The sequence below is a fragment of the Ochotona princeps genome, chromosome 19 (assembly GCF_030435755.1).
Source record: "Ochotona princeps isolate mOchPri1 chromosome 19, mOchPri1.hap1, whole genome shotgun sequence".
In the NCBI taxonomy this organism is placed as follows: Eukaryota; Metazoa; Chordata; class Mammalia; order Lagomorpha; family Ochotonidae; genus Ochotona; species Ochotona princeps.
In genome coordinates this window covers 20,387,437-20,459,525 of record NC_080850.1, presented here as the reverse complement: position 1 = coordinate 20,459,525, position 72,089 = coordinate 20,387,437, and the positions used below count along the sequence as shown (strand labels likewise).

At 41.5% G+C, this 72,089-nt stretch overlaps 2 protein-coding genes across 4 annotated transcripts; one reads left to right on the top strand and one right to left on the bottom strand.

The window, feature by feature from the left end:
• Nucleotides 1-13,022: 13,022 nt before the first annotated feature.
• Nucleotides 13,023-43,457, bottom strand: FAM114A2 (family with sequence similarity 114 member A2). Of its 3 annotated transcripts, none has more exons than XM_012927649.2 (14): nt 43,323-43,457; nt 38,698-38,912; nt 38,264-38,372; nt 37,756-37,848; nt 33,426-33,517; nt 31,216-31,350; nt 30,215-30,370; nt 29,049-29,172; nt 26,979-27,058; nt 23,660-23,779; nt 22,359-22,498; nt 20,435-20,507; nt 18,072-18,125; nt 13,023-14,286 (listed from the first exon to the last, which is right to left on the bottom strand). In XM_012927649.2, the coding sequence occupies exons 2-14, from the start codon at nt 38,896-38,898 to the stop codon at nt 14,152-14,154; spliced, it is 1,512 nt and encodes a 503-aa protein (XP_012783103.2). In that variant the 5' UTR covers nt 38,899-38,912; nt 43,323-43,457; the 3' UTR covers nt 13,023-14,151. The 3 variants fall into 3 exon arrangements, with proteins under 3 accessions (XP_012783103.2, XP_058533887.1, XP_058533888.1); XM_058677904.1 differs by having other exon boundaries at nt 43,332-43,422; XM_058677905.1 differs by having other exon boundaries at nt 43,342-43,353.
• On the top strand, nt 43,346-57,949 carry MFAP3 (microfibril associated protein 3). The gene is made up of 3 exons (XM_004587505.2): nt 43,346-43,481; nt 52,473-52,941; nt 55,463-57,949. Exons 2-3 carry the CDS (start codon nt 52,647-52,649, stop codon nt 56,254-56,256), a joined length of 1,089 nt encoding a protein of 362 aa, XP_004587562.2. The 5' UTR covers nt 43,346-43,481; nt 52,473-52,646; the 3' UTR covers nt 56,257-57,949.
• The last annotated feature ends 14,140 nt before the right edge of the window (nt 57,950-72,089 follow it).

Sequence of the window (72,089 nt, the reverse complement as noted above, 5' to 3'; positions counted from 1 at the left end):
TCACACACTTGCCTGCCAGCCTGTTCAGCTACTGGTCACACTTGGAGAATGGCAGGGAACTGGGTATTCAGGGTGGGTGGTGGAGGCCTGTGCCGCCTCCATTCTTCCACAGCCTCTCCTTTGGCCTAAAGAACCTTAAGGTAGAAGTGCACAGTTCCGATGTGAGCACTCACACGTGGCAAGGAGGAGGAACCTGGCTGTGGGAGCTGCAGTGCCCGCTGTCATTGATAAAGATGGGATGAAGTCCCTTCGCTTCTCTGGGCACCAGGTCCCTGTGCTGTCCAGCACTGAAGAGGCCAACGAGTGACTCAGAATGGGTGTTTAGCTCAGCACCTGGAACATTTTTAGCATCCAGGTGATCGTTCAGATTGTTAAGTAATAGTTCCTACAATCTTACCCCATACCAATAGGGTTGATTTCCTTCGCCATCCCCACACTGAGCTTCGTGGGCTTATGGCTTGGGAAGCTAGTCCATGGTGCAAAATGTACCAAAAGGATGAACTTTAGAAGGCGAGATTGCCATGCCTGTGCTAAGGCTTCCAGGAGGCATGTAGTGGCGAGCTGGGTGTGGCCGGAGCAACATCCGCTCATGGTCAGCGCGGGCATCTCAGGGGGGGAATGAGTCAGCAAAGTCCTTCAGGTGCCCAGGTGCGCAGCTGAACAGAGGAACTGGGCTCCACGGGAGCTGGAAGGCTGCTCAGAGAAGGTCCCAGGGTGGGCTGTAGTCACAGAAATAGACGGTTATTGATGAAGAATAAAGTTGATCTGTTCATGTGCAGGTGCCGGAAGTGACAGATTCAGCCACCTCAGCGGATGGGCTCCTCTCCAGCGCCCTCTGCTGGACTGGGTGGATTGGGAACTGGGGTCTTGGCAGGAGACCAAGAGGTTATGTCTCCGGCCTTCAAGAATCATTCCTAGTCCACTCAACCAAATCCAGAGACAGTCCTGTGACACCAGGACAGTCACCCCAAAAATAGCTTTGGCAGCAACACAGAGCACTTCATGAGAAGTCAGGAGTTGAGTCTCATTAGCTGTGCTGTGCAACCTGGGACAAGGCCATTCCCATTCTGAGTGCCAAATAGCACATCTGTAAAAATGAGAGGATTGAGGGCAGAACTTTGTTGTGTTGAGAGTAAAACAGCTGCCTGTGACGCCGGCATCCTATATGGGCACTGGTCCTAGTCCCAGATATTCCACCTCCAATCCAGTTCCCTATTAATGGCCTAGGAAAGCAATGTAAGATGACCCAAGTGCCTGGGCCCTTGCCTCCACATGGGAGATCTGGAAGAAATTTCTGGCTCCTGGCTCTAGCCTGGCCAATGTGGCCATCTGGGCAGTGAACCAGTAGATGAAAATCTCTCTCTCTCTCATTATAGCTCGCTCAAAATAAATGAATAAATCTTAAAAAAAAAAATAAAGATGAGAGGTTGAACCGGATATTCTGTTATTCTGATATTCTTAATCCTTTAGCATTCATCTAACAAACCAGAAATGGAGATAAGGAGAACAAATGTGGGAAAGGAGGAAGATCCCTACATGCTGAGAGAAGCAAGTGGTATAACTGTCTCCATGGCAAGAGGGCAGTGTCCCCAGGAGGCCACCAAGATGGGTGAATGCTTCCTGGGGCTCATGGTGCCTCATCCTTGGGGGCTGCACCATCCGCGATCTCCCAGGGATCTCTCAGCTGAACAGATGCAGCGTGTCCCAGCCCTGTAACTCTGATGCACGTGTTGAGACCTGCCTTGGAGAAGTGCTGAGTGGAACTTCTCAGGTTCAAATTACCCTCCTGAGCACTGGGCTTCCTAGGGAGAGTAGTGATCTCCCCACCTCCGAGGGCATGCAAGAAACACACTGCTCTTCTCCCTGCCCTCCACCCTCTCTCCAGCACTCTGAAACGCAAACGGAAGCAAGACTGCCAGGGCAGCTCAAGGTCCAAGCAGGAAAAAGTTCTGGTCCCTGCCTCTTTCTGGGCCTCACTCTTACTTAAGCCAGACAGGGAAAGGAAAGGTGCTGGGATTAGCTGAACCTCCTCTTCTTCTCCCAGCACAGCTCCAAGGCTTTATTTTTTCCCCTTAAGATTTATTAATTTTTGTTGAAAAGACAGATCATATTAAGGAGAGAAGGAGAGACAGATCTTCTGTCTGCTGGTTCACTCCCCAAATGGCCACAGTGGCCAGGGCTGACCTGATCCAAAGTCAGGAGCCAGGAGCTCCCTTCAGGTCTCCCACATGGGTTCAGGGTTCCAAGGCTCTGGGCCGTCCTCGACTGCTTTCCCAGGCCATAAGCAGGAAGCTGGATGGGAAATAGAGCAGCCAGGACACAAATTGATACTCATATAGGATTCTAGCGCTTGCAAGGTGAGGATTTAACGATTGAGCCATCGCACCAGGCCTTCCCCCCACCAACCCGAAGGGCTTTTAAAATTTGGGATCGGGGCCTGGTGCGGTAGCATAGTGGTTAAAGTCCTTGCCTTGCATGTCCGGGATCCCATATGGGCACCGGTTCTAATCCCGGGAGCTCCACTTCCCATCCAGCTCCCTGCTTGTGGCCTGGGAAAGCAGTTGAAGACAGCCCAGAGCTTTGGAACCCTGCACCCATGTGGGAGACCTGGAAGAGGATCCTAGCTTAGGGCTTTGGATTGGCTCAGCTCCAGCCATGTGGCTGCTTGGGGAGTGAATCATTGGACGGAAGATCTTCCTCTCTATCTCTCCGCCACTGTATATCCGACTTTCCAATAAAAATAAATAAATTAAAAAAAAAAATAATAGAATAAAATCTGGGATCGGCAGGAGGGACTCCAGGATGCTTTCTGGGCCAGAGGATGAAATCCTGCCTTTCAGGGAGATGACACAAAAGGTGATTCAATGATACCCACAAGCAAATTGTTCTAAACTGTGAAAAATCTGTCACCAACTTCCCAGTAAGAGAGAACACAAAAATATGATTCTAATTATATGCCCGACTGTCTCTACTTAACAGGCAGCTTTTAAAATTTCCGCATTTTTTCTTTAATAAATCTATATTTTAAATATGAAAAAAAAATCCTGCCTTTCAAATGACTCCCTCCTCTGAGGCTCTGTAGCCATGTGGGCTGACTGACCCAGATTCATCTAAAGAGAATTCACGGAGACCCTCACACCCACTGCCCATTCAGCTTTCTCATGGAGCCAATGGATTGTGTACCCAACGGGGAAACTGAGGTTCAGCAGGCTGTGCTGGAGAATGATCTGCGCCACCTTTGTTCTTCCACACCCCCATTCCTCCACAAAGCTAGACAGATGGAGGGGGTCTCCCCTTTCCCCAAGCCTGGTCACGGCTGGATCAGTGCCAAAAACAGCATGCTTATGAATTAGCCTGCCCTGTCTCCGTTGCTGTGATGGCAACCTTGGAGAAAGAGGGGACAGTGAGGCAGAGAGGAGAGCAGCATGGGTTCGAGAAGCAGGAATACTGGAGTATACGTGTGTGACCTGGGGCAAGGCCCTGCTTCTCTGCAGGCCTCAGGTTCCCTGCCTCGGGGAACTTAGACCCATGGTCTCCAACGTCTCTTTGCACTCTGGCATTTGGGGCTTTTCTGAGTTGCCTTTCTGTGTCACCACTCAATCGCCAGCAACAGAGCACCAAGCGCAGCAGAGACCACCGCAGTGCTTCAGCTTTTTCAGGACGACTCTCGTGCTTCCCCCACTCTACCTCTATTCCAGAAACTTCAAAATGCCTTTACAATCTGTGGATGGCAAAACGGCAAACAAGTTGCAGGGATCAGAACTGACCAGACGATGGCGCCAAAAGCCCTGGAATCCCAAAGCTTTACCGTATTTACTCTCCAGAGAGCAGTCTGCATTCCCCGCTCCCCACCAGTGCCTCTGACCCTGCTCTGGAGGTTGCTGGAACTCAGCTTCAGTCTGTCTCCTGCAGCCCACACCAGCATCGGGTTGTCCACTTTGTATGTAGACTTCCTTCTGACACAGGTTCCTGGCTCAAAATCAGGAACACTGTACGGCGACCCAGGTCCAACTCTGTTCTGATGGTTGTTGTGGCACTGGGTGCTCATCCTGCCGCCCTGGAGAGGCATCAACATTTGGGCCAGAGCTTGTCCCATACCTCCCAACTCTGTTCACTTCTGCTGTGGGATTTAGCAACCCTAGGCCCTAAGCTCGCTCTGCTGTGACTCCTGGTCTGACATTTGGCATGATCTTCCACTCCCAGACTCACAGTGCTGAGTCCCAGGCTATAAATTCACCTTTTCAAGCCTCCTGGAGAGTCTGATGTAAGATTCTGACTCAAGATGAACAGCTGAGAACTTCTGCTCTAAAAGAATGCTGGGTGGGGTATGTTCCCTTCCACCTCTGAAAGGCCAGGATTCTGTCTGTCTACAAACCATGGATCTTACCTGGGTATTTGAATTGTATAAGGGCATCCTAAAGACAAATTACTTTTAATTCATAAATTCCCCAACCTGCAGGGATCAGAACTGTAATGGAACACAGTTTCCATAAACAATTTAGGGGGCAGGCAGTACATAGAGATCATAGGAATTTTCCCCAAGCCTGTATCTGAAGACCTAGAATTGCACTTCCCATCAAATGTGGAGATATTCGATGTTGATTTTAAGAATGCTCCACCCTCAGGTCCGGTAACACGTCAAGGAAATAATCACACATTTGTTCAGAGATACTTATAAGGTGTTGTCAGCTCTCTGGAGCATCGTCAAATAGGCTGAATGATGTTAGCTAAGCCACGGATAGCACTTGTTTGTTCATTGCTTAAACACTATTTGTGTTCATTTATCGAATCCTTGTGAGAACCACAAGCTGAATGCTAAGACAAATAAGCCTGAGTTTGCAGCAAAGACACTAGAGCTCCAAGAAGAGCATTAATTCTGCCCCAACCCTCCCCATCACCAGTCTAACCTAGACTTCTGCCTGATCTGGTAGCCTCTTGGGCACAGGCTCCAAAGAGCTTGGTTGTGGGCCTTGTGACTAACCCTGGAGGCGGGGCTGTGGAGGAAATCCCCAAAACCAAAGTGTCTCCTTACTGGAGAACACGGACTGCCACTCAGTGGAAGTTCTGCTCTTTTTGCTGTTTTCAGGGCCTCAGACCTTGTCCTGCCTTGAAATAGCCCCTCTCACTAACCCCAAAGGAGCTGCAGAGATGTTAGAAGATGGCTCTGGGAGATTTCTCAGTGATTCCCGCTGTCAGGTGGCATGCATTCAGGCTTCAGGCCGGTGAAGGGGATCAGCAGGTTGATGGAATGGAAAAGCAGGAAAAACTGGCTGGTTTGGTAGAAGAGCTGGAGCTCATGAGAGCTGCTGCTGGGGTTCACACGGTCTCTGAGTTAAGACTGCCTGCACGGTTGCCTCAGGACACAGCAAGTGCAAGGCCATCAGGGACTTACTTCCAGCCACCATAGCCCGGCAGACGCGCAGCTATACCTGTTAACTATGCTCCTAATTCACATCCATACTTGGCATCTTCGTGTTTGTGCACAGTCCACTGACGCTGTACTGTGTGCTGTTGCAGAAAAAATGTTTGTTTTTTAAAGTATGGAGAGTCAGATTACGACAATCCGTTTTGGAGAATCAGGAAGTTTTGGGTTGAAGAGCTATGCATGAAATTTTCACCAAGTAGGACACACGGCAGACACAGCTCACTGAATGTGTGTGTGCTGTCACTCAGGCAGTGCCTAGGACCTTCACCGGTCAAGTTCATGGTCAGAGGCTGTGGGTTTGTAGTATTTCTGACGTAAAGCAGTTGTTTTATAGATGAAAGTGATTTCAACTAGGACTTGTCCAATGAGGAATTTCTAAGTGTCCATTTTGTTCTATTTTCAGATGTCTAATTGTAGAATTTTTCCTAATCTCATCTAGACATGCCAACTGGTGGCAAAGGAATTGTGTTTTGAATGTTGCAGTGCTGATTTATTTGAATGGAAAGGCAGATTTACAGAGACAAGGAGAGACAGAAGTCTTCCACCTGCAGGTAAACGTTGCAGCACTTATAAAGGAAGTACTAACACTACCTTTCAGTGACTGAGAAATCATTGGAAACAGTCAATGTGTCCAACAATAGGGAATCGGTGGACTATATTATGCTTCCCTAACATGGAACATTGTAAAGCAATTAAGAATAAGGTTTAGGGGCCAGTGCTGTGGCATAACAGGCTATTGGCACCAGCATTCTATAAGGGCAACAGTTCCTGTCCTGGCCACTCCATTCTTGATTAAACTCCCTACTGAAGGCCTGGGAACACAGCAAAGGATGACTCAAAGCCTGGGATCTTCCGCCCACATAGAAGACCGAGAGGCTCCTGGCTTCAGATTGGCTCAGCCACAGCCATGGAGGCCATTTGGGGAGTGAACTAGTGGATGGAAAATCTTTCTGCTCTCCCCCTATCATTATAACTCTGAATTTCCAAATATTATAAATAAATCTTTTTTAAATGTATTTTTGGAAAGGCAGATTTATAGAATGTAGGAGAGACAAAGATCTTTTTTTTTTTTTCTTACTGGATGCTTGTTCTTTATTATGGTAGTTAGTAGTTTTTACCTCATGAATTTAGAACATTTGTTGATTGAGATAAGCCAGAAATAATGATGTGAGAACAGTTCAAAAAGCTTGCAGAAAATGAAATTCTTTTTTTTTTTTAAAGATTTATTCATTTTATTACAGCCAGATATACACAGAGGAGGAGAAACAGAAAGGAAGATCTTCCATCCGATGATTCACTCCCCAAGTGAGCCGCAACGGGCCGGTGCGCGCTGATCCGAAGCCAGGAACCAGGAATCTCTTCCTGGTCTCCCACACGGGTGCAGTGTCCCAGTGCATTGAGCCGTCCTCAACTGCTTTCCCAGGCCACAAGCAGGGAGCTAGATGGGAAGTGGAGCTGCCAGGATTAGAACCGGCACCCATATGGGATCCCGGGGCGTTCAAGGCGAGGACTTTAGCCGCTAGACCACGCCACCGGGCCCGCAGAAAATGAAATTCTAAATTGTTTATTTTGGTGGAAAAAAAAATGAAATCATCAGTTTCCTCAAAATGCACATTTCCATGAACTTTGAAGCTTGCTTGTACATCTTAAGACATTCTTGCAGAAGGATATCCATGTGGCACATGGGAACTGAGATGCGAGCTGCAGATTACGTCATCTTGATGTTCCTGTGCACCTTACACCACATGCAGAGGATCTCTGTCTGACAGGATAATGTTAGGCTTGTCCTCCAAGCATGTCACAAAGGTCAGAAAGAAAGTCTCCTTCAGTATTGCTGTGCTCAGAGGATGACATTCACTCCCCAAGTAGCCACAGTGGCTGGAGCTGAGCTGATCCAAAGTCAGGAGCCAGAAGCCTCCTCCAGGTCTCCCACATGGGTGCAAGGTTTCCAAGACTTTGGGCTGTCCTCAACTGCTTTCCCAGGCCACAAGCAGGGAGCTGGATGAAAAGTGGAGCAGCCAGGACATGAACCAGTGTTCATATGGGATCCCAGTGCATACAAAGTGAGGATTTAGCCACTAAACCATTGTGCCAGGAATAAATATATGCTTTTTAAATTAAAAAAAAAAAAAAAAAAAAAAAAGAGGGCCCAGTGCAGTGGCCTAGTGGCTAAAGTCCTCGCCTTGAACACGCCATGATCCCATATGGGATCTCTCCTCCTCTCTGTATACCTGACTTTGCAATAAAAATAAAATAAATCTTTAAAAATAAATATTTTTTTAAAAAAAAGAAACGATGAATTTAATAAAAACAGGTTTAAAACACGTACGTTAGAATTCACTGGTGCCTTACTATCCATCCAAGTCACAAAGAATCCAAACCACTTGGCTTGATCTTTGCATGACTGAGCACTCACTCAGCAGCAGCTGGGGCAGGCAGGGGAGGCTGAATCCTCATGGCTCCATGGCCTTAGGCTAATGCCTCCACTTCTGCAGGCCTCAAGTGAAGACAAGAAGTGTCCCAGTTTGGTGGGACTGTGATGAAGGTAAACAAGAGAATGTATCTGAAACCTCCAGCCCTGTGGCCTGGCCGACAGTGACAACTCACTGCTTTAGTACATTCGACACGTCTCAGTACAAATCCTGCAAGATAGGCCGCAGGTCCTAATCGGAACTCAGCTGTCCGGGGCGGCAGCTGCTGTTGAAACTTCCGTGTGGCTACAGCGTTCATTTCAAGTGCAGAGGGCTTGCTTCACCTGCGTGACCCAGGACACGGCGTTCATGAACTGGAAGCAGAATTCCATTCTCCTTTTTGCACTGTGCTGGTGGATCTCACAGTGAAGTATGATGGGTCATCCTCCCCCAGATGACCCTGCAACCCCCTTACCTCTTACCCCACCGTGAAACCTGCTACCCGAACACCTGCTTTTGGAGAGCAGACAGAGCCGCAGGTGGCGGGCTGCTGCTTCTGCGGGCCTGTGAGTAAGCCCACTCACGGGGCCGCTCCTTAAGCCCCTGGGGCCATGGGTGCCTTTCCTTGACTCTGGCTTCTTCTGCACACAGTTGCCCTCCTTTTTGTTTTTTAATTGAAACATCTGAGATCATTGCAGACTGACACGCAGTGACTAGAAGCACGGATTCCAAGACTGCTTACACAATTCCTCCCCGGGGCAGATCTTGCTAAAACTAAAGAACAATTTCACAACCAAGATACTGGTTTGGGCTTTTAGATTCTTCCACTTCCCACCTTCACCTGTGTGTGTGTGTGTGTGTGTGATGTACAGTTATATACATTTTATCACACAAACAGGGACATATATCTACCCACAATGTTCCTGTTGAACATTTAAAACCTAGCAGGTCCAGCACGGCGGCCTAGTGGCTAAAGTCCTCATCTTGCTAACGCCCCGGGATCCCATATGTGCGCCGGGTCTAATCCCGGCAGCTCCACTTCCCATCCAGCTCCCTGCTCGTGGGAAAGCAGTTGGAACCCTGCGCCTATGGGGAAACCCGGAAGATGTTCCAGGTTCCTGGCTTAGGGCTTTGGATTGGCTCAGCTCCAGCCATTGTGGCCACTTTGGGAGTGAATCAACGGACAGACAGGAGACCTTCCTCTTTGTATATCTGACTTTCCAACAATTTTTTTTTTTTTTAAAGAAAGACACCTCCAAGCCTCTCCTCCTAACAGAAATAAAACAGCGCAGGAGTTGGGGAACCAGACTGCCTGGGCTCCCACAGCTGGGGTTCTGCTTGTGTAGTTATGAGATTTGAGCAAGTCATTTAACATAATGTCATAACTGATACTTTTTAAGGTACAGGCAGCCTATAGAGGCAATGGAATGGTGAAAAGCAGTTCTCATACTAAACTGTCTGAGTTTGAATCCAGGCCCCACCTCTTACTAGCACTGTGACCTCAGGCAAGTTATCTTCATCTCTCTGTGCCTGTTTTTTTCCCCATCTGTAAATGGATGTGTTAACATTCTGTGGGGATATTGTGAGGATGAAAAATACATAATTAATACATGTTTTTCAAACAGTGCCAGGAACACAGTGCTTTTCCAGCATTAGCTCGTATTAAGTGGCAGGCACTGCTCTAAGCTCCTCATACAGACTTAATCTTATCAATTACTTTATAATCCAAGTGCTGTTATCTGAGTGTAGAAGGACATTGTGACCCTAGAAAGTCATCGAGCACAGGATTACAATTGATTGGATAATATTTGTATGAGAACAACTGAATGGATGGCATTTGTGTGACTGATTGAACATCATTTGTATGAAAACAACCGAGTGTGTACCATTCGTATAACTAAATGGATATCATTTGTATGAGAACAGCTGAGTGGACAGCATGTGAGTGAGAACACTTGGTGGGATATACAGAACAAGAGTTTCAAACAAAACTAGAAAGTTGATGGGTTTTGTTGATAAGCTCAATACCTCCTCCCTTATCCCATATGACCCTCGGTCTATAAAGTCTGATGCCACTAATAAACTCCGGCTATTGACCATCAGTTAGGAGTCCACACGTGTTATTATTGTCTCCACACATCAAGTCCATTGCTGCAGGACAGCAACATCTGAGATGGATTTCTCAAAACTGAACTTCAGGGACTAAGTCATTGGTTCATGCCCAAAGGGCTGCAAATGTCTCTTTGTCTGCATCATTCTGCAGCTTTTTTTTTTTTAAAGATTTATTTTCATTGCAGTCAGATATGCAGAGAGGAGGAAAGACAGAGAGGAAGATCTTCCCTCCGATGGTTCACTCCCCAAGTAACTACAATGGCCGGTGCTGCACTGATCCAAAGCCAGGAGCCAGGATCCAGGAACTTCTTCCAGGTCTCCCACGTGGGTGCAGAGTTCCAAGGCTTTGGGCCATCCTCGACTGTTTTTCCAGGGCACAAGCAGAGAGCTGGATGGGAAGTGTAGCTGCTGGGATTAGAACCAGCGCCCATATGGGCGCATTCAAGGCAAGGACTTTTTAACCTCTAGGCCACCACACCGGGCCCCATCCTGCAGCTCTTAAAACTTGAAATTGTCATTCAAACTAGAAATGCCATTCTCCTGCCTGAACAGGCAATTGTGATTACAGAGAAAAGTGTATCCCATGGGATTCAACTGCACCACACGTTCCTTCCTTCAACTTTTGGTGGTTGCTGAGTAACAGCTGCCTGTAGTTCTATACACAGCAGAGATTGTCACCTGAAAACACAAGTCACTGAGCCAGCACTGAGGATAAACCACAGCCTGCAATGCCAGCACCTCATATGGGCATCAGTTCAAGTTCCAGATGTTTCACTTACAAACCAGCTCTGTGCTAACGTGCACTGGGAAAGCAACAAGATAGCCAAACTCTTGGCCACCTGCTCCCACATGGCCGGGGGGGCGGGTCCCAGATGGAGCTGCTGGCTCTTGGCTTTGGCCTAGTCCGGACTAGACTACTGTGGCCATTTTGGGAGTGAATCAACAGTTGGAAGATCTCTCCAGCTCTGCCTTTCAGGTGAGTGGGCGAGGGGCACAAACCATCAACACAAAAACAGCATCTATTTAATGGGGCTAGCACCATGGCATGGTAGACTAAGCCTCTGCCTGCAGCACTGGCATTCCATATGGGTACCAGCTTGTGTCTCAGCTGCTCCACCTCCTATGCCCTCCATTAACGGCCTCTGAAAGCAGCAGAGGATGGCCTAAGTGCTTGGGCCTCTGTACCATACCTGGGAGGCCCGGAAGAAGCTCCTGGCCACAACAGCTCATCTTCACCTACCGTGGCCATTTTGGAAGCCAATCTGTGAATGGAAAAGCTGTCTGTCTCCTCTCACTGTAGCTCTGCCTTTCAAATAAAAAATCATCAGATGGATCTGGAAACTTCTGCAGTGTGGACTTGATCATTACACCAGATTTGAAACAGGTCTAACAGGTACAAGTCATTACAGCCAAGCAGCTGACTTCTGGAGGGCTCCACAGCCACAGCGCGCATCACTCAGCCCCTGTAACAGGAACCACACTCCACATTCTGTTCCCCAGCGGCAGGGAGGGAGCAGTCTCGCAGTAAACTTGCAAACACCTACTGAGGTTTTGCTGAAGCAGAGCTGAGGCTAGGATCAGAAGACCCAGAGCCTCTTGCCTATCTGGCAGCTCCTGCAGGGGTCATTTGCTCTCACGAGGTGTCAGTGTCCCTAACTGTAAAGTGAGGTGTTTAAACAGGTGAAACGTAGAGTCCTTTTGACTTCTATATTCTCTGCTAGTAGCAACACACTAGATCACCATTTTACTTTTCCCTTTTACTTTCTTCCTTCTCCACCCCCTCCCTCCTTCCTTCGCTTTCAGTTGCTCTGTATAGTGTCTTATCGCGTGCCAACTTTATGGAAGAAGCTAAGAACTCTATGGTGAATAATACAGAAAAAAGCAGCAAGTGCTGGCTGATTCACTGAATACCACACATGCACTAAGAACATTCAACCCTTAATTTGTAACTTCTGCTTCAGCACACACTGTGTAGTTTTTACTGTTCTCAGCGATGTACATGCCAGAGGTACAGGAAGACCTACTTGTACTAAATACTTAGGAGCAGTCCTTCTATCTGACACAAATACCTAGAATTATGCGGAAATGCAGACTGATACAAGCTTCGCTAAAATTATAGAGGCCACGAAACAGCTATCCAGGCTGGAGCAGCTGGAAGAAACTGTGACAAACTACCTGCAATTTTCAACTGTGGTTTTAAAAATTAAGCATCTTGGTGCATTGACAGGCCCAGCACGGTAGCCTAGTGGCTAAAGTCCTCCTCGCCTTGACTGTGCCAGGATCCCATATGGGCACTGTTGACCCTGCATCTGCATGGGAGACCGGAAGAAAATCTGAACTCCTGGCTTCAGATTGGCTCAGCTCCAATCACTGCGCCCACTTGGGGAATGGATTAACAGACGGAAGATCTTCCTCTCTGTCTCTCCTCCTCTGTATATCTGACCTTGCAATAGAAATAAATCTTAAAAAAAGAAAGAAAGAAAGAAAGAAAGAAATGATTCTACTTCAGCACCAGCTTGAGAGCACAGGCATGGCCAGAAAGGACAGGCGTGGGCCTGACAAGCAGACAGAGCAGATGGCTCCACTCAACCAGCAGTCTCGCATTCATGCTTTACCAGGGTAGCCCAGACAGAATCTGAAAGCTCTGCAAAGCTCAGATTTCATTTGTGGGTGTGATGGGATTAGTAACCTTCCATTTCTTTTCACCCCAAGAAAAATGAGTTGATAGAATATTCATATATTTTAAATTTTTTTCCCTGATGAGTTGATTGGGAAAATGAGACATGAAGAGACTTTAAGATTTAACCAGTCGATTAATACTAACCAAGAGAGGACACCGAGTTCAACGGAGCAACAAATGCAGTGGTGCTTGAGGAGCAACAGGTCACAGAAAGTCACACCTAACAGCAAGTTGTCAAAATTCTCATCTATTTGTCAGATCCTTGATGACATATTTACCCAGAGGCTGTTATTGTTACAACTTCTGCATTTCTCAAATTTTTGTCTTTTAAGAAAATGGACATATTAAGACACAATAAAATATTTTAAACTTGGAAATTTATGAAATACTAAACTTACTATGTGCCCACTGTGGGTATAATTATTTTATTTTACAGGTTTTAGAAGATGAGGGGCAAAGCTCACAAAAGTTACCCAAATCATTAAAAACTACCAAGTTAGAGAACTTTTTAAAAAGTTATCAAAATACGAAGATAGTAACTTAACAGTCCCTTAAGCTGTAGAAGAGAACAAAAAAAAGCTTAAGAAGTGGATGATAAAATTTTATCTGAAAGCACACTGAACACATTAAAACAAACAGAAAAGAGGAAAAATAAACTGTTCTTAGAGGTCAAATCCAATTATAAACGACTATCATTTTCATTGAACTGCACTGTTCAATTCGAAAACATTCAAACAAAAACCCCATGACAAAAAGAGCTTCAATACTCCTTTGATTACGGCTGTTGAGGAATTTATCCTGCATGTTGGGAACATATGAAAAACATTCAGGGGACCCAGAACATCAACAAACACAAAGCTGCTTCTCCAAATTGCACTTATTGGTCTTGAATTAGGCTGAGCAGGGGTAAGAGGTAACTTGAAGCTTGCCCTCCTAGGGTACGGGGAATCTGAAGACAGAGGGCAGGTGGCTACAAATACAAGTCTCCAAGTTTCTCCTCAATGCCAAATATCTACTGACAATTAAACAGCAGACGAAACTTCTGAACCATTCCAAGAAGTCATATGATAAAGGATAATCATTACAGTTTACACAAACTCAGTTTTCTTACAGCAATTATTCTGGAAAGAACATACGGCATTAGTAAACTGAGCAAGTTGTAAATTCCAGAATGCCAGATGAAATTACTTTCTCTTGCTTCACAGCCAGTTATACTCATGGACTACAAATAACATCAATGAAAAACTGTTAGTGTTTGGCAATACATGAAGTAAAAACCAATATTTTGGCCTAACCTTTATCTAGAGCTATTATTTTTGGACTTTCTAAAAAGTTTCTCATCAAATAATTTATTATAACGAAGAAGACTTGTGTGAGGACTTGCATACTTCAGCCAAGTGAAGCGGCAAACTTCTTCTTCAACTCTGCAGAATAAACCCTTTTCCTCCACTTCTTCAGGAGCACTCTGAAGAAAGTGGCATTTTTTGCACATCATAAATTCCAAGTCAAACATCCTTCGCTCCTCATTGTTCTGACACATGTGTTCCCACTTGCAGCTCGGGCTTTGGCGAGCGAGTCTCATTTTCGATGAGAGAGATCTCCAGCACAGGCAGGAGCAGCTGAAAGGCATCCTGGATGTAGGAGGCACTGTTGGATGCCTGGCAGGATTGAACACACAAGACAGAGAAAAGATTAGTTACTTGAGGTGAAAATACACTACAGGAAAACGAATGAACAAGTAATTGCATAATCTTGCTGAATTAACGGTGTGTCAAATAAAAGCACAGACTTGACCATTTCAATAAACTCTATATAAAGGGAGAAGGATCTAGCTCATAAGACAATGAAAAACAGTATTATTAATTTTTTTTACTTGTCTTTAACAAATGGTTAGCTGTTCTTTGGCATTGTGCTTGAACTTGGCATTCAAAGCTTATGTATTCTTCCCTTGAACTGGACAGATACTGTTACAGAATTGTAGACAGTGGGAGGCTTTCAAAAGGCATTGGAGGGCCCGGTAGCGTGGCCTAGCGGCTAAAGTCCTCGCCTTGAACGCCCCGGGATCCCATATGGGTGCCAATTCTAATCCCGGCAGCTCCACTTCCCATCCAGCTCCCCGCTTGTGGCCTGGGAAAGCAGTTGAGGATGGCCCAATGCATTGGGACACTGCACCCACATCGGAGACCTGGAGGAGGTTCCTGGTTCTCGGCATTGGATCGGCGCACACCGGCCCGTTGCGGCTCACTTGGGGAGTGAATCATCGGACGGAAGATCTTCCTCTCTGTCTCTCCTCCTCTCTGTATATCTGACTTTGTAATAAAAATAATAAATCTTTAAAAAAAAAAGGCATTGGAACCTGCTGTGATGGATTCAATGCAATCAATGGAAACAAGACAGTTGCTTATAACATAAACAAGGAGCCCTCATTTCAAAGACAGTACAGTAAGTAGAACTATGCAGTGTAATAAACATCTTTATAAAAAGCATTATGAAGCCACTATGCTTGGAGTTTGCAAAATGTCAATTGTATCTTACAAGCTCTGACTTTCCAGAAGAATGACAAGATATTCAGATAAGAATGTGTAATTTCAAAGACAAGAGTGTTTCAAATCTGCTATTAAAAGCAATTAACTGAAAGTAACAAAAAGGAATTCCTACCAAGCAATATTACTACTTGGACTTATCAACAAATACTCCTATTTAAACTTCAATGGAACAACTGGTAGTAAGTTTCCTAGTCAATAAACATCTCAAAAATCATCAAGCTAAATGTGTATTTTATGCTTCAAAATGAGATTTCCAAAAGCTATGCCTGATCCCCAGTCAGACACCAACCAGGGAAAATCCAGGACAGGATGAGGCTCCTGGTTTATCAATTTTGTTCAACATTCCCACTCTGTCACCTACTAAATCATAAACCTTTATTTTAGAAACTGTTCAAATAACCAAAAGAATTTCTCTGTCTATTCAGGGAAAATTATGCTGTTAAAGAATCAAAGATATTTCCTTAATGTTAATTTTTAAGTAACTTTAAATGAGATGAGCCAGCAGGTTAAAAAATACTAAAAAAAAAAAAAATCAATATATTTTCTGTTCCCAAGACTTACATAAGTGCATTTTAAACAAATCATCAAAAGCCTAATTCGTCTGCACAATAAATTTACAAGATAGAGTTCTTAAAACATGGAATCCAGAAAGCATTACACTGGAAAGAAAAAAGTTTTTTTTCAAAAAGGTTCACAGGAGGCAAAGGAAATGAATAGACATTTTTCAAAAGGACAAATTCAAATGGCTAACAGACATATGAAAAGATGCTCAGGCTTCCTAGCTGTCAGGGAGATACAAATGAAAACCACACTGAAGTTCCACCTAACTCCAGAGAGGTTGACCTACATTCAGAACTCTACTAACAACACCTGCTGTCCTGGACATGGGAAAAAAGGTACCCTCCTTCATTGTTGGTGAGAGTGTAAGCTACTACAACCACTATGGAAGTCAGTATGGAGAGTGCATGGAGAAATGCAAATAAACCTGCCATATGACCCAGTCACCCCGCTCCCAGGAATCAATCCAAATGAAATGAAAACTGCATATGAGAAGGGGATCTGTAACCCTATATTTACAGCAGCACAATCTACAACAGCAAAGACATGGAAGCAACCCAGCTGCCCATCCAAAGAGGAGTGGTTAAAGAAACTGGTACATCTACTCCATGGAATATTATTCAGTCATTAAAAACAATGAAATTATTCAATCTGCAAACAAATGATCCTAACTAGAGACCATTATGCTCAGTGAAATAAGTCAATCCCAAAAGAACAAAAATCCTATGTTCTCTCTGATAAAGCAAACTTAATGCAAGTTATAAGATCAATAACCCTTTCAATACTGTTTGCTGCACCCATGGGTTTTGACATTGTTTTTTATTTTCATTCTTCAAAATAGTTTTTCTCGGGCCTGGTACAGTAGCATAGTGGTTAAAGTCCTCGCCTTAAACGCCCTGAAATCCTATATGGGCACTGGTTCTAATCCCACCAGCTCCACTTCCCATCCAGCTCCCTGCTTGTGGCCTGGGAAAGCAGTCGAGGACGGCCCAATGCCTTGGGACCCTGCACCCGCGTGGGAGACCCGGAAGAGGTTCCTGGTTCCCGGCTTCGGATCAGCGCGCATCGGCCCGTTGCGGCTCACTTGGGGAGTGAATCATCGGACGGAAGATCTTCCTCTCTGTCTCTCCTCTCTGTATATCTGACTTTGTAATAAAATAAATAAATCTTTTTTTAAAAAAATAGTTTTTCTCTTATTAAATTATTCACTAATAGGCCACACAGTAGCATCATTTTCTCCAAGAAGCTTTTGTGTTTTCTTTTTCATTTCTTCATTGACACATCAATTATTCAGTAGCATGTTACTTAACTTCCTGGTGCTATAAATCTTTTATTTTATCTTTATTCCTGTTGATTTAGTTTCATGGCTTCTCATTTAAGGGAATGTATAGTAACTGTGTAATAGAGACTATCATATCAAGTTATGAAGATACAATGCAGTATGCAACTCTACTTCCACATCAAAGATGGCCTTCACTGAAACTGTTAGATACAGCTTGACAATAGGATGCTGGACTGTCTGACTTAAAAAACAGAATGATGGACTTACGACTGTTTATATAGTACCATACTATTTTAATAAAATGGGGGAAATAAGTTGGGGTGGGACAGAATTAAGGAAGCAGGGGAAATCCCACAGCCTATGGAACTGTACCATCAAATTAAAAATAAAATAAAGAAAAATTTTAAAAAAGGTTCATAGGAAATATTTTATGAGTAAGCTAGACACGGATTTCAAATTTTCTGCACTAAAACAACCTTATCCCTTCATTCCATTTGCCATTAACTTTCTCAGGAACTCTTGCAGGATCGATCATCTGACACCTCCTTTTCCATGAACTGGAAACCATCCATCCTTAAATCTAACAGACTGACCAGAGTTACAGAAACGCAGTGATTTCTTTGCCAAAACAAAGCAAGATTTCTTGGCAAAGAAATGACAGACTGTTTTGTAAAGTATCTCTGCATTAAACCTTGGTCCTTCAGGAAGCAGCACTTGCCTCTTTGTAATTCTTAGCACTTCCTGTTTACCAGCTGGTCTCAGAAGGTGTTTCACTACTAAGAACTGTCCATTAAGCTGTCAAGGGCTAAGACTAAGTAAAAACAGCCTGCTGCTTCCTGCATTCCACTGCACTCTGCAACTTCAACTTTATGCTTTGTAAACAAGGAGCAGGAAAACACATTGAATATATAACACTTTGGTAATAAATGTAGTACACTGCTAATGTACCAATATGGTGAAGAAAATTTTAAAACACCAAAGACCGAAGACACAAAGATAATGTTCACTAATATCCAATGCCTTAGGAATCAAAGAAGTAAAAACATTTTGGACTGACCTCTAGAAACACTGCGGTGATTAATGGGTTAAGGACATCTGCCTTTTCTTTGACCTACAACAAAAGACACAGTACTAATTCAATATGGCAGAGGGAGAAGCAATGAGTATCACCTCAATCTGACACACACACACAAAAGGCACATAAACAACAGCATAGATGTCCCAAGAGATTTGTAATATTTTAAACTTCTTACCTTTCTGTACTATCCAAATCGAGAGTGTACTGTGTTATACTTTTTATTATTTGTAAAACGTATCCTCACTTTATACAAAAAATGGAAAATGTACACCCAAACACAAAACATTAGAATAATTTCAAACAAAATGTGTAGTTACAGAACAGGTAATCAAAAATGCAAGTTTTTAAGATGGGTTATTTACGTTTCTGCAATTCCAAATTTTAAAAACAAACAAACAAAAAAAACTTTTAGCTTTAGCGACAGCTTTCCCCCACAGCAGTTGGTGACTATATAATATAACCACTACCATCATCTAAATAAGCATCTGCTCTTTAAAACCAGAGTCGAAAGCCAAAATTGAGGCTTTTATTTTATCAACTCCGATATGGGGAGAAAGCATGTATATCGGATACCAGATGAGGAACTTGTATCTGTAATAAACAATGCTTATCAGTCAAAACTAAAACGACATTCCTACTGAAATGTGGTTTTTCCACTTTTCACTTGTTGAACTTTTAATGGAGCATTGAGCCTGGGCTATAAAGTGTAACAAATACGTTATCTTGGACCTCCACTGTGGCATAGCGGGTAGTGCCAGCATATGCACACAGTTTTACGTTCAAGCTGTTCCACTTCTGATCCAGCTCCCTAATGCATCTGGGAAAGCATGAGAAGACAACCTAAGTATTTGGGTACCTGTACCCATGTAGGAGACTCAGGCAAAGCTCCTGACTCTGAGGTGGCCCAGGCCTTGGCTGCTGCAGCCAGCTGGGGAATAAAGCAATAGAAGATTCCTCTCGCTGCCCTTCCATCTCTGTAGCTGCCTCCCAAATTAATAAATCTTTAAAAACAAAGCTACTGCACATATTTAAAAATGAAAAAAAGGAGAAGCTGGGAAGGGTAGAAGGAAGCATTAGTATATTCTTGGTATCTAGAAACTATATGAAATTTGTTTGCTTTACATTAGTAAGAAAAAAGAAAATAATCTAATAAATCAATTTTTTTAAATGAGAAAGGACCTGATAGATATTTCTCCAAAGATGCTATGTAAAAGACCAAGAAGCACTAAAAAAGATCTTTGATACCATTAGCCATCAGAGAAATGCACATCAATGCCACAAGACACTTCTTTTATATCCAGCAGGATGGCTAAAAAAGGCAGGTAACAGTAAGTGTTGGAAAAGATGTGAGAAAACCGGAACACTCATTTATTGCCATTAAGAAAATCAACTGCTGGGCCCGGCACGGTGGCCTAATGGCTAGAGCCCTCACCTTGCACACGCCAGGATCCCATGTGGGCACCGGTTCATATCCCGGCAGCTCCACTTCCTTGCCTGTGGCTTGGGAAAGTAGTCGAGGATGGCCCAAAGCCTTGGGACCCTGCACCTGCGTGGGAGGCCTGGAAGAAGCTCCTGGCTTCGAACTGGCTTAGCTCCAGCCATTGCAGCCACTTGGGGAATGAACCAGTGGACAGATCTTCCTCTGTCTCTCCTCCTCTCTGTATAACTGACTTTCCAATAAAACAAACAAATAAATTAATAAATCTTTAAAAAGCGTAAAGAAAATCAACTGCTTTGGAAAGCAATTTGGCAGTTCCTTGATGATCCGTATCACTCACAAAGCACAGCATTCCACCCCAGCTATCTACCCAGGAGAAATAAAAGTTTAAATTCAGACAAACCTCAAACACATTATGTTCATGGCAACATTATTCACCATGACCAAAAACTAGGTTCAATCAAATGAAGAAGATATACGTGACATGTGACAAATATCTGGAAAATGTTATATTATTTGACAATTTTAAAAGTAGTATTATACATGGCACAACATGCATAAATCTCAAAAATATTATGCTAAGTAAATGCCTTAATTATAAGATATAGTCAAAGTAAGCAAATCTACAGAGGCTAAAGTAGACTAATGCTTAATACTGGAGGAGTATGGAAGAGAAGGACTAACCACAATGTCATAAGAATTTTGGAAAGATAATAAAACTATTCTAAAATTTTACTATATTAGGTAATGGTTACAGATATTAATAAAAACACGACAAACTATCCAACTGTACACCAGAAATTGGAGAATTTTATTGTATGCTACCGATGGCTTAACAAAGCTGTTTTAAAAACAAACAAACAAACATTTGGACATTTGCCCAGGAAGAGGTATTACTTCTCACCCCAGCAGTTGTAAGGCAGGTGGTGAACTCTTTAGACAGAGAAGACATCTCTTTACACAACATAACTGTCATCCTAGAAAAGGAGGGAGAAAAGTTAGAATAAGATATATTTAACCACAGTTAGAAGAAAACTAATCACTCCTAGTAATAATATGTGAATGAATGAAGTTATCTTTTTATAAAAAAAGATTTATATATTTATTTGAAAGGCAGAGTTACAGAAGGAGGGAGAATAAGAGAGATCGAACAATCTTCCATCCATTGGTTAACTCTCCAAAGGGCCAGAGCTGGGCCTGTACAAAGCCAGCAGCTTCTTTCAGGTACCCCACATGGATGCTGGGTCCCCAAGTATTTGGTGCTTCCTCCACTGCTTTCCCAAGCATATTAACAGAGAACTGGATTGGAAGTGGAGCAGCTAGGACTTGAACTGGTGCCCACACAGGATGCTAGAGCTACTAACAATGGCTTTACTTGCTATGCCACAACACTGGGCCCAGGAAGATTTCAAAGAAAATATGTTAACTAAATCAGTTACCTACTGTATTTAAGCAGTCACGCTACAGAAGGGAACTCACTGTTTAAAAAAGCATTTTTCTATATAAATCTCTAGAAAGTACTAAGTTTTCAAGTTAAAAGTAATAATTAAAATGCATTTTAAGGAGACAAAGTACCTAATGTCTACATCTCACTTACATGGTTTAAATATGTATTCATCCATACATTCTGCAATATTTATGTGTATTTTTTATGTGCCTGGAACTACTCTAAGCACTGAAGATGTCAAGAAAAGTCTCAGTATCCACAGATTCTAACCGGCTAATTAAGGAGGAGACACCATACGCCACACACTTACTCACCCTATAATATAGGTATATATATAGATGTTCACAGAACACACAGGTATGGTGATATGAACTAAGAAACTAAATAGCGATTAGAGAATGGTGGGCAATGTTATCTCAAACTGTGTGGCAAAGAAAGGCATCCCTGAGAAGGTAGCAGCTAAGAACTGAACTCGTTGAGGTATTGTGCTACAACTAGTACAGCACTCCATGCAACAGGGTCAGCCACTTTTCCATACAACAGGCTGCTGTGCAGCTGCGTGTCTTTTCTCCTAAAGAGCCTTCAGAACACAGAACACATTTAGAACTTGGATTTAGATTTGCATTTAACTCTTGAGCTGTACAACCTGAAAGATTATTCTCTCATTTTGTGTCTTCTCTTTCTTTAAAGCTGTGTTTAGTTTTAGGATAGTTGTAAAAATTAGAAATGATACATGTAAACATTTTAGCATGGTATGTAACATCTAATCAGTACTCAATAATGAATTACTGTTTACAACTGAGACTCTGGGGCCTGTGCTACGGCGTCACAGGCTAAGCCACTGCTTGCAACACAAGCATCCCATACTGCAGGCTGGTTTGAGTCCACACTGCTCTGCTTCCAATCCAGTTCCTGCTAAGGCACCTGGGAAAGCAGCAGAAGACAGTCTGAGTGTGTGGACCCCCACCACCCATGAATGGAGTTTCAGGATCCTGGCTTCAGTCTGGCCCAGTCTTGGCTATTGTATCCATTGGGACGTGAACCTCCTTGCCTTTCAAATAAATAAGCTTTGAGAATAAAAAGCAAAAAACTTAAGTTCTTAACATTATTTTCTATTTTCACTCATGCCAAATTCCATTCTTTTTAATATCACAAGTCTACAAAGTAGTTTTCAAAGCACAAGCTGATTAATTAAAGGGCAAATATATGCATACTTATCATGGCTTAAAGAAAAGAAAAATACCCCAATCAAGCTCATAATATGTGAGTGGGTCCACAGAACAGCATCTTGTTGAGAGAGAACTTTCTACAACTTGAGAGCTAAGTTGAGAAAACCTTTTCAGCAACCTGCCTCATTTAGAGGGCAACTGATTACACTTACTGGGAAAGAGTTCGGCTCCTTTCTACGGCTGTCACTTCCTGCTTCTGGCCATGTAGGACTAAAGCTGCTGTCTTGTGGAATAGTTCAATTGAACAGGAAGTTAATTCGGCTAGGCTTCGGATCGCAAATGCATGGATATCCTGGATAAAACAAAACAAAACATTAGTTTTTGCCAAGTAGAAACAGTACCATCTTGTTTCTCTGAAGGTTTCAAGTATCATTAGTATTTAAAAGATTTATCTTTTTTTAAAAAAAGATTTTTTATTGGACAGATTTACAAAGAGAAGGAGAAACAGAGAAAAATCTTCCATCCACTGGTTCACTACCTAAGTGGCCACAACAGCCAGAGCTGAGCTGAGCTAAGCTGAAGCCAGGAGCAAGGAGCAAGGAGCCTCCTCTAGGTCTTCCACGTGGTTACAGGGTCCCAAGGCCTTGGGCCATCCTCTTCTGCTTTCCTGGGCCACAAGCAGAGAGCTAGAAGCAAAGTGGAGCAGCCATGATACAAACTGGCACGACCATGGGAACCTGGCGCATGCAAAGTAAGGACTTTAGCCACTAGGCCACTACACCAGGCCCTCCCAAAATTATCTTTTATTTGAAAGGCAGTTACAAAGAGAAGCGAGACAGACCCCCCATCTCATGGCTCACTCCCCACATGACCACAATGGCCAGACCTGGGCTGGTTCAACACCAGGAGCCAGGAATTTCCTCCAGGTTTCCCATGTGAGTGTAAGGGCCCAAGCACTTAGGCCATCCTCTGCTGCTTTCCCAGGTGCCTTAGCAGGATTTATTACCAGAAGTAAAGCAGCTAGGACTTGAACTGGCACTCATATGGGCCGTCAGTGCCACACAGGACAGCTTAGCTTGTTACTCCGTGCGCCTCAAGTATTTTAAAAGTACTCGAAGCTCACAGCTATGCTTAAATAAACATTCCCTCCCTCCCTTTTCCACAGTAGTGATATAACTTTACAGACGGGCCTATAGCTACAAAATCAGCTGACCCCTGAAGTCAGGTGTGATCATATGACTAAGTTTTAAGCAAACAACCTAAAAACAAAGTTTCTGGTGACAGCCTCTAGGAAATTTCTTCATGAAGTTATACGCATGTTTTGCCTTTTTCTTCACTCTTCCCTTTATCCTACAGTCTGGAACTAGCAAGTCATACAGCGGATAAAGGTTCAAATTATAGATGGCAGTGCAGCAAAACAGAAGGAGGCCAGATCCTTGATTATAATACTCACTTCTCAAGCTTATCTTTAAGGGAAAGCAAACAAACAAAAAAACTTAGTTGCTTTGGTTACCTCTATTGAATTTTTCTTAACTTGCTCAACAGTTTCTGTTTCCAACTGTTTTTCTTCTTCTTTCTCTGTTAATGGTTTGGTCTGAGATGTCCTGATCCATTCACAAGCAGTATTTCTTGCCTAAGAAAGAAAGAATTATTAACTACCAAGAACTGAATTCAGCCCACCAAGATTACTGTTCACCTGCTAAGAAGCCACTGCCTGTGGTTTTTCTCAGCTGTACGTGGACTAGCATTTCAGGCCTTACCTTATCAATAAGAATTCTATTCCCCTTCAAATTCTCTAATTTACTGGCTTTCTTTTTAGCTGTCCCAGAACTCACATACAATGCAGTAAATAAATCTTTGCATATAACCTGAGAATCATGAATATATGCATGCCTATAAAACTGCAATCCAGATGAAGCCAGGAGATATTCCCATCACCTCCAGCAGGTCTTTTTCAGGCCCCTTCCTATTCAGTATTGTTCAAACCATGTCCTCCTCTCCCCTTGTCCAAAGACACTCATCTGCTCTTTAGCCACTAGGCTACCATGCCAGGCCCTTTCCCCCTCTTAAATCCATTACCAACCTGGTTAATTTTAATTCACATATTTCTCCAACTTTCCCCCTCTTCCTTATTACCAGCATTTGAGTTCAGATTTTCTTCATAACTGGTCTCCTTGCTTCAACTATAGCTCATTTAAAATTAATCTTCATCTTCTATAAACTGACCAATGATTTGTCTCAAGTCAAGAGGTAATTCGTTCCTCTTGTTGGTGGATCACCAACTGCATTACGCTCCTTGACATGATTGAACCAGTCTCCAAGACCTACACTCTCATCTTTCAGGCCAATCACATCTCACTTTCCACTTTATGGTATGGTGACAAGGATCTGTAACTCTCTGCCTGTTCTTCAGGCAGACATCTCCTCTAGGTAAATCAAAGGCCTTTCAAGGACACTAAGTACCAACAAAACCCTTCTGTACTCCTATAATACCTTGGGCACCTTTTAAATCTAGTACTTACCAGACTACATTGAGATTCACTACATGTCTCTCTTATCTAAACTCTATTACACAGCAAGACCCTGTATAGCCATTCATCCACTGCAGGGGTCTTTCCCTGTAATGTAGGGTCTCTCACAAAAACCTTTAAGAATTAACTGACTCTGATTTAATCTCTCCGATTCAAAACACATAAAAGAATGAAGTAAGTATTTAAAGGCAAAGAAGCAGGAGAAACACAAAGCATTTTCAGCAAACTATGATACACTTAGCAAGGCCAGGGTACAGGCATTTATCAATTTATCTTTTACTGCAAACATGTACTGAACACTGTGCTAAGTGCTGGGGATTCAGTGAATAACACAAATGAGGAACCTGGTCTTCCTTATTCTAACTAGGAAACTCAATTAATGAGCCAACAAACACACATGTATGTAGAAAATAAAGTGGGGAAGTGTAGAACATGGACTGACTGGTTAGGAAAGATCTCTGAGGGTTTGACTTGAGTTGAAATCTGTAGGTTCACAGCCAGCCAGCCATACAAACACGTAAACAAAGAAAAAACAGAAAAATAGCTTGGTGTCACCTGAGAAACAGAACAGAGGCCAGTACAAAAAGAATACTTCTTTGCAGTTCCTTTGAAGAAATAAAATGACAGAAAAAACTAGGGATTGATTTATCTGAAATTAATGTTTAAAACTGAACATCAAAATAAGGACAGTAATGAATTACAAATCAATGGGTACAAGTAGAAAGCTATGAAATCATACTGGTTAACAAATGACCAAAAAAAGGGCAAAAAACAAAGGAGAAGAAACGCTCTGGACTACGACAGAATGAGTGCTAATGGATAAATATAGAGGGAGTGGTGGGGTTAGAAAAGTCATTTTGCAACACTCACAGTAAAGACTAACATAGCAAGAATCATGAAAGCTCCTAAGTTTAGGAGAGAAATTATGATGATATTTATGAGAAATTATGAGGATATTTATATGATCTTAAAGTATCTCCTCACAGTAAACTGATTAGTAGCATAGAAAAATAAATCTTAGCTGAACAGAGAGTAGCCAGACAACACATCAATAAGAGCAGGCACACAGACATGTGCCTTTAGATGTAAAAGCCAGGGCAAGACATACCATCAGGAACTCATATGAGATATCTTCAAGACAAACCCCACGTGAGGAATATATATTTTTTTTTCTATAAAGAGGAGGAAGGAACTTCCTTTTCAAAAATGTAAATGTCATAAAAAAAAAAGCTAAGGAACTATTCCAGATTATAGGAGTACAATTCATAATCATGTGCTAAGTTGCACATTAGAGGAAAAAACTTGATATGAAGGACATCATTGCATCAATCGACAAAAAACTGAAATAGAGAATACATAACAGATTAAATAAATGCATGGAATTAATGTCAAATTTTCTGAAGCCAACAACTACAATGCGGTTATGTAGGAATATTTTCATATCCTTCATAGATATACAGTGAAATATTTAGGAATAAAAAAACTATGCTTTCTTACATTTCTAAAGCAATTACAAGAAGGTAATGTGTGTATGTGTGTATGTGTCCATTTGTATGCACTTGCATAAGAGACAGACACACACACAGAGAATCTACAGATGCTTGGATAGAGGGATGATTGCGCTAACTCCCTGACCAGGAAGTAATGTATACCTGCTGCTGACTGGTCCTGAAAGGTTTCCTAGGACTGGAAGTCACAGCTGTAGGGGCAGAAAGCAGCCTATGCTCCAGGGAACAGTGTCCTAAGACACTTGAAAATATGCTACATAAGTACTATGCTAGAAATGGGACCTCCCTACCTACTCTGGACTCTGGCTGAAGTCCTTCCATGTTCCACACATATAGATAGCTCAGAAGACATCACTGAAAACCAACACCTCAGCCAAGAGCTTATTACCTGAACCACTGGGCTCAGAAAACAGCAACCTCCAGCTCTCCCTTGGGCAGAGGTCATATCTCCTCACTTCTGAACCATTGGCAGCCATAAGAACAGTGAGATCATGTAACAGAGCCATGACCACTGGTATTACAGAGAATCATTAGCTGTCAGACAAGCCAAGTATTCTAAATAGAAACAGGTAAAGAGAGCACACATATAAGGGAGCAGATGTGTGTTCAACATACTAACCCATGGAAACAAGAGGTGGGTAGGATGTGGAAACTTCTTCTGTGTATACCTAGAACATGCTCACAATTGTGGTGACACTTCTATTAGGAACGGAAGAATTGACAATCTTCTGCTCTTTATCCAATACATCTTTACAAGTAAAATAATGACAATTACCAAGAAGTAGTAACTTACCCTGACAACTTTCTCTGGTTTGGAGGAGACGTGCAGCTGGGAAAACAGCTCTGTTATCTCTTTGGTAAAATCTTCATCCCCTAAAAAACCAAGTCCTATTGTAAAACATTCCAGAAAGATTATAAGGATCATAAGAAGAAGGCTTAGGAGGAGGAGGAAAGCAGTAGTACCGAGAACACGCTGCTTCATGCTTACAAAATTCATACATACACACATGAGAGGACTTCAAGTTGCTCAGAGAAAATTTTCATTATCTTTTAATTCTACATTTCCATGAATTTTCCTGAAGTACCCCCATAGCTTAATGAATATTTGCCGTGGATTTGCAAAAATAAAAAGACTTAACTCATTTTAGAGATGAACATAAAGGACTTCAAAAGCTTATGTGACTTCTCCAAGATCTCCTAGCAAAGATTAGGACCCAGATCTTGGCATTCCCTGCCCCTATGCAAGCGCTGTACAGTGCACATCAGAAGCACGGATGGAGAAGTGGTGCAAGCATGTACATAAGTGGGAACAGGAAACCTAAGTCCAAGTTAGTCAGGAGACTAGAGTTTCAGGCAGAAAAAACAAGTATAAATATTCAGAAGTGAAAACATGGCAAGAAGTTTAGTAAGGTGACAGTGTATACTACAAAAGAGTAAAGAGGGGTTAATAAAACTAGAAAGGTACCTAGTTTACAAAGAGCTTTAAAACCATGATGAGCAATTCAAACTTTATAAAGAGGAAGTGCAGAGATACTGAATAATTTTAGTTGGAAACAGATGTGATAAATTTAAATTTTGCAAAGATCATTTAGCTGCTGAGTAAGGAATAAATCAGAAAAGCAAAAGGGAGTCAGGAAGGCTGAGGTAATAATCCAATATCCAGATAAGACATACTGGTGGAAAAGGAAAATGGATTAAAGAACATTGGAATTACGATAAAGAAACTGTTAGAATTAGGCTGATGAGAAAGAACATACACTTGACAAACATACAAGCACACAGGTGAGTTAAGATAAACAAGGAGCAAGTTCATGACTCCGGAGGGATGTTGGAGTCCTTTGCAACCCAAGATCTGAGGCCCTGTTTCCTATGGGACAGGGATCTGGTTTTCCTCATTATGTAAAGTTACACAGAAATTAAAGAGTTAAGCTGCCACTGGCGGCGCCGGCAGCCCGTCTAGCGGTGCTAGTCCAAGTGACTGCTCTGCTTCCCCACTACTTTCCTGCTGTGAACCAGGGAGGGCAGCAGCTGGCCCAAGTACATGGGCTTCTGCTGTCCCTGTGAGAGACCCAGACATAGTTCCTGGACCAGCTGTGTTGCAGCTGCTGGAAAGGGAACCAGCAGATACAGATCTCTGTTGCTATGCTTTTCCAATAAATACATAAGTAAACTTCAAAAAAATTATGAACTTCCTACTGAGACATAAAATGATTAGATTTTTAGTTTTTGTAAAGATTTTATTTGTTTTTATTGCAAAATCAGATACACAGAGAGAAAATTCTTCTGTCCAGTAATTCACTCCCCAAGCGGCTGCAATGGCTGGAGCTGAGCCGATCCAAAACCAGGAGCCAGGAGTTTCTTCTGGGTCTCCCACACGGGTGCAGGGTCCCAAGGCTTTGGGCCGTCCTCGACTGCTTTTCCAGGTTACAAGCAGGGAGCTGGATGGGAAGTGTGGCTGCCAGGATTAGAACTGGCGTCCATATGGGATTCCCAGTGCATTCAATGCCATGACTTTGGCTGCTAGACCATGGCGCCAGGCCCCACCTTACATGTCTTGACTAAAGATGTGGTCAGGGATTGCGGGGGTAAGAAGGCATGAGTAAATTATCTAAGAATACAAAAGTTCACAGGATGAGGCAGCAGTCTGACAGAGCAGCTCTCTGACTGAAAACACGGTAAGAGGTAGGAGTCACCAAAAAACAAAACCAAACAAAAAACAACAAGAAAAACCAACCTAGTGAAATGAACAAAAAACTAATATACTTCCTGGGCAACACACTGCACACAAACACACTGTACTTGCCTCCCATTCTCCGAACACACACACACACACACACACACAGACACTGAGTTTCCATATTACCTTTTTTCTCTTCCTCCTCCTCCTCACAAAACTCTGCTAGGGAAAATGCTTCTTTGAGTTTCTCTAACTCAAGCTTCAGAGTCTGTAATTCTCCTCCATGCAAAGAATTAAGGATAGATTTTACCTGCATGGATTTAAGATAATTAAAAGTCTAAAGTGAACAAAGTACAGATCAAATTAAAGTCAAAAGTATGAGTGTATCAGTCAACAGAAGCTATTCCTGAGAATATTAACACAAGAGGCTATTTTTTATAAAAAACAAAACAAAGGGGGGAAGAATATGTACTTCCAAAGTAAGTTAGAAGTGTACCAAAATTTATTAGCAAGTAGAAATCAAGGGAGATCTGGACTGTGGCATAGCTGGTGAAGTATTATCTGCAGTGCAAGATCCCATTGGGCATGGGTTCCAGTCCTAGCTGCTCCTCTTTGGACCCAGCTCCCTGACAACGGCCTGGGAAAGCAGCAGAAGATGGGAGACCAGAAGCTCCCGGCTTTGGATCAGCCTGGTTCTTGCTGTTGCAGTCATTTGGTGAGTGAAATAGCAAAGAGACGTTTCTGTTAGCCTTTCAAACAAATTAAACAACCTTAAAAAAAGTAAGATAAAAAAAATAAAGGGTAGATAGTCCTGAATCAATTAAAAGCTAATAATGTGTCTTAAAAAAATTTACTTATTTATATAAAAGGCAGAGTTAGAGAAAGAGAGAGAGCTTTCCCAGCTCTTGGCACACTTCCCAACTGGTTGCAACAGCCAGGGCTAGTCCTAAAGCCAGGACCTTCTTCGGTCTCTCCGACACAGGTGCAGGGGCCCAAGGAACTGGGGCATCTTCCGCTGCTTCTCTGGACACATCAGCAGGCAGCTAAGCGGAGCACCTAGGAGTTCAATCAGCACCCATATGAGATCTGGCACTGCGGGCAGTGGCTTTAACTGCTACATCACAATGCCAGCCCCAATTTGTCTTATTTTTAGCTTCAGGCAAGTGCTAAACCCATTTTGTTTCTTTTTAACAATTAATTTAAACATTAGGGTTATTTTTTTGTTTGTTCCAGGGTGGTATTTCCCAGGCCTCAAGCCTCCATAGGAGACACATTTCATCTTCCAAATATACAGAGAAGGAACTACACAGCATTCCTTTTCCTGAAGACTTTTTCAATTGAGATGGAATTACCTTTATTTCACTTTCTCTGGATAGTATCTCCAGAGCTTCTAGATGTGAAAGGCCTTGAAATTCATCAAAGAGTAACCCATAATGAGTTTTCTTATCTGTTTCCATGGCAACCTCATTGTAGGTCTGTAGCTCTTCTTCCTTCGCCTCTCGTAAAACCTAAAAAGAGATGAAGGCATTACACACTGTAGCAAATAATGACAGCGCAAGGGTGAGTTCTGAAAGCTGAGGTAAGTGAAGGCAAGGCATGTTGCAGTTCAGAGCACTGCCTCTTCATTCTTAGCTCTGCAACGCCAATCTGATGGGCTCAGGATAGGCAGGAAAAAAATGATGATCAAACATAATTTGATCCCACATAACAAATGCAAAACATGGTCATGGAACAAGGTGCTTCTTTGTTTAAACATCAACTTAATAAATAACTGTGACATGCCTTAGCATTTTGCACTGTAATCACAGAAGCCTTCTGCAGAGAAAACAACAAAGAACTGGGCATTTTAAAAAAAGATTTATTTTTATTGCAAAGTCAAATATACAGAGAAGAGAGAGAGAGAGAGGAAGATCTTCTGCCCGTTGATTCACTCCCCAAGTGGCTGCAACAGCTGGAGCTGAGCCAATCCGAAACCAGGAGCCTGGAGCCTCTTCCAGGTCTCCCACGCGGGTACAGGGTCCGAAGGCTTTGGGCTGTCCTTGACTGCTTTTCCAGGCCACAAGCAGGGAGCTGAATGGGAAGCGGACCTCCGGGACACAAACTGGTGCCCATATGGGATACAAGTGTGTGCAAGATGAGGAACCTAACTACTAGGCTACCACACCAGGCCCACACAGATTTAGGCATGTCTAAAACAGCAGAGATCTTACTACCCACCTCCTTCTTCCAGTCTCCTCAAAAAAGTCTTAAGGAAAAAAAATTGAAAGAAACACTAACAAAGTCCCAAGCTACTATAAGTGAAAAATATGAATCAAAATCAAAAGGAAAGTAAACAAGTTAATTCAAATACTACCTGAGACAGTGTAGAATTCCGGTACATCAGACCCTTGGTTCGTTTAAATCCAGGATCCCCTTCTGCTATTACATCCATTGTCTTTTTCCCAATGAATTCTAAGGCATCCAAGCCTCCAGTGATAACACTCTTCCCCTAGAAAAGGCATGCAGCCTTGTTACAACAATACTAAGAAAATACGTTTTCATGTTTTGATTATATAAAAGTAGGAACTGATAACATCATGCACTGGCAGAAATGTGCATCAACTAAAACAACTGTACACTGCTTGTGGGAACATAAATAACTATAAACACTTCAGGAAAACTGTTGGTCAATACAAATTATAGCTGTCCGACCCAGCAACTGAACTCGTGGCTACCTACCCAACAGAAATGTACAGTGGGGGCTCATGAAAAGATATGTATAGCAATGTTCACAGCAGTACTGTTGGAAGCAGCCTTATAATCTGGAAACTATTCTATGGCAGTCCAGGGTGGAATTAATACATAAAACATGACAGTCACAAAATTGAGTATAGCAAAGAAAATAGAATATACCATATAGACTACGTTTTGGATAAATTGTACAAATACAGTGTGTGAAAGAAGCCAGACACAAAAGAGTACATATTATATAATTCCACTTATATAAAGTTTAACCTCGGGGAGGGGGGAACCAGCTATGATTGCAGAAGTCATGACTGTAAGTATCTTGGTGGGGAAGTGGTCACTAGCAGTGAGGAACGGAAAACACCTTCTGTGTCATAATTTCGTTTCTTAGTCTCGGTGTGCTCATACTATGGAAATTAAAAACACTTACATTTTATGTAACAAGTTAATGTATGATGCAGGCAGAAACCCACCGTCACTCAGAATGCCCCCATCTGTGCCTGGCTCACTTTCCAACTACTCAGTGCTTCCAATCTACATCCTGTAAGGCCACAGGTGATGGTTCAGGTGCTCGGGCCCCATGCAGAAGAACTGGATGGAGGTCCTAGTTCCTCACTTCAGCCTGCCCCAGTCTGGCTGTTGGAGGTATTTGGGGAGTGAACTAACAAATGGAAGGCTTTTTTCTTCCCTTTGTCTTTCAAGTAAATGAAAATAAGCATTTTTAAAAATTAATATAAGAGGGGCCCAACATGATGGCTCAGTGGCTAAATCCTAGCCTTGCACATGCTGGGGTCCCATATAGGATAGGAGGAGCTAGGACTCAAACAGTGTCACATGAGATGCCAGCGTCACAGGTGGCTTAACCCACCGCACCACAACACTGGCCCCAAGAGAAACATCTTCTATGACCACTCAACTAAGAATTTCTGATCCATAAAATACTGAATACACTGCCTCTTCCTAACCCTTCATCATCGATTCTCTCTTTCTCTACTTAAAGATTTACTGCTTTATCATTTGAAGGCACAATGAGAGAGAAGAGAGAGCTTCCATATGTTATTTCACTCCCCAAACGCCTGCAACAATTAGGGACTAGGTCGAACTAAAGCCAGGAGCCAGGAACTGTACTTGGCCATTTTCTATTGCCTCCCAGGATCAGAAATGCAGAGTAACCAGAACTCAGTCCCAGGTACTTCAATGCAGATGCAAGCATTCCAATGGCAGCTTAACCCACTGCACCACAACATCGGCTCCTTTTCTTTATTTTTTAAAAACAAATTTTCAAGCTATGCTCATGTATTGCTAACATCAAAACAACTGGGTTTTTGTCTGTTTAAAGATTTTATTTTATTTTCATTGGAAATTCAGATATAGAGAGGAGGAGAGACAGACAGGAAGATCTTCCATCTGACGATTCACTCTCCAAGTGGCTGCAACAACCAGAGCTGAGCTAATCTGAAGCCAGGAGCCCGGAGTCTCTTCTGGGCCTCCCATGTGGGTGCAGGGTCCCAAGGTAACAATTAGTCCTTGACTGCTTTGCCAGGCCACAAGTAGGGAACTCAACGGGAAGCGGGACTGCTGGGATTATGATGAGATTGGGCACGTTCAGGGTGGTATGGCTGTAGACACTGCCAGGATTAGAACCGGCACCCATATGGGATCCCAGCACGCAAGGCGAGGACTTTAGCTGCTAGGCTATTGCATTGGGTGCAAAATAACTGAGTTTTAGTCATTTAGATTCTCTTAAGAGCGCTCAGTCCTTATAGTTTTTCTAGTTAAAGAGGGCAAACTCATTGTAACAATGAAAGAGCAAGAGCAAACTTGCATGTTTTTACTCACTGTGCTCTGAACAGCAGTAGAGATGGTTGAAAGTACACCAAAGGGTCCAGCCATCGCGACAGGATTTTCATTCTCTTTGGCATTGGCTTCTCCTGCAGAAGAGAAGAGATGTATGATTAGTGAAGAGAAGGTCCATTACTTATTTAGCTTTATCAGTAACTATGTGAATTTGCAAAAATTAGACACTGCTTCCCATACACAGGCCATATAGGCTTTTGCTTTTATTACTTTAAATTGTTTGCACATTTAAAAATGAAAGCTAATAAAAGAAGCTAGTTTTCTTATTTCAAAAATAAAATCTAGTATATTGAACAAACTGCTGATATACACAACAGCAGACCACACATTTATATGGTGTTCTTTTAGACAGGTCAAACTAAAAAATCAGGAAACAAATCAGTGGTTGCCAAGAGCTAGGAGTATGTAGAAACAAGTGACCATAGAGGAACATGAAGAAACTTTTTTGAGTAATGAAAGTTTATTTCAATTTTCTGTACACATTTAGGAAATACTTACCCATATAAACATAATATAGTATGGTTATAAAGTATAAACAAAATGTATACATTTACCAAAACATATAATACTGCAACTTATAGGAACACAAAGTAAAGTCACAGAACATCCCATAAATAAATATTATCATTAATAAGATTTTAAAATGAAAAACTGCATATTTAAAAAGCAAAAATTTTACCTATATGTAAATTATAACCCAATTTTAGCCTAGAAAATTATGCTGCTTAACAAGAATCAAACACCATTAGAGAGATTAGTAAATTTTTTAAAAATTCACTTTAAAAATCTCTCACATAGGGCAGGCATTTGGCCTAGAGTTTAAGACACTGGTGAAGGTAGCTGGGTTTGATCCCCAACTCTGACTCCTGACTGTACCTTCCCCATGCTGCAGACCTTGGGAGGCAGCAGGCAATGGCCTGGATCCCTGCCAGCCACAGCGAGATGGAATCCCAGCTCCCAATTCCACCCTCAGCTCTGCAACAGTCAACACAGACATCTGGGGAAACCAGCAGACAGACGCATATGCACTCTCATATCTTCTCTCTCTCTTTCGCTCTCACTCTCTCAATTGTTCTGTCTCTCTGCCTCTCATAAGAATGAAGAAACTGGGACTGGCATTGTGACCTAGTGGGTAAAGCTGCGATCACACGGGAATTGGTTTTCACTTTGGCTGCTGCACTTCTGATCCAACTCCCAGCTAACGCTCCTGGGGAAGCAGGAGAAGATGGCCCAAGTAATTAGGCCCCTGCATCTACATGAGACCTGGAAGAAGCTCCTGACTCTTGGCTTCAGACTGGCTCAGCTCTAGCCACTGTGGCTATTTGGTGAGTTAACCAGTGGATGGAAGAAGTCTTTTTCTTTTCAACTCTTTCTAATAAATAAAAGAATTTTTTTAAATGAAGAGGCAAGTTTCTCTTAAAAAAACACAAACCCTTGTTTAAGCAATCAACTACTGCATCAAATGATCTAACTATACAGGGGGGTGGTCTTTTAAAAGTTCTTGGGAAATATTTTTTTAAAATGCTTGGATTTCAAAAATTCCTTGAATCAAATAAACTTATGTTTTAATTTAATTTTCCATTAACTTTGAGAAGTATCTTTACATGTACTGAATACTCTATTATAGCAAGGATATCCAGTAAGGATGAATTAACTAACTGGTATTGGCTAGCCCTTCTACCGGAGCAATGAAAAAACAGACAAAATACAAGTTAGACATTGAACAATGAACAATAACAAACTCTGGTGCAGAGGAGCAAAGTAAAGTGAACCCTACAACTGGCATGGCCTTCAACACAAGGGGAAAGAGGATCAGAACACAGGAATCAGTGAAAGAGAACTTGAAGCCTGGGGTCTAGAAACGCTACACAGCTGCGAGTTGTAGGCCAGAAAACAGGAGAGGACTACCCAGGAAAACACAGACTTTCAAGAATTTACGAAAGTGTTTCTTTCTGTCTTGGCTGCTCAGGCTCCCGGAGGCACCACAAGACTGGGCAAAGAACTACAATGGAGCTAAAAGTGAGACAATAACTATGTATTCCAAACAATAAAGTATTATTATATTATAAAATTATGATATATTAAATATTATATTATGTTATATTATATTATATTATATTATATTATATTATATTACTCCTGGGAATTAGGCAGAGACCTTAGAAGAAGGCCTTAATAGTAGAGATAAACTTGTCCTTAGATTAAACTAAACTCACCATAAATAGCAATTTTTACAGACACTCCCTGCTTAGTCCACAGTTCTGAAAAGACGCGTCTCAGCTACAACAGCCTTGGCACAGGAGTTAATGCCTCCTTCTTTTAGAAAAGAGACTTATTACAAGGGACAGTCCATTGCAATTTTGGAAAAGTTTCACTGCTCAACTCTCAACTAAAGTAAAAATCTAGGTCCACTTCTACTGGCTGGCACGAGTTCTCTCCTCACAACCTATGAAACCCAAGCCCTCTTTCCCACGTTCATCTTCACATGTGTGAAAAGACAGCACATTCTCTCAATCCTCCTTCCCCAGATTTCCAGAATCACTTTCCATAATACTCTCAAATTAATTCTAAAATTAATTTTCACAATCTAGAATTCAGTATTCAGCCTAGCTTTTCAATGTCCTTAAAACATGATCCTGCGTGATATACATCATTCAGAAGTTATGAAGACATTGTTTTGCACATCCAAAGCCACTGCTAATTCTTTTTCCTTACCAGTTAAACTCACTGCCTGATGAAGGAGTTTCTGCTAAAGCTTAATCTACCACCAGCATCTCTCACTCTTGAACATGTGATCATGTTCTAACCAAAAGCAACAGGAAAGAAACATGTTGAATACACTCCTCTATTTTTGAGAGAGGGACAGAGAACGGGACAGAGAAAGAACTCTCATCCATTGATTCATTCCCCAAAAACCTGCAGCTACTAGGACTGAGCCATGCTGAGGTCCGGAGCCAGGCACTCAGTCCACTTTTCCATGAGGAGGGTGGGGTCCCAACCAGCTGAACCATCACCTTGCTGCTTCCCAGAGTGGGTGGAACTGGAAGTGAAGTTAGGACTTGAACCCAGGCACTGTGACATGGATGCAAGCATTCCAACTGGCAGCTTACTATCAGACCAAAACCCTCCCCAAACTTCCTCTCTAAAAAAAGGTAAGAAAATTTTCAGAAGAAATGAGAACTGTTGAGTCACTTCATTCCTGAATTTGAATGCAATTACTTGGGAAAACTACAGTTGGAGCTATAATCATCACATAACAACCATAGGGAAATCAGCAAAGGAAACAGGAGAAAAGCCAACCCAGCACCTTGACATCACTGAATACTTAATAAATCCTCAAATGGTCTACTTCCAGAGTTCCTAAATGTGGAAAATAACTTTTACTCAGATTATTGGCAACTAAATTAGTGTAACTAATTTATGTATCACTAACAACAGTTCCCCTGATTCACATGTATAATCCTTTGTAGCAATGATTATATAGTGCCATCTTGTCCCTTGGCCACAACTGTCACATGGGCACATGACCCAAGCTTAGTCCAACCTGATTCTCCTAGGTATTCAGAAGTGGAAATAATGATATCAATTAACTTCTGATGGGCATGTATAATCAAGATTCAATATAAAAGAAAGAGATGAGGAAGTGAGAAAAGCCAGTTCACTTTAAGAGAAACATGACACAAATGAGAAGCAACACCAATAAGAAACAAGAAAGCCCCAAAGGATGGAGAAGGCAAACCAGACCTTGAAAGTTTATTTTCTGTTCACCCTCTTCTCTTGATGCCAGGTGTAAGTCTTTAAGTGAGAGATGATTTCCATTAGACCAAGAGAAGCCTCTATAAATTTCCCTGTCATAAAAATCAAATCACAAAAAACACACCTCCCACAGATTACATGATGAAAATACTTTTCTTGTGCCACAAAACTAAAACTCAACTAACGCTTATTGATCTCTTAGTCAATTATGCCAACCAAAATGCTAAACAACTTTTAAACTGAACATTCATGGCCTTATTTATTTGACATTTACAACAATCTTGATGTATAAAATATCTTATTTCACATGCGTAGAAAGTGAAGACAGATGAGTGGTTAAAGGACATATACCACCAAATAGCATCTTAAAAAATGTGAAACATAAGAAATCAAAAATAGAGGACACACATCTCAGACTAGCAGTTAGATTCTAAATCCTCTTTCTCACCACTAGCTTATGATGCCAAATGTCAGATACTCAATAAACATTGAATAATAAGCTCAATTTTTCCACTTCAATCTGTAATTCTAGATTTCAATGCTTTCATATACTAACCTGCTGCATACTTGGCTTCAGGTGAAATTTCACTGGGACTAGGGATTCCAAGAGAAGTCTCTGCCTTTTCAATGACATTTGAAATACCTTGTCCTAATGAGAAAAAAAGGTAACATCTCTTGCTATTGGTCATGAAAACTATAGAACAACCCAAAATCAATCCTGCATATTTTAGAAATATTTTATAGCTAGCCATACTCTTTTAAAAGATAAGCAATCCCCAGGACTACCTAACTACCAACCCCCTTACCCACAACCCCTCAAAAAACCCCAAATGGATTCTTTATCACCGAAGAACAAGCTTACAGTAACAATTCTTAGACTTCAGCTTTCTAATGAAGAAATGCTACAAACTCTACGGCTAAGACACAGCCAATTATTAGTAATGTATCCTCAAACTATGAGCCTTTGAGTAAACATGGAAGGAGGAATAATTATGGCAGCTTGGGTCTGTAGCAAACCACATGCACAACAGAAGGGAAGAACCAGGAAGAACTGATGACCTTACCGACTGTGGCTACTGTAGCAGAGGCTGAGGAGAGCAAGGACTTGCCCCAGCTGCCCCAGTAGCCCCATCCAGTCTGGGGATTCTGAGGAGCATCTTTGGAAACAGACTCCTATTTTCCCAAGAAAAACAGAAAATGAAAAAATTATAGTAGAATCAAAGCACATTGATAAGGTATCTAATTTTTAGCCAAACTATGGATGAACAAACTTATTGGCTAAAGCAATGTATTGCTTGGTAGAGGTTTGTCATCCACATATAAGTATCACAGTGCAAAGACCTTCAAGAAACTGAGAGAAACAGATTTTTTCCTTTTATAGCTGCAAAAATAAACAAGTACAATCCTAAATTTGTATGGATTTCAAATTCCTTTAACCCCAACATTCATTCACCCCAGTACCTTAACACATATCTAGTTTGTCTGCAGTCTGTGATACCTGAACAGGGGAAACTTCGGAGGTCACCAGGTCACTGGCAGGTTTAGACTCTGGTCTTCTTCGAGTGGAAACTACAGGTTCTGATTTACTCTCTGGTTCGGGACTTTGGTGAACAGACTCAGCTGGCTCACAGTTTTTGCCTTCAAGGGCAGAGGCTTCTTCAATTACTATTGGAGTCTCATTATCATCTTTATCCGACATGATTAGAACATCACCTGAAAAATAAAGCCAAGAGAAAATTCTTTATATAGGCTTACACTATGAGTCTTAAATTTGCAAGCAAGCAAAAGAAATAATAATAAAAATTCCAGACACCTTCACTCAGTTTTCCACAAGGGTTATAATTCGTACAACTACTGCCTAATATCACAACCAGGATATTAACACAGAAGCAATTTCATTCACATTTTACAAGTTCTATGCACTCACTTGTAACTAGCTATGTAAATTTTATCACATACACAAATTCATGTGACTATTAACAGTCAAGGTACAAAACAGTACCACAAAGATCCCATGTATCACTCTCTCAGCCATACTCCCTGCAACCCATAACCACCACTGACCTGCTGGCCGTATTAATTTTGCCATTCTAAGATGTTATGTAAATACAGTATATTACCTTTTGAGGTATGTTGACTTTTTTCCATTCAGTATTATGTACCTCAAGCGCCACTTCAGTTGTGTATCAGTAGTTCCCTTTAATTCTTAAGTAGCAGTCCATGGTATGGACATATCACAATTTGTTTTACTTCCAAAGTGAACAATATCTGAGCTGTTTCCACTTTGGGCTATTATGAATAAAATTGCTACTTAAGTTCCATACAATTTTGCAAAACATAAGTTTTGATTTCCCTGGAATAAATGACTGGGTGTGCAATCTCTGAGTCATCTGGTTAAGTGCATGTTTAGTTTGTAAGAAGCTGTTATACTCTTTTCCGTAACAGTCATGCCAGTTTTCATTCTGCATTCTCTCCAGGTCGGTGGTGTCATTAGTGTTGACTTGATCCAGATTGATAGGTGTGTGGTGGTACCACGTTATAGTTTGAAGGCACATTTCTCTAACAGTTAATGATGCTGAATATGCTTTCATGAGTTCACTGCCATCTATACATCCCCAGGAGTAATGTTTATATCTCTAGCCATTTTTTTTTTTTACTGCTGAGTTTTGAGAGCTACTTTTTTATGCTACACTCCAACCTCTCTTCGATATGTGGCTTACCAGTATTTCGTTCCAGTCTAGAGTTTATGTTTCTTTATTTTTTAAAAAAAAATTTTTTAAAGGTTTATTTTATCTTTATTGGAAAGTCAAATATACAGACAGGAGGAGAGACAGAAAGACCTTCTGTCGGATGTTTCACTCCCCAAGTGGCCACAATGGCTGGAGCTGAGCCAATCCGAAGCCAGGATCCAGGAACTTCCTCCAGGTCTCCCACACAGGTGCAGGGTCCCAAGGCTGTAGGCTGTCCTCTACTGCTTTCCCAGGCCACCAAGCAGGGAGCTGGATGGGAAGCATGGCCACCGGGATTAGAACTAGTGTCCATATGGGATCCTGGCACGTTCAAAGCGAGGACTTAAGCTGCTAGGCTACTGCATTGGGCCCAGTTTATTTTTCTAATGTGTACATAGGGTCTTTCATAGACAAAAGTTTTTTTTTTCATTTCAATGAGATTCAGTTTATCAATTTTTGTTATTATTGGTTATCCTTAAAAAGTCTTATTAAATTGGGCTCAGCACAATGGCTCAGTGGTTAACTCCTTGCCTTGCATGCACCGGGATCCCATACGAGCACTGGTTTGTGTCCTGGATGCCCCGCTTCCCATCGAGCTCCCTGCATGTAGCCTGGGAAAGCAGTAAGGATGGCCCAAAGCCATCCTACATGGGAGACCTGGAGCAGGCCCCGGCTCCCATCTGTTCAGCTCTGGCAGTCGTGGCCACTTGGGGAGTAAACCAGCAGTTGGAAGATCTTTGTCTCTCCTTCTCTCTGTAAGATATGCCTTTCCAATAACAATAAGTAAATCTTTTCTTTTAAAAAGTCATATTAGGGCCCAGCGCGGTAGCCTGGTGGCTAAAGTCCTTGTCTTGAACATGCCAGGATCCCATGTAGGCGCTCATTTTAATTCTGGCAGCCCCACTTGTGGCCTCAGAAGCAGTTGAGGACAGCCCAAAGCCTTGGGAACCTGCATCTGCATGGGAGGTCCAGAAGAGGCTCCGGTCTCCTGGGTTCAGATAGGCGCAGTTTTAGCCATTGTGGCCACTTGGGGAGTGAATCAACAGACAGAAGATCTTTCTTTGTCTCTCCTCCTCTCTATATATCTGCCTTTCCAATAAAAACAAAATAGATCTTACCCCAAAAAAGTCATATTAAATCACTCATTATTCCTTATTTTTCTATACTGTAAAATTTAAGCCATCAAAGACTTATAAATATCAATGCTACCAATTCAACTCATTCCATAAGGAGAGCTCTTCAACAGTGAGAGCCAAAATGTGTCGATGTGTAAACAAAACAGTCATCACGACTGTAGATCCAAGATAACCAAATATCACCAGAGGGAAAATATATATACAAACACACATAAATACATACATGCCTTATGTGTGTATGTATGCACCTTATACTGCTATACACTAAGAATAGAATTAATCCCAATTCATGCCATCAAAATATTTTTAATATACTAGAAAAGACAAATTTTCATCTGGGCAGAGTGGATGCAGCACTACAGAGCACTGTAACTGAGACACACAAAATGCTAGAGGAGCAGAAAGAAGCTGTCCCCCTGAATCAGGAAATACAATTCATGACCAAGACACCTGATATAAGCCTAGAGCAGTGGTGACAAACAGAATCTTTGAGTGCCAGCCTGCAGGTACTTTCACTTGGCATGCAGAGTGTCTGAACTTTAAAAAAAAAAACTTACTTGCTAGTATTTCAAAATCTGACACCATACAGAAGTACTTTTCGATGTCTCCTTGTAAAACTGAAAGATTTGGTAATACTGGATCCAAATTTGACTTGGTAATAACAATCTCATGTCAAATAGATGACGAGTGCTTTGCAACAGAGCAACTCTGCAGTTACCCACCATTTCTAGCCAAATTTACTTCATTCAAATGCTACCTGAGGATGGCCTACAGGCACTGAGTTTACCTGTCTCAAAAGGGCCTCAGGATTCTGACAGATGAAGATGTCACAAGAATGAAAGGGTATAGAAATAGCACGGGGAAAGCCCAAAGTTCGGGTATAACGGCACAGAAGAACAGTCCACTGGAATTGTTACTACACCAAGGAGAACAACAATGGGGAGGCGTGAGGACAGAAAGATAAAGTGAAGTAACACCATGGAGACCAGACTACATGAGCACAGACATTCGTATGTTAGATGAGGGTACTAAGAAAGACTGTGAAAATTAACCTCAAACTAAGCTTATTTCAGTGCAAGAAATTCTGAAACTGAAGCATAAGCTGGGGCCTTTTCTAAATTCATGGAAACATATTATGAAAACCCTGCAAGGATTTCAAAATTTACATTGTAATATCATTTTTCATTAACTTTATCTTATACATTCCCAAGACACACAGAGAAAAATAATATGGATACAGATACCCGTTGACTTATCAACTGAAAGATACAAAGTAAATTTACCCACTTAGAAGCATTTTCTCTCTACCTACTACGCATCAAGCTTTCAAATGGAAAACTAAGATAAGACAATTTCACTCCACAGGTCCAACAGGAAAAGTTCACACAATTATTGCACAAAGTTCAATCACTGTTCCGTGCAGATGAATACACACGTTTCGGATTTTTTTTTTTTTTACTATCTTATGCTATCTGGGTTACAGCAAATAATATTACTAGGAAAGCACAAATGTAAAAATACAGATCCCATAAATGTAATTCATGCAATTTTATTTTTTTAAAAAAACTTGTGCTCGAAAATAGTGAGCACAGGTTATCCTGTTAACATAAGCAACAAATACTGAATGAGCACTCTGGATGTTCCAGACAGCTGAGCGAGGCTGGAAGGTAAATTCTGTGACAGTGGCCAAGTTACTACAGTTATCATTACTAGTATGATAAGGACAGGCTTCGATGGGTTCATAATCTAGCAGGAAAAGCATTTTTAAAAAGTAACACTGGGTACATGACGTTATCCTACATTATTTTTCGTTGAGTTTTACAAGTGATGCCGAAAACCCCCAACCACTGGAACCTTCACAGTAGGCTTACTAAGCAAAAGCATACACGTACACACACATATGCGCTCTCATTTAGCAGAAGCGCGGCGGTGCGGTTCCACAGCTGGGAGCACCTGACGCCGTGAGGAGACCCCGGCCAGCACCTCGGGAGGCTGTCCGCTTTCCTCGGGCGGCGGCCAGTGCGGCTGCTCCCGCACCGACCCCATGCCGCCCTCACGCTCGACGCCGGGGTCAGCCTAGTTTCATCCGACAACGATCGTTCCCATCGACCACCCAAGCGCTCTGGCGGCCCCCACACGCCTCTTCCCAGGCCCCCGGGACGCCCAGCGATGTCGGCTGTCCGCACCGGCCCCAGGACCCCGCACACTCGAGCTGTCCCAACTCAGCGAGTCCCCACCCGGCCCACAGCAGCCCTCACCGTAGTCACCGAGACCCACTGGCCGCCGCCACTCTCCCGGAAGTGCGCCTGCGGCGTGGAGGCGGGTCCGCGTACGCGGAGGCGGGACGGCACCACAACAGTTCCGGGTCTAGTGTCTCCCGCCCCGCGTCGGGCCGGAACGGAGCTCGGCGCCCGTGGGTGAGTGGGGTCTTACTGGGGGGGTCTCTGTGAGGAAGGTAGTCCAGCTCTGACGTAAAGTAGGGCGGCGAGTCCAGCATCCTTTTGAAGGCGTGCCTTGGGCGCAGAAAGGTCTGTCCTCGAAGTTTATTGAGCTCCAGACACCTCAGAGGCCCTGGGGACAGCCGGCTAAGCGAGGGGGTGGGGGATATGGAGCCACCTTCCAAGTAAGCTGACCATAATCAAGTCAACGAGCTGGAGTTAGAGTCTAAGTCGTTAGGAACAGGACGTGTAAGAAAGTGTAAATAGCAGAATGTGACAGAAAGAAGGGAGGGAGAGCAATACGCCTTAGGAAGGTTTGGGGGATAGTGCATCCCACCTGTGAGGAGTAGCAAGTGCCCCGGCCATAGGGTGGGACACACCTTGGCAAGTTCAAGGAGAAGAAAGAGACCACGGTGACCGGGCAGAAACAGCAAGAAGAGAACAGCAGGAGCTGAGGCCGAGACTTAGAGGCAGCAAATCTTGTGAGGCCTGAAGTCAGCGTACAGATGGGAATCTCACGGCAAACGCCAGAGGGATGGGCTCTGATGGGTGACTTGAGATTATTTCTGAGCCCTTATCAGAACAATTCGGTTGCCCTTCAGCATGGAAATGCATGAAACCCAGTGACAGCCAGGAAAAAAGAAATCACACAAGACAACCTTATTTGGCAAATAAGAAAAGCCCAATCCCCAAGAAAGGGAAAGACTTGGTGTTTCAGGAAGTCAGGTTTTCCAGCCCTATGTAAAGCAGCCTTCAGAATTATCGTCTTAATTTGTAGATGAGGCAAAAGTCACTTCATAAAACTCTCAGATATTTTTCTTGGATTCTTTTAAGATGATTTGCTTTTTTTTTAATTGATTTTTTTATTGGAAAGATTTACAGAAAGAAGGAGAAACAGGCAGAGAGCTGGATGGGAAGTGGAGCAGCTGGGACAGGACCGATACCCATATGCGACTGCAGCACGTGCAGGGGGAGAATTTAGCCACTAGGCTATCACACTGGGCCCTTAAGGTGATTTTCTAAGCATGGATACATCAGTATCTTTGGGAACTTGTTTAAAATACCTGTTCCAAAAAACAAATCAAAAAAGCATAAGGATAAAGTAGTTTCCTCTTTCTATTGTAACGAAAAATGTGTGAGTTTTGGATCTTAAGTAGTGAATCTTGGTAGGCCACTGTGCTGTATCTTTAAAATAGTGTTAATAATAATAATAATAATAATAATAATGCCAAGGTTTATGCCCTTTTAGAAATCAAAACAGAACTTTGAACATTCAAAGTTATTCATTTTAAAATGAGCTAACTACATGGTAGCATAAAGTTATTTTATAAAGATATGTTTTCCAGATTTAAAAACTTTTTTTAAAAAATTTATTTTATTGGAAAGTCAAATATACAGAGAGGAAGATCTTCTATCCGATGGTTCACCCCCCCGAGCGGCCGCAACAGCTGGAGCTGAGCCAATCCAAAGCCAGGAGCCGAGAGCTTCTTCCAGGTCTCCCACGCAGGTGCAGGGTCCCAAGGCTTTGGCCCGTCTTCGACTGCTTTTCCAGGTTACAAGCAGGGAGCTGGATGGGAAGCAGGGCTGCCGGGATTAGAACCGGCGACCATATGGGATCCCGGCGAGTGCAAGGCAAGGACTTTACACTATCATGCCAGGCCCTAAAATCTTTTTTGAAAGCAGTATTATTTTACCTTTGAATATTTGGCTGGGTAGAAAACAGCTGCATTCTCTTATCTCTTGCATCTGTTTTTGTGTGGTATCACTGTCCTAGTATTACTGTGAAAATGGTCTTTGAGAAAGGTCTCAGGGACACCGTGGAATCCTCGTACTGCTCCGACCAGCGGAGCCAGTAACATGGACACTGAGAGCGTCTCTGCTGCGAAGTCTCTATTGTTCCTTCACCTCTCCTTATGTACTCTTCCCCCCACATCCTCATTTAGCAGGATATTGGCTACAGATGAGTCCAGTTAGTCTCGGTGTTTTTAGCCACAAGCCCAGTTCCTGTTCCTGTCCAGGCTAACGAGCACTATTTCAACTCCTTAGTACCACATTTTGGGAATTGCTGCATTGGGATATTGTCATGACAATAAAAAACCTGGGCCTGATTTATAGAGCTTTCAATCATATGCACAGTTTAAAAAAAATGCAGATAACAATTAAGTAAATCTTAGTGGGGCCCAGAAATCTGCATCTTTAAAATCACCAGAGATTTATTTCATGTAAGAATTGCAGTTAAGAAAAATCTCAGATAGATTTAGTTCTCCAGAGTGTTCTACCTGCGAAAGTCAAGAAAGCTGAATTTACTTATCTCCAGATCTCTGTATTAAATTTGCAGAGACTGAAACTATAGAAAGTTAGTTAGAATTTGGTAGCAGCACCTTTGTGATTATAAAACTGACAAGTGTTTGAACTCAACATCGTATGTACTTGGTGTCGTCAATGGCCCTGTGCGAGGACTAGGCTGACTTTTAGGTGTGTGAGTCATCACACATTTTTAAGATTTATTTGTGTGAAAAGCAGAGTGACAGAGATAAAGATCTTCCATCTGCTAATTTACTCCCTCAGTGTCCACAGCAGCCAAGGCTGAGCCAAGCTAAACCTAGAAGCCAGAAACTGCATCCATGTCTCCCATGTGCATGGTGACTGAGGGAATCGAACTCTCTGCAGCTGTTTTCCCAGTAACTAACAGCAGCCAGATCAGAAGCCAGGCTGGCACTCAAATCGCTGATCCTCTCTGATAAGGGTTCCCTGTGCTGCAGGTAGCAGGTTAATGTGCTGCATCACAATGCCAGCCTGCATTACATTATCTTGAAGAGATGAGTAATTGGTGAGAGAGGAAACTTGTGGTGTCTCAGAATACTCCGTGCTGGAAGACAGACAGAAGCACATCTAGAACTAAAAGTCTGTGAGAATATTTTCTAAATAAAATGAAATTAGAGCTATACAGTAGAGGATGAAATTCCCACAGGAAGGCAGTCATGGATGGGGCAGAAAGTTTAAAGCAAAAGAACAGCTTGAACCAGTGCTTTAAGATTAAATGTCATTTAGAGAGTCTAGAAAAAGAAGGGTTGAGACTATCTGCCATGGTGAAAAAGTGAGGACGATTCTAATACTGAAGCAGAGAAAGCAGTGGTGATGGTAGCCAACCTTCAGATGAGGGAACAGAGTAGGTGGTCGCTGACTTGGGATAGTGATGCAGTTAGAGACCAGACTGAAGCTCTACACTCATTCCTTCAGCAAGTTACTGTGTGCACAGCGCTGGAGGACTCTTGCTTCTCTTCTGCAGCCTGACTCTGTTCCTGGCGAATTAGGAATGCCACGCCAAAATCTTAAGTTATCTCAGTGGGTAGTAAAAACCCACCATTAAATTTTAAAATTGCCTTGCCTTTCTTGGGGTGTGTTGAGCATACCTAGGAGGTGGAGGAAGGCTAGCAGTAGCACACTAAATCATCTCATCCTCAGGACTATCCCACAAGGTAGCTAACTTTTTATAATCATATACAATAGATGTGAGAACTAAGACCATGCCAACCCTGGGCTTCACTCTGGGCTAGAATTAACTCCAGAGCCCATTCTCCCGATCACTGTGTTAGTCTTAAGGTGTTGATATGGTAAAACTAAGAAGTCTGTGGGAACTATTACTCATCTACATGTTGGACAAATAGATCTAGGAGTAAGAATGAGGAATTTTATTTTATATACCTTGACTCTTAAAAAAAATATTTTCATTGGAAAGGCAGATTTGCAGAAAGAAGAAGACACAGAAAGACCCTCCATCCACTGGTCACTGTCCAAGCAACCACAATGGCCGGAGCTAAGTCAATACAAAGCCAGGAGCCAGGAACCCCTGCCACATCTTCCATTCGGGTACAGGGCCCCAAGACCCTGAGCCAAACTCCTCTGCCTCCCCAGGTCATAAGTATGGAGCTAGATGGGAACCAGAGCAGCCAGGACATAAATCGGCATGCACACAGGATACCGGCACCTGCAAGGGGAGGATTAGCCAACTGAGCTATTGCTCTAGGCCTACCAAGTTTGAAGTATAGTACTGGGGGATGTTTTACACTATAGAGGAAAGTACTGTAGTGAGAGATCATAAATCTTAGCCTTTTCCATTGGTTTTGTTATGGTAGTGGTTACTTGTATCCCGTAGCTATTTATATATAACATATAAATATTACATAATAGTTATATACATAGTTATATAATTTATATATATATTTGTTGATTTTTCTTGAAAGTTAAAATTAGAGAGGTTGAGATCTCCCATCCATTGGTTCATACCCCAAATGGCTGCCACAGCCAAAGTTGGACCAGTTTGAAGCCAGGAGCAAAGAGCTTCTTTCAGGTCTCCCAGGTTGGTTCAGGGGCTTGCTTCCCTGCTTTCCCAGGCCATTAGCAGGGAGCTGCATAAGAAGTGGAACAGCCCAGACACAAACCAACATCCATATGTGATACTAGGACCACAGGTGGAATGTCGGCCTGTTATACAACCACGCTGCTATTGCGTAGCTATTCCACAATTGCTTATGCCAAAAAGAACAAAAGTCACAAGTGTAAGTGAAGTAATCCTGGGTTGAGAACAAAACTCATGAAAAATAAAATACAGAAAAAAATGTTTCTCAGTATGCCAGAAAATCTATTGAAGTTTGAGATATGACTGCCCAAATGCTAGTTCTGAGGTTCATGGCAGCACCCAAATACTAATATGAGTATAAGGGCTGTTTAGAAGGTTTAATTAGGAACTTCTAAGTAAATTAGCCTCAAAATGGTGATTTCTATTTTGAGTATCACTAACCCTTTTAGTGATGCCGATCCCTTAAATATTAATTGAATATAAGCAGAATAACTGTGTTTGTTCATTGTAAAGAATAGAGTAGTGCTAACAATCTGTTCTTCATTTGCCTTTTCTCCCCCTTTGTCAATTCAAAATGCCACTTCATCAGTTTGGGTGCTGGATGTGTAGGAACTCCTCCACCTTCCAAGTATGACAGTGCAGAGAAGAGCGGATGAGCTGTAAATACAACTAGAATGCGTTTATTATGCAGATGGAAATATTAATATCCTAGTATCATTGGAGCAAAAAAACAGTGCCATATGGGCATCAGTGTTTTTCCCCGTTTGAGTTATCCCAGGACTCTGTTGAAAACAACAGCTTCCTCAGCCAACTTAATATTGAGCCACCAGAACGGAAATCAGCCACATCACTTCCTTATTTACTTCTGTTGAGAACTGGAACAGAATGGAAATATTTTTTTCTCTTAGAAATTGGCAAGAGCAGCAGTAAGGCAATCTGTTGGGGATGACAGATACAGGCTCTCTTTCCTCTTTTTAAAATAGTTGCTCTTCAAAGTGGTTTTTGTAGGGTAGCATCTTCGTTTCTGATCATTCATGATGCTAGCAAAGCTTGTATTTTCAAATATCTAAAAGATGCAAAGAGAGATGGATTAACCTTGGGTGTCACATTGATCTGTTATATTCTTCTTAGTGCTGAAGGAAGGCAATATAAAATAGGCACCCAAGAACTTTGTCTAGGAACAGAGTAGGTAGAACCCTCTCTGTTTACAGGAAAGTGGTGTTTTGATTTCCCTTTTTGAACCCCTTTTTTTTCTGCTTCAAATGTCAGTTGCATAATATTATGTACAATAATGGAAATATTATTATAAGAAGTCTCAAACTTTCAAGTGCATTGCATTCCTAAAATTCACAAATTCTTCCTTTCTCTTTTACATTCACAACACAATTATGCTTCTCTTTGTTACTTCTCTCACTGCCTTGTGTGTAATTTAGGTTTTTCTGTCCCTGCCTTTGTCCAGACTGTCTTCCTGATAGTCTAGGGCAGTGCGCTCATTCACCTGAGCATTGCTCACAGTGCCTGCTACTTCATTTTGCACATGATAGGCCCCTAATTCAGCTGTGCTGTTTTAAAGTCAGGCTACAATGAGCAGAGAGATCCTGGTCACTCAGAACAACCTGGCTTAAGTCAGAGGAGACTAAGTACTAGGAAATACATCCATGGTATTTCCTCTCCCTACTTTGTTTTTTGTCATGGAGCTGTGTCTACTAGTAGTTCCTGTCAGAGGCCTTTAACCCAGGATGCCCTGGGAAGGGTATGAAGTGCTTGGTACTGACTGGGCATATAAGGGAGTTACAAGTCCTGTTTCCTAGCATGAAATCATTGTACCAGATTATTTGTGTCTGCTTTGACCTAAGAGCAGCTCAAGGATGTTCATAATGTTTCTCTGTTCCTGTTTTATGAGTCTCTCTGAACTTCTGTTAGTCCTGTGACTGTACATAACAGGAACTGCAGTCCTGGCTACGTGGGCAGTTTGCTGGCCACAGTCCAGTATTTAAGAATAGTTCCAGACCCATAGTGAGGACTGATTGCTTCCACAGACGTGGTTCAGTCGTTTGTGCTGAGCTGCATGTTTTCTTTTCTACCTGACCGTTTCCCCATTTGCTTCCCTGTTGACATGTTCAATCTTCATCATTGTGGTTTTAATTTTGAAGAAATATGAAATAGAAATGCTTATTTCTTCAACAAACAAAACAGTTGCGTTGGGAGTCAAGAGCCAGAACAGCATGAATGAATCTCTCCTTACTGTCCCCTTTCCATAGTAACCTCTTGCTCCTCTGTTCTTTGATTCCATCTCTCTCTGCTTGTTCATGTCAGTGGATTGACTTCGTCCTGGACCTGAGAAACACAGGAACTACAGGCAAACTGTATAACAGATTCAGGTCTGCATACTCAGGGTGCAAAAACAGCACAACCTTGTTGGTGGGGTCCAAGCTAAACTTGGACACTTACTTTTAATGAAAATAGGGGAAAAGTGAAATTTTACATTTTGCATTGAAATTATATAATGGTGTATACTCTCCCTGTTCCTGAGATTCTGAAATGGTTGCAAAGGATTCTGAGTAAAAGTGTTTGATAATGATTGAAATATAGGGTTAGCACAATATCTTAAAAACAACGGTGGTTAGAGTTTATTTGGAATTGCCAGACTGTGTTTTATGTGTACCATCTCATTCAGACTTCATAATAATCCTATAAGGCTAGGTAATATTATTTATCTCATTTGAAAGATCAAGGGGCTAAGACACTGAGAGTAATCATTTTGTAAGAGTTGCAATGCTGGGTGGTCAGAGCCAGGATTTAAATTCAGGAAATCTAACTCCAGAGTTTGTACTCTGAATCTTCCATCCCCACCTGCTTCCTTGCTTTTATCAGAGACCATCAGTTACACTCTTCTAGAGTAATCTAGATCCCAAATGCAATGTGAGTGATTAGTCTCTGTTGTTGCAAATGTTGTGTCTGGAGAATGATTAGGCATGATTGTTGCTTGAGGAAAGCAGTAATATTTTTTAGTGGTACTTAGAAGCTGGCATGGACCCACTTGTCTCAGAATCACCCAGGGAGCTAATTAAATATCACAAATTCTTATTCACTGGGTCTGAGATGGAACCCAGAGATGTATAATTTAACAAACTTGGTAAATGACTATAATGTTCTTTCTGGATAGGAAATTGGACTTGGTGCTATTTTATTTCCACCATTATATTCAAGAAGAAGATGACAGCTGAAGACATTGGGGGGTTGGAGTTTGAAGAATACCTCTAGGTAGGGTCTGGTGCTCGCTGCGGCAGCACATACACAAAAATCAGAATCACGCCAAGTCTGCAGTTTTTGTTTTACTCTAAATAGTCCATTCTTCAGGTTAAAAACATGTAGAAAATTATTGGCATTAATCAATCATCTTTTCAGGGGCTAATGAAAATTAAATAACATTTATAACTTACTATAATTCGGATTTTGAGGAGTTTAAAAATAGAATGTGCCATTGCTTTTTACATTCTGTGATCAAACAGCCTCTCTGTAAGTATAAAGGAGGATAAATGTAACTTCCAAAACTGATTATCTTGAGCTTCTGAAAGAAGTAAAGCCAGATAGTTCCTCCCATATTTTACACAAGTAGTAGTTGAAAGTATTGTTTGAGAGGTGGTGATTTAAAAGGAAAATCAGATTACCAGGAAGAGATTTTTTTGTTTTCATTCATGATAATTTGTCTCTTTTAAATTGGCCTATCTTTCCCTATAATTTTATATTTGCGTTTCTACCAATTAGACACGTAAGATGTCAGTTATTCTCTTAGCTATTTTAAATGATTCTGCAGACTTTAACAGCTAGAAATTTGGTATTTTTGCAAACTGGTGAGAATACTGTGTTGTATCTCAATATTGAAGAACCCATTAAAGGAAAATTCATTTGCCTAAATAAAGCTCCTGCCCAAAAGGGAGCTTCTATGGCCTCAAAAGTGAATAACTACATAAGTATATGCAGTAAATATAATTTTCTTCCTAACACTAAGGCCAAAAACTACCACAGGTACCCTGCATTATTTATATTTAATATATCTGTGCTTGAGCTATTCAAATTTTGAGCTCCATGATTATGATTATAATATGCCAGTTAATTTACATTATTGATATGACAACAGATGGTAATGGTGCAGGTTGAAATAAAAGATCATTAAACTAAATATTTTAGCTTTCACTGGCTCCCTGTTGCATACAATTTGTCAGAATGAACTAAAATCATGGTCTTTTAGAACTAGAAGAGTCCTTAGAGATTATCTCATCCGGTCTCTCGTTTGACAGATGAGCAAACAGAAGCCCAAAGAGAATGCTACCTGCCAAGGTTGTATAGCTAGTTAGTAGCAAAGCTAGGGCCAGGAACAGTGCTTCCTAATTTAATGTTTTGCCTACCATCTCTATATGAGTTTTTAAGGTGGTATTCTCTAAACACTCTGATATTAGCACCATTTTCTCTAACCAGTTTATTTCTGATGTTTAAACTCTGATAAAGCATTGCTTCTCAGTCTTTTGGCTAAGATCAAGTGTAAACTCTGGTAAAACAGCCTCTCATGATTCTCAGTTAGCTAAACTTTTTATCTGACTTTATTTTAGGTTGGTCTCCGCTCTCATTTTTCTAATCTTGAAGACTTCAGACTGTACCTGGATCTTACCACTTTTTTGGGAAAGTTCCCTACCCAGCAATAAATTACGTACTGTATCCTTGTCATAATACAGAAATTTTTGAATTTTTCAGATTGAAACAAGATTTTTTTCTTCCATTTTCCCATGAGGCCCCATCATTGTTTATTCACTTTAGTGGTGAGTGTTATTGTTCCGGCTGCTTTTGTTTTGGACGATGCTGACTTCAACCAAACAATACCCCGGGCAACAAATGATAGTTCGCACAACGCATCATTTCCCCCAAGCTTTGAATTCTCAGCAGGTTCTCACTTGGGTGAAGATGTCATCATAGCCAAAGAAGGAACTAGCGTTTCAATTGAGTGTCTTCTCACAATCAGTGACTATGAAGATGTCCATTGGTACAACTCGAAAGGACAGTACCTGGATGGCAGCAGCAGAGGTAACTGGGTCAGGGTGCAGTTAATAAAGATTATTCATACTCAACAAGAAAGCTCAAAAGATGAGGTGCCAAGATGAATAGCTTAAAACTTCTGAAAGGCCTAGGATATTGTACCTATCAGTTAAAAAAAAAAAAGCAATTATGGTTACTGAACTACACAAAGATTAGTGATAAATGTAAAGGCATTCACATGATTACAATGAGCTGTCTTCTGTGTTGATGATTTCCTTCTTTGTTGAAGGTAGACCATATCAGGACTACTACATACAGTTGCATGGGCAGTCATTCACCTATACTGCAGGGTGAATACTTCAGTGTAGGCGCCCCATTGTGGCTGCATCAATAAGGGTTTTTGAGGGGACGGTTCCATGGCGAAGTTGGCTAGGTCTCCACTTATGGTGCTGGCATTCCATGTGGGCACCAAACCAGTTCAGTTCCCAGCTGCTCCACTTCTGATCCAATTCCCCTATAATGTTTCTAGTCCCATGGAAAATGGCCCAGGTGCTTGGGCCCCTGCACATCACATGGGAGACCTGGAAGAAGTTCCTGCTCCCAGCTATAGACCCACTCATCCCCATCCATTACAGCCATTTGGAAAATGAACCAGAAGATGGAAGATTCTCTCTCTGTCTCTCTGTCCCTTCCCTCTAACTCTGCCTTTCAAGCAAAACCAAAAAATTTTTTAAAGGAGGGTTAGCAAGACTTCAGAAAATGTGTCACTAATATAAAATTGTTTGCTGTAAAATGAGTTCCTATAAATGCTAGAGGAAAACCATTTTTGCTTTTTTCCCCAAACATTATGACCTTCTACAGATAAGTGGTCACCAAGAAGCTTAAATTGTAATCAGCCTTTTGAAAATGCATGCCTATTAGATCAGAATGTCTAGAATGTTGACCATAGTGTGTATTTTGAGCATGATTTGAGGTTCTGTATTTTGAACTCACTGAACTAGACTCCAATCTTCCCTGGGTTGTAGCATAACTTGACCAGGTACATCTGAGATTTGATTATGCAGTCAGTAATCATTATAGACAAGCTATGTAAATAACTCTTTAGGTTACAGCCAAGACCAGCCAAGTGGAATGGCAGTTCCACTTTCCTATTTTGCCTTTACTTTGAAAGCCACTAGTATATATCATTGGTGCTTTCAGCAGCAGCTTTAGAAAATTGAATTAAATGTTATGAATCTCAAATGAGAGGATTTTAAAGAGCATGTCAGTCTCATATGAACTTCATAAATCTTGAGCTGTTACAAGTGAGCCAGAGTTTAGATTTTGGTTGTAATGCAGTGGTTGGTGAATGGAGTGTGTATAGTTCATTATACCTTGGTTCCAAAGGGTGTTGGTTTTGTAGCTTCAGGTTCATAGAATAGAGATTTATGGAATGGCTCTGTTCTCCTTTTTAGCATTAATGAATTAGCGATTCTTAAAAATTGAATTAGAGAATTAGCCCAGTTTTGGTGGTGATGAAAGGATCACAACCCAAAGTGTTTACTGTTATACATGCCACTAAAATAATCTGTAACCCTAGAATATTGGGATAGCAAAGATTTTTAAATAATGTCCCCAGCCTCTTCTGGGATACCATCTCTACACATTGAGATACACACCCCATACCATCTGATTAACCCATCTGAGAATTTGCCACAAAAGTACAAATTGTATAGGCAAAGTAGAGTTACCAAAGGATGTTGAATCACAGTGGGTGGTCAGTATGCTTTATTGTTCACACACTTAGGTACTTCTACCCATGTGCTCCCTAAGTGAGATATCTTATGTATAGAAGAGAGGCGGTATGATTTAGATTTAAAACAGAAGTATACACGTCCTAAGGACAGATTTGTCCTCCTTGCCAACTTTTCCATTTATTCTGACTTGTGATGTATGTCTTTTGGGTTAGGCTTCAAATATTCCCACCAGAAAGTCAAAATATCACCATCAGCAAATCATTCCTAACAAAACAAATTAGCACATGCAGAGCATGCCACATTAGCCACAATAGCCAGTGAGTAATTGAACAAGTGTATTAAATGCTAGGGGTTTTTTAAATAACTTTATTTTTTGCTATATAATTTCATTGTAGAATGAACATAGTTAAATGAAAAATAAAAATTACTCATAATCCATTACCCCAGAAATAGCCATTTTTAAAACTTCTTAAGCATATCCTTCTAGTATAGTATAGGTGGAGAGTGTGGTATAAATATATATTAAAATAAATTTTTTTGTTAAGATTTAGTCATCTAGAATTATGTAGACATACTTCTCTCCTTTAAAGGCTGTTTTGTTTAACTGTGAAAACCAAGCTTTAGTAATTGTTAATGTTGGGTGCAAAGATCTTGATTTTCTTTTAAGTATTGTCTCTGGACATACCATTCTGCCCCTTTTTACATAATTGAAACAAAAAGAATGTAAGTGAGGATACTTTCATGAAGAGGTAGCATACCAATGAGACGGTTGGCACATTTGGTAATAATATTCTTTATGCTGTAATTTTTTTTCATTTTTGTTGGATTACCAGGTGGAAAATGGTTGATTTCCGATAACTTCTTAAATATTACCAACGTAGCTTTTGAAGACCGTGGACTCTATACATGTTTTGTCACATCTCCAGTTCATGCCACCTACTCTGTCACCCTACGAATTGTCTTCACCTCGGGAGACATGAGTGTCTACTACATGATTGTTTGCCTGATTGCATTTACAATCACTCTCATCTTGAATGTCACACGGCTGTGCATGATGAGCAGCCATCTTCGCAAGACAGAGAAGGCCATCAACGACTTCTTCAGAACAGAAGGGGCTGAGAAACTTCAGAAGGCCTTTGAGATTGCCAAACGCATCCCCATCATCACCTCTGCCAAGACCCTAGAGCTCGCCAAAGTCACACAGTTTAAGACCATGGAGTTTGCACGTTATATTGAAGAACTAGCAAGAAGCATTCCTCTTCCACCCCTTATTCTAAACTGCCGAGCCTTTGTTGAGGAAATGTTTGAGGCTGTGCGAGTGGATGACCCAGATGACATAGGGGAAAGAATTAAAGATAGACCTGCCTTGGATGCTCAAGGAGGCATCTATGTCATTAACCCAGAGATGGGACGGAGTAATTCACCAGGAGGAGATTCGGATGATGGCTCTCTGAATGAACAAGGCCAAGAGATAGCAGTTCAGGTTTCTGTCCATCTTCAGTCGGAAACTAAAAGTATTGGTACAGATTCTCAAGAGAGCAGTCATTTCATCCCGCCAGATGATACAGGGTCTGCCAAATCTAACTCCAGCTACAAAGACGGAGTATATGAAAACTCACAGGTGTGAGTTAGCCCACTACCTACAGTGACAGCTGTCAGAAAGGGACCTACTTCTCAGAGGAAATAATATTGTCACCAAAAGATGGCGAGGGGTTTCCCCTTGTTGATATGCACATTAGAACATCAATTGCCAAAGCCTCTGTTAAAATGCAGAGTTTTTCCTGGCTGATATTCCAGTCTCTCCTTGGGCCTGATGAGATGATAAATGTTAACCAGTAAGGGAGCTTGAGAGATAAATACCATGAGAGAAGTCCTAACACTCTCATGGCTTCTTTTTCTGGTCATATTTTTTCTGTTGGTAGATCTGACCCTTACCTTGAAGCTTCAAGTTTTCCCATCAGTGCTCTGAAGAATTTGCATTACTTGAAATCTGAAGTTTCTAGCCCTGTAACTTATCATTCATCCCCTAAATAAACCACCATAATCTTCAGCACATCTCTAAGGAAGCCCTTCTTCTAGGTTTCCCATTCCCTTTTTTTGACCTGGCTGAGACTTTATTCTAGTATCTAGATTCCACATCAGTGCAGCGATGCACATATGTGGGGTATTTTTAAGATATTCTTCCATGTGTAGCTGACAGTTACATGTGCTAAGTTGAATCTTCAATGTAGCAATGACTATCACATCAAAATCAGGGAGTAACTGCTCATTAGCAAACTACTTTCCATGAGTAAATCGGTCCTTCTTGGTGTATATCTTGTCTTTTTAACTTACAGAGAATTGTTTAGGTCATTGAAGCTGGTAGTGATTTCCAGTTTGATCTCCCAGCATGAGCAGTTTGTTGCTAAGGAATAATGTCTTTGAAGGTTTTAGAATAAGAACAAGTCAAATCGTTTGTCTCTAATCAGTCACGGATTTTGATATTTCTGTAATGGAATTCTCAGGCTTTCCTCTTTTTTAGAAGTATTAGACTCTACTTGTGGGTTCTGTGTTGAGATCCCATTCTAGAAGATAACCAAGAATCATTCTTCTTTGGACCTCTGTCAGTACTCTTGCCCTTTGTGGTCTGAAATATGGTGCTAAAAGTTGCATGCCTCCTTGTTTTGTTTATATTTTATTGTGGAGATTTTAATTTCTCTGCCTTTCAGATACGTAACTCTGACCTAGGGCTGGTTTTATGGCCTTTGAAAAGAATGTGCCTGAAATCAGGTAACTGTGTTCAGTGTGTTGCTGGATTGAACACACAGACACACAAATGATCTAGACCTAAAGAGGGAGAAAAATGATGCTAATGCCACCTAGTTCAGCAATGTGTAATAAACACTTAAGATGGCATTTCTTGTCTAAGATCAGATATAATGGAATTATGAATACTCTTCAGAATCGATTCTTCAGCTGCAGGAAGGTTGGTGAATTTGGCAGTGGAACTCGTTTCGGGTTCTGCATTTCTTCATTTGGCATCTATTTCGCAAAGTGATAACTTCACCTCAAGTGTCCTGAGAGAATGTGCAGAGATTTTACCAGGATTTAAATTTAAGGTTTCAGCTAGAAGAAGATAGGAAAGTCAAGAGTATGACAGTAAAACTCATGCCTGCCTTTGTCCAGGCTTATGAGAAATAGCACATCTGCTCTGGATCGCAAGAATGAAGCAGTGTACAGTTTTATTGGATAAAGATGATAACGCTGCCTTTTTGTCTCTCCGGCTATTTCCATGGAAACCTCTAGAGCAAAACAAAAGCTACCAATCATTTAGGCAAATCTTGCCTGTGTTTCATTAATGAGAACTGTTTTGTACGTTCGGCTATGAGAGCAGGAGCTCTTGAACATATCCTAGATTATGGAACACATTTTCCTATTCTGCATTGTGTCTTTTGAAAGATTTTTAAAAATTAATTTAAATCCCTGAATCTGCAGTCAAGCCCCTGAAGATCCCTCACATATTCAGATGTTATCTTCAACCTATTGTACTATGGCAGTTTGGGGTCATCTCTTAGAATATAACTTGTCATGTTCAGCAGAATGGCTTTACCTCGCAAGAGGAAGTATTTAAAAAGCTATTTGCACAATACTTTTTAATATTTAAATGCTTCAGTGTATCTAGATAACTTATTTTAGAAAGCTAACAATAGCCTGATTTGGTAGCTGGAGTACCCAGTTTGCTTGGAACTTTCCACATTATGGTGCCACTTAGGAGGAATTAAACTAGGTCAAAATTTAGTCATATTTAGTATTTTGAACAGCTCGTTTGCAGGAGGAAGATAGCAACCCTTACTAGTATTTTTTGTATCAAATATTTACCACATTTAATTAACAGTCCCATATTATCTTTTTGTATAATGCTTAATGTTTTGTACTTAAACTGTGATGTAAAAGGTTTTTGGTGTTAACGTGGTATATTTTATCTTGTTTTTGCTGGATTTTATAGTTATTGAAAAATGCCATTACCCAGAAAAAAAATGTATTTAAAATGGTTGTCATCTCATTAGCAATTTTGTATTGTGATTTAATGAACCTTATTGCCCTTATAAAATTAAATAATAGCTTTGTAAAATAAATTTACCAAAAGTCAACACCTAAGCATCCTTAAATATCCCTTTCCAGTGTAAAACCAGAAATACAACTTTTGAATTGATATCCCAGTTGTGCTTATGGGTTGTTTGATTACACCTATTGTCAAGGTTGTATATGTTTTGACGGCTGAATTTTTTTTTTTTTTTAAAGATTTATTTTTATTACAAAGTCAGATATACTGAGAGGAGGAGAGAGAGAGAGAGGAAGTAGAGCTGCCGGGATTAGAACCAGCAGCCATATGGGATCAAGGCAAGGACCTTAGCCACTAGGCCACGCTGCCGAGCCCGACGGCTGAATTTTAGAGTCAGATCCAGTGAGCGTTTTTATTTCCTACCAACTACTTTCGTGTAACTTTCCTAGCTGGATAATGGCTCCTATCTTCTTTGCCTCGCTTCCTGTTTTAGAGTCAAAGCAGTATCCTCACATGCTCTCTCTTCAGTCCTCCTGCCACTTTGAGTGCCTCTGTCCTGTCCTTTTCTCTCCCTGTTTGTGATGTCAGATTTATTGAGTCTCTGAATGGCACTAAGTACTGCATGCTTGTTTTCTAGAACCCACCCTGTTCCAGGTGCTTGTCTGGTTTCTACACACTAACAGGCGTAACACAAGTGTATTATGTTTTCTGAGTCATCCATAAGAGAATGTAGCATTCACTCAACTAGGCTGGGAATGTTGGGAATGCTCAGCCATACACAATAACTCTCCTAGTTTGTCATGAATGTATTTTACAAAAATGAATAAGTATTGCTTTATAGATTTCGTTGTCATCATTTTAATAGATAGATTTAATATAATTTTGTCCTTGTTTAGTAGAGAAGTTGTACTTGAATGTAAATTATTATGTTCAAAATGGAGTGATTTAATTTCTCTGAAATTACACCATATATTTCATTTTTGCATGTAATAGAATTCATTGTAAATTATTTTATTGATTTTTTAAATTTTATTTGAAAGATAAACACAGATCTTCCAGCCACAGATTCACACCTCGAATGTCTGCAACAGCCAGGATTGGGCTAGGCCAATCATCCAGCTCTCCACAGGGGTGGCAGAGACCCAAGTACTTGAACCATTACCTAATACCTCCCAAGGCGCACATCAGCAGGAAGCTGGATTAGAAGTGGAGGAGTCAAGGTGGGGGAAAGAGTGTATGGTGCTATGGAATAGTGGATTAAGCCTCTACCTGTGGCACTGGCTTCCCATGTGCGCTAGTTTGAGTCCTGACAGCTCCACTTCCAATCCAGCGCTCCACTGGTGGCCCAAGAGGGCAGCAGAGGAGGACCCGAGTGGCCGGGTCCCTGCACATGTGTTGGAAACCCAGAAGACTCCTGGCTCCTGGTTTCGGACCAGCCCAGCTCCAACCATTGTGGCCATTTGGAGAGTGAACCATGGATGGAATATCTCTCTCATTCTCTCCTCTCTATTCTGTATCTCTTCCCTTCAAAAAAAAAAAAAAAAAAAGAATAAATAAGTAAATCTTTGCAAAAAAAAAAAAAAAAATAAAGGAATGTAGGAGCTGGGTCTCAACCCAGGCACTTCAATATGGGATTTCTGGATTTCTCAGATTTCAAGTTCACCGTGAAGCTATAAACACCTGCCCAGGTATTAAAGACGAGCTTTGCATTTAATTGGATTCCATCATTTCCACACACTTCAACCTTACATGTATTTACAAAGTATCTATATATTCATCATGTTGCAAGCCATACTCAAATGAACATGCTGCCCACAACTGACTGCAGATACCAGACTGTCCACCCTGGGCCTGACAGATAATTTCCCGCTTCTGAAGGAAAGGCCTAGAGGATTTACTGCATGTGTTAATGTGTGAGTATAAAGCCTATGAGGTTAGGCAAGATGAAAAAGTAGTTATGGTAGAAGTAAAATATCTGACTCGGGTCTAGTGTAGTGATGGGAAATGGGCATGAAAAAAAAATCTCAAGAGAAAAGCAAAGGGAATAGATAGGAGATGTGTCCCATTATTTACATGACACTCTCAGAATGAAAACCCAACCCCTATCTTCGGATAGCAAAAGATTCCTAGACTTGAATCTGCCACTAGCCTTGCAACTATCCTCAAATGATTCAGCCTCTTTAGGCTTCAGTAAAAAGGAGCTGATAATATAGAAATACCTCAAAACTTAAATATTGGGCCCGTCACAGTAGCCTAGCAGCTAAAAGGCCTCACCTTGAAAGTGCCAGGATCCCATATGGGTGCCTATTATAATCCTGGCAGCTACACTTCCCATCCAGCTCCCTGCTTGTGGCCTGGGACAGCTGTCGAGGACGGCCCAAAGCCTTGGGACCCTGCACCTGCGTGGACCTGGAATCGACTCCTGGCTCCTGGCTTTGGGTTGGCGCAGTTCCGGCCATTGTGGCTGCTTCAGGAGTGAATCAATGGATGGAAGATCTTCCTCTCTGTTTCTCCTCTAGATATCTAATTTTCCTATAAAAATAATAAATCTTTTTAAAAAAACTTTAAGATTAAATGCAACAACACATAAGTGTTAACTAGAAAGTACCATAGGCATGATGGGCCCAGTGTCAGTTTTATCTGGTTAGATCAGAGTTATGACTGGTTCCATAAAGATTCTTCTACACTTCTCAGAATTGTATTTATGTGATATAGGAACCCAGTTGTGGTTTACCCCTTCCCCTAAAGAGACACTTTTCTCAAATCCAGGAATAGGCAGTCCAGCACTGGCTCAGGAGCTTAAGGACTGGCCTCTTGACTCCTCTCCATTCTTAGAAATCAGCTTTTATCAGCTTTTGGTCACAAGATGTCTTAAGCTGGGTTTCCTGGAAGTATTTCCCAAGACAATGATTCATGTGCAACTAGCTTATTTGAAGTGTTCCCAGAAAGGTAGAGAAGTTGTGAGAAAACCTAGTAACAGATGTGTTCATGATTGGGTTATTGCTGGGCTCTCGGGAAGTGATTTTTGTTCAGTGTGTGTAGCTGATGCTCTATGTGCCACCTGAAAACCAAAGATCTGGAATAGTTTACCCAACACACGTCTCTCATAAGTTGAGGGCTACTCTCAGGGTCACTAATTCTGATAGTTGAAATTTGAGTTCTTAAGTCATCAGCTATGGTCAATGTAGAAATGGGGAGTGCCAGGGAGTTAAGGGCAAAACACCACAGCACCTGCCATGACAACTTCACCTCTGAAGTCATGTTTTCTTTCCAGTAAAGGAGAAAAAATGTCAAAGGCCAAGACAAATAGTAACTGAGTTTACCTCTTTATCAAGCTTTCCTGAAGCCTCACATGATTAGGGTGAGGGAAATCCCAGACTAGACAATTACACCATAAAATTCAAATTTTAAAATAAAGAGGGATGCATGGAAGTTGTGGCAATAGATAACACACAGCAAAATCATTTCCATATGAGTTACAGAACAATGTATGGATAAAATCGTCAACCATGTTCCTTGAAGATAATGCATGAACAAAGGAAGACTCAAGCAATATGCATGGCTCAGATAGCGGAAAGACAAGACACAGGATTATACTGGGGCATAATTGGCTTACTTTAACCTATCTGCTCATCAAAACATACTCATGTCGTACCTGAGTTGTGCCAAGTACTTTTCCATGAAGCACGGCCTTTACAGTGAGCCACTAGCATCATGTGTATTTAATTAGGGCTCAGAAAAATCTCTCCCAAGAGAGCGTGTGCTAAGACCCAACTGCTGACGAGCCAGACATTCAAAGCTACAAAGCAGAAGTATTCCAAGCAAAGGAAAAAGGCAGTGACATGGTTGGCTTGTTAGAGAAGAAAGGAATAGGCCATATGGCAAATGAAGAGAGATCTGGTCAGGGAAGAAATCGGGGACCAGGGTTTCATCAATACTTTCTAGTGTTCTAGAAATGAAACTTTTGAAAGAAATCTTAGAAATAACCTAAGTTAGGAAAGGAGATTACCAATTTCATGATCAAAATTTTAATCATGCAATGCAATAATACTATTTTGTCCCCAAATACTGTCTGCACTTTAAAAAAAATGGTGCTAATTTTCTTTTAAGAAGTTAAACTCCTTTAGAGCTCCTTAAATTCCAATCATGCTTTTGAGTTTTCATGTTTTTGCTGGAACCTATTGATTAGCAAATATATAAATGTAAATACACATATGTCACTCCATCTGCCTGAGAATCCATGGCTCCTGCCAGTGAGCTTATTTTTCTTGACAGTTGGAAACACTGCTTTGCATCTCGCTCAGCTGTGCAAAGGGAGGCTCAAGTGTCCTAAGTGATGATAAATCAGCCTTTAAGGGCCTCCTTCAGCAAGAAGGACTACCCTCTGGGAAATAGTTTGTACAAAGCAGAAGGGAGGTTTATCAGGAAAAATCCCTCTGTGGGATACTTTTGCAGTATGAATTTCATAGCTATTGCATTAACTGCAAGTAACTGGACAATTCCTAAGGCTATAGCCCTTTGATCTCTTGAATACCTAATAAGGGCTCAGGCATGTTCATTCAGTTTTTTAACAAATGTTTGTTACACATGAACTGGAAACACTACCACAAGCCAAACCAGAGAGTGTCTACTCATTGGGAACTGAAAATGCATAAGAAGATAGATCAAGTAGTCACAAAGAGGGTATGCAGTAAAAACTGAAAAGTGTGATAACATGATTCTGTGAGCTTCCAGTTCAAAGGAGCCCGATCAAACTGGATATGGGTGAAGGATTCCCTGAAAAGATGATTCTTAAAGCAGGAGGCATAGCTTAGGAATTAACTAAATTCCTAACGCTGGGCCAGGGACTATGGATCTCTAAGTCATGGGTCTTGGTTAGAAGTAATTCATATATCAGTTGAAAAATTAGCTGTTCCTACAATAAACCATCAGAAAGAGACAAAGTATCAAGTGCTAAATGGATTACCACTAGATAATAAATTCAGAAGAACTTGAAGATGAAAAGTGAATGTTGAACAGAACAGGCAAGGCTGTGTGAATTGGATGAGCTTTGAGCTAGACATGGAAGGATGACTAAGCTATGGGTGAGAAGTAAAGGTTTTAATATGATCATGGAACTCAGAAATCTTCAATGGCACCCTCTTGTCTAATCAGGAAAAAAAATCAAATTCTTCAACCCTCCAAGAACTGAGTTCAGCTTCTGAAGATCACCTATACTTCCTGGAAATACCTTAATATATTCTACCTCTTATATTGCTGTTGCTCACAATTTACCAGCTTGTGGGCACCTTGGGGGGTGGCATTATATACAAATCTTTGGAGCCTGCATTTGCTAGGGCAGCATCTCTCATACAGAAAAGACAATAAATATTTTTCGTTCTTGGAACGTGAAGAGTGAATTTGTTCTGTGGTCTGTGTCCATTGGTTGATGTTGGAATTAGACATAAGGACTTTAGAAGTAAGGCCCCCGGGCCCAGTGTGGTAGCCTAGCAGCTAAAGTCCCACACACCAGGATACCATATGGGCGCCAGTTCTAATCCCAGCAGCCCTGCTTCCCATCCAGCTCCCTGCTTGTAACCTGGAAAAGCAGTCAAGATTGGCCCAAAGCCTTGGGACCCTGCACCTGTGTGGGAGACCCAGAAGAATCTCTTGGCTCCTGGTTTCGGATCGGAGCTCAGCTCCAGTCATTGCAGCCGCTTGGGTAGTGAATCAGCAGACAGAAGATCTTTGTCTCTTCTCTCTGTATATCTGACTTTCCAATAAAAAAAAATAATAACAATAAATCTTTTTTTTAAATAAGGCCCCCTTCTGCACAGCACTTTTTTTTGTGTGTGTGACATCACCCACTTTCAGAGTTTTAAGTAGCACCTTCACATTGGTGACTCTCAAATATATTTCCAACTCCACATGGTCCCTTCTAGACTTGGATTTAACGCCTCCTTTCTTGGCATCTCTGCTTGGCCAGGCATCTCAAAATAGTATCTCAAAATTAGTATGTCTAAAACAGACTCTTTGACTCACTTCTCTGATAACAAAAGAATACACCAGTTTCTGTCCACCACTCCTGCCATCTTCTTTTACCACACGGCACTGCCACCTACTTATTTGCTCAAGTCGGAAACCTGTATCATCTTTGTTTGCATTACAATAGGTGGAATCCCTCACTACATAAGGTTCTCTCATGCAATAGGTCAGTCACCTTTTCTATTTGACAGTCCCATTGACTGCCTGCTTCTACTCTTCTCATGTCTTTCATTCTCACCACTACTAATCAGCATGGACTTCCCAAAGCATAAATCACACTTGATCACTCTCTGTTTATAATCCATAGTGTCTACCTTCCCTAGAAGAAAATCCATACTCCCAGAGATGGCCTGTAGCACCTGGCTCTTCCCTGTGTCTGATGGCTTCACTCACCACTGTGCACCTCCCTCATTGTGTCCCAGCCACCTGACCTCCTGTGATCCCGCTAACGCACCACGTCTTACCTCAGTTCCTTTGGTTCTGCTATTTATTCTGCCTAGAATGCTGCTTCCCAAGTATTTCCTTCAGATCTCACCTCAGTTGTCACCATTTCAGAGAAGCCTAACCTCTAACCTAACCCTTGACCACACTGAAGTAGCTATTCCCAGGGCTGGCATTGGAGTCAAGAAAAGAGATCTCCCTTTCTAACAGACCTTTTTTTTTTTCATCTTAGTGTTGGTTACTGTTTGACATTAATCTTTTATGTATTTATTTAATTATTGATTTTGTGTTTCCCACAAATAGAATATCAGCCTCATGAAGATAGCAGTCTTGCCAATTTCTTATTTCTCATTATATTCCCAACAATTAAATAGGGCCAGGCACTCCGTGGCCAATCATTGAACATCTGGTTTATGGAGGATGAAAATGGATTGGGAAGTACTGGTTATGTAAGCTTTAAAGAAATCGTTCAGCATTTTGCTTCAATATGATTCCTTTCTTGAGGAAGAAGGTTATATACTACTTGACTCTACTGGAATACAAATAAGATTAATGGGAAACTCAAGTCTTCCCCAGTTATTATGAGGAAAGTACTATAAGATACGGTTAAGGAGCCATTTCAAATTAGTAGTGACACGCTGGTGAAGAAAAAACACATTTGTTTTCATACCCATAAACCTCCCAGGGAATGAGTAAGATGGACAAAATAAGATGTACCTATTTGCAATATAAAAGTTCATAAATACAATTTACATTAAGTCAGAGTAGCCCTCTGTTTATATAATATATAATATCAATAGGGGTTTTTTTGCTAAGTGTTTTGTTTTTGCTTTTTTTTTTGGACAGTTAATATTCATATTGTAAGAAAATTGCTTTCCATCAGAGCATTTTAATGGAAAATGAATTGCAGTGTCATCCTGTCATCCTCTCTGGCAGCACAATGAACAGGGCCTTTTGTCAATAACTTGAGGACATCATTATAAGCAGACATTTGTTGTATTTGGGTGTGAAATGGTGATGAGCTCTGAAATCATAGGCCTTCTGAAGTCTCTGAGGTGTATTGTAAAAGTTCTTCTCTCTTCTCTCATTTATTCATCAACAAACACAGGGCATCATAGCCTGTGCCAGACTGGCGGCTGAGGACTGTGACAGATTGATAAACAAGATACATGTGAGCCCTGTCGTCGAGCCCAGAATCTTCTGGAGAAGACATGCCACAACCAGTAAGTACAAATGTGACAAGCATTTGGAAGTTCTCACCACAGGCTTGGAAAAGACTCCCTAAGTTCCTTGCTCAGAGGAAGAATGGCACAGGCAGATGGAAGATGAGAGCCCAGGTATGTTTGAGCAGATGAAAGACCCCTGTAGGTCCTCATGGTCTCACAGAGCCAGCAGGGACCAGCTCACAGTGTGTTTCCCTACTCTGCTCCCCACTTAGGAGGCTAGGAATTTGTCTTTATTCTAAGAGCAAATTAAATGGTTTCAATGATTCACTTCCAAGTGTATACTGTATTCACAGAGTATAAAGAATGACATATAATCCTGTGTTTTCACATATATTTTTGGTCTAGACTAAGTTATACTTGGTGCCACAGTGACCCACCTTCCACACATTATGGAATTGACAGGTGGCCCTTGAGTGAAACAAGAAAGTACAAAAGTCCATCAATGAATATTCAGGCGTAATAGTGCAGGCCTCAGAAAAGAGCCTTATTACTAGCATCCTATTATGTTATTCTGTGTGTAAGAATCCCAATTTAATTCAGCTCAGCATTGTTGGAGACACTTGTGTGAAGTCTGTAGGGTGAGAGAACATGCGCTGTGAATGGATGCTTAGGCCACTCCCCATGGACTAAGCTGAGTTCCCTCCCTCCCTAGAATGCGGAGAGGCACATCCCTTAGTGAGCTGGAGGCTGGCAGGGAGACTCAACTCGACCATTTACTCACCAAAATGGTCTTGGATAAGGGACTGAATTTCTTTGATTATCAATTTACCTATTCATGAAAACCCTACATCAACCAGGTTGTTAAGAGATCTGAAGCATATGGCACAGATGAAACCATCTAGAATTATTACAGTCACTTCCTGATTCTACAGCTTGCTATCTAATGGCTTACACATTAATCCACTAAACCAGGAGAAAGAATTTGAAAATGAATTTTTCCTTAGGAAAAAATAAAGAAGCCCTTTATAAATTAAGAAGTTGTGTTAGGTATTATATTTTCCTGAATCCTTTTGAGACCACGTAGCATTTTGGGAAGCATCTTGTGCCATCCATCTGTCCAACATTTGTACTTTGGAACATCTTTCCTCTAACAGCTTGGCCAACTCCGTTCTGAACCTGCTCAGCGCTGCTCTCCCTGGTCTATTCTGAGTGTGTCATTAACCTGAGCTTGCATGTATCTGTAGAAATCCTACTAAGAACCAACTCTTTGCTAGTTTCTGAGCATGAATACAGAAATAAGTACGCCTGTTTTATTTGTGACCTCTTTGCAGGCCCCAAGAGTGTTAACTAGTCACACATATTTTTAAATCTTCCTTCTATATATTCTCCAGAAATATCTTTATTTTACACAAATAATGTTATCCCATCTTCATTTTCTATGTCCCTTCCATGCATACAAGTTCTTCATTTTTTGTATTTAATTGGCACAAATGGAACCATACTATTAAGATCTTGTATCTGCGATGTTTTTCCACACTCCTACCTATTATTCTGCCTGATTCTTTCGAGTAGCTTTCTGGCATTCTGTTAACACAATACATCCTTTCACCATCCCCTATTGATAGACATTTTAGACATTTCTGATGTTTTTTATTTTTACAAACATTTCTGCAACAGGTATCTCTAGACATACATCTGTCCATGCTTGAAGGACATTATCTGTTAGCCGAGGTCTTAAAAGTTTTAAAACCCAGACTAGCATCCTTCTGTATGTCTGCCAAACTAGCAGCATGTCACTGCTAATGTCAAATCACCAGAAAAAAAAACTCTTTGCAAGGCTAGTAGTGGTTGCTTTATTGGACAACACAAGAAGAATCAATATCCTGAGAGATATCATTAATCTTTATTTGTGAAGATTTGCTGTTAATGTAATAAAGTGCTCAACAAATATCTGGCCTTATAAATTGTGTCTATTAGTGATGGTGCCTTTATCCTTTTGAACTACCAGTCAAGCATTTATCTCTAGGGCCTGAGGCTAGCTATTACTAGGGCCAGTGTGTTTAGATGGCACTTTTCAGCCATGAAGAATGTCCTTTGGGACAGGAAAAATGTACAAAGCATCATGCTTCAATATTAATTTTTTTCTGGCTAAATCTCCAAGAAGGCTTGACATTTTCAACAATATGAAACATTGTAGACATTGACTTACTTGGAAAAAATAATTGCCAACTTAAGGTACTATTCGTTTTAATCATAGCAAGTCACAGGAACACTGTTTGAAGGAGCCTAGGCTGAAGATGGAGATCAGACGTTTGCAGTCTGTTCATTCAATAAGTGCTCATTTTGAGCTCCTGCTAGGTTCCAGGCAGGATTCCAGGTTACAGAAGATGCAGACATAGACAAGGCCTGCAACTAAATAGCCATGTGACCTTGGATAAGTGTCTTACCTTTCCTGGACTTTACAGATCTGTAAAACAAGCCAGATGAACTATTTCCTCTCCAAATATCCTCCCAGATGTATCATTCTGCCTCTCTCCTCAATGTATTCTTTTCTTTTTTTAACTTTTTATTTATTTTTATTGGAAAGACAAAAAAGATTTGCGGAGAGAAGGAGATACAGAGGGAAAGCTCTTCTGTCTGCTGCTTCATTCCCTAAATGGCCGCATAGCTAGAATTGAACCATCTGAAGCCAGGAACCAAGAGTGTCTTCTGTTTTCCCACACCAATGCAGGGTCCCAAGGCTTTGGTCCATCCTCCTCTGCCTTCCCGGACAACAAGCAGGGAGCTGGATGGAAAGCGGGGCTGCCGGGATACAAACCAGCTCCCATATGGGATCCTGGTGCATTCAAGGCAAAGACTTTATGCCAAGCATAGAGTCCAACATCTTATAGTCCAGTCAAGTCCAACTACTTATTGGGTAGACCCTCTCTGGTCTGAGGGCAGAGACAGCAGAGTATCATCCCAGTCAAATAAAGGCACTAACATACCATCTGCAACAATTAACATCGTTATGGAATTAATTGACATGGTATTGAGCAGTCAACATGTTAAAAATAAATGCGATTTCTTAACCACTTTCTGTGACCCCCCATTCACAGTTCAATTTTAGTTTATATACGACATATGACATAACATCCATAACATAACATGTTATGCTTAACATCATATTATCTTAAATTAAGGCAAACATGGTATCTAACCTTTTGGGATTGGTTCATTTCCCTTAGCATTATGGTTTCCAGTTTGGCCCATTTGGCCACAAAGAACTGCGTTTTGTTTTTTTTAATAGCTGAGTAGTATTCCATGGAGTAGATGAACCATAGCTTTCTTATCCAATCCTCTGCTGATGGGCATTTTGGTTGTTTCCATGTTTTTGCAATTACTGATTGTGCTGCTATGAACATAGGAGTGCATGTTGGTTTCTCATAAAACAAGTTTTTTGGATATATTCCTAGGAGTGCTATAGCTGGGTCATACGGTATGTCGATTTTGAGTTGTTTGAATGTTCTCCATACTGATTTCCATAGAGGCTGTACCAATCTGCAGCCCCACCAGCAGTGGAGTAGGGATCCCTTTTCCCCGCAACCTCGCCAGCAAGTGTTGTTGGTGTTTTTCATGTGGGCCAGTCTTACTGGCGTTAGGTGGTATCTCATTGATGTTTTAATTTGGATTTCCCTAATTGCAAGGCAAAGACTTTAGCCACCAGGCTACCGTGCCAGGCCCTGTTTTCTCTTTTCTAAATACATTAGTCACTGGAGTGTAGCTCACCCTAATCCAAAATGATGTCACCTTAATCAACTGCCCTTGCAAATATTGTTCAGGTGAACAATAAATTTTTGATGAAATTAGGGCCCAGCACCGCAGCCTAGTGGCTAAAGTCCTTGCCTTGAATGCACTGGGATCCCATATGGGCGCCGGTTCTAATCCCGGCAGCTCCACTTCCCATCCAGCTCCCTGCTTGTGGCCTGGGAGAGCAGCCAAGGATAGCCCAAAGCCTTGGGACCCTGCACCTGTGTGGGAGGTCTGAAAGAGCTCCTGGCTCCTGGCTTCGGATTGGTGCAGCACCCGCCGTTGCGGTCACCTGGAGAATGAATCATCGGATTGAAGATCTTCCCCTCTGTCTCTCCTCCTCTCTGTTTATCTGAGTTTGTGATCAAACTAACTAAATAAATAAATCTTCAAAAAGGTTTTTTTGGTGAAACTATTCGACCCAGTTCAGATGCTATTTCCTTTTAACAAGGACATGGATTGTTAGAGCAGTGTCTATTAAGCAGACATAGCACTGCAAAAGTCACAAAGCCCAGAGCAGGCAAGGGTACCATTGAGAAGGGAGTACAGCTGAGCATCAAGGCCAGCAACACAGGGACAAGGGCCTTTAATGAAATCTGCAGCGAGTTGCTGATAAACATGGTCAGCTGACCCAGGAAGTTCCATGAGCAAACAGTTCCACACATCCAACACTTTATAGCTGTTCTGTAGTCATGATTCATCTTCATCGGCTGGTGATTTCTTTGGTGCTGTTTTGAGTAAATTCTTTCCTTTTCATAGAATGTCAAAAATTTGTGTCATAGGGCATCCCATATGTGGGAAGGCTGATGGTCGGGCACAGCAGGGGTTGAAGACTCTAGCTATACAGGCAGTTCTGGGGTGGAAAAATTGCTCCCCTGTGTTATCCTGCGGTATCTCTCGAAGCATTAGTTCATTCCCTGGAGTTCAGATCTCTTGTCTATACATTAAAGATGAGCATAGAACCTCTCCATAGGCACGGTTTGGCGCAGCACTTGATGCCACTTGGAATGTTCATATCCTGGGTTTGAGTCCCACTTGCACTCCTGAATCCAGCTTCCCGCTCATGTACACCCAGGCAGGCAGCAGACAGGCCCCTACCACCATGTAGGAGACCCTGATTGCATCCCTGCCTCCTGGTTTTAACCCGTCCTAGGAATTGCAGACATTTTGGGGAGTTAACTAGAAACTCTCTTTATCTCTCTCTTTCCTTTCAGATACACTTTAAGAAATAAAAATCTTTTTAAGATGATATATCTTTATAGGATTGCACTGAAGAAGAAATGCTCTGAGAAAAATAAATTGTGTACAAAATTAAACACAGTGCCAGGAACATAAAAGTGTGCTTAATAAATGTTTGTTTTTATTATCAAATCTTTTTATTTTTCCCTGCACCAACGGATCTTTCCCAAGAAAGATAACATAGTAATTCTCTCATATTAAAAATTTTTAAAAATGCTGTCTCAATCCTGTTTTTAACACACTCCCTTTCTTTATTATTATTATTATTTATTAGAAAAGGAAAGAGTTACCGATCCATGTGAACTGGGTGCTTTATTTCTTTATTATTATTAATTTTTAATATTTATAACATACTTCCTTTATAGCAAACTTTCATGGAAGAATTACACAATTCTCTTTCTCCAGTTCCTGTCCTCCTGCTCTACAAAGTGTAATTTCTTCGAGTCCCTCCACTTTCCTGTTCTTGGTGATGGTAGTCCCTCTGCCTGCCATACTATCACTCTAATGGTCACTTTTCAGGCCTGATCTCAGTTGACCTGTGAGTTGCTCAGGCCCCTCCTGCCTGGGGCATCACTTACCCGGTTCTCTACCTACTTCCTTCCTGCCTCACAGTGCCCCCAGGGGCTCTCTGGGTTGGTTCTTTGTTTTTCTCACTTCCACCCTAACTGATCTCATCTGCCTGTGAACTGACAGCTTCTGAGCCTACACTTGCAGCCTGGTTGGGTATCTCCTAAGCACAGTCCATTCAGCATCTGCAGT

Bases quoted from the DNA above. Each gene is read 5' to 3' on its own strand.
- FAM114A2 (XM_012927649.2), bottom strand. From the start codon at position 38,898: ATGTCGGATAAAGATGATAATGAGACTCCAATAGTAATTGAAGAAGCC. The intron at 38,373-38,697 runs GTATCACAGACT...TTGGGAAAATAG, and splicing joins CCGAAGTTTCCCCTGTTCAG to GAGTCTGTTTCCAAAGATGC. The intron at 23,780-26,978 runs GTAAGTTACTAC...TTTCTTTCTTAG, and splicing joins AACCAGAGAAAGTTGTCAGG to GCAAGAAATACTGCTTGTGA.
- MFAP3 (XM_004587505.2), top strand. From the start codon at position 52,647: ATGAGGCCCCATCATTGTTTATTCACTTTAGTGGTGAGTGTTATTGTT. The intron at 52,942-55,462 runs GTAACTGGGTCA...TTGGATTACCAG, and splicing joins CCTGGATGGCAGCAGCAGAG to GTGGAAAATGGTTGATTTCC.